General features: G+C 48.2%; 2 protein-coding genes across 19 annotated transcripts; both read left to right on the plus strand.

Annotated features, from left to right (window-relative positions):
- Positions 1 to 34,065: 34,065 nt before the first annotated feature.
- On the plus strand, positions 34,066 to 60,149 carry LOC117070539 (DNA dC->dU-editing enzyme APOBEC-3B-like). The gene is made up of 5 exons (XM_033189841.1): positions 34,066 to 34,111; positions 55,931 to 56,063; positions 57,686 to 57,842; positions 59,416 to 59,695; positions 59,903 to 60,149. The coding sequence occupies exons 2-5, from the start codon at positions 56,047 to 56,049 to the stop codon at positions 60,019 to 60,021; spliced, it is 573 nt and encodes a 190-aa protein (XP_033045732.1). The 5' UTR covers positions 34,066 to 34,111; positions 55,931 to 56,046; the 3' UTR covers positions 60,022 to 60,149.
- On the plus strand, positions 38,114 to 46,154 carry LOC117070549 (DNA dC->dU-editing enzyme APOBEC-3A-like). 18 transcript variants are annotated; one of them, XM_033189943.1, is made up of 9 exons: positions 38,119 to 38,261; positions 38,375 to 38,947; positions 39,837 to 39,933; positions 40,099 to 40,166; positions 40,341 to 40,473; positions 42,887 to 43,031; positions 44,725 to 45,019; positions 45,434 to 45,549; positions 45,831 to 46,154. In XM_033189943.1, exons 6-9 carry the CDS (start codon positions 42,894 to 42,896, stop codon positions 45,843 to 45,845), a joined length of 564 nt encoding a protein of 187 aa, XP_033045834.1. In that variant the 5' UTR covers positions 38,119 to 38,261; positions 38,375 to 38,947; positions 39,837 to 39,933; positions 40,099 to 40,166; positions 40,341 to 40,473; positions 42,887 to 42,893; the 3' UTR covers positions 45,846 to 46,154. The 18 variants fall into 18 exon arrangements, with proteins under 18 accessions (XP_033045792.1, XP_033045808.1, XP_033045864.1 ...); XM_033189983.1 differs by having other exon boundaries at positions 40,357 to 40,473; XM_033189954.1 differs by having other exon boundaries at positions 39,837 to 40,166; positions 40,357 to 40,473.
- Positions 60,150 to 61,832: the final 1,683 nt, after the last annotated feature.

Consider the following 61,832-nt stretch of genomic DNA (forward strand, 5'->3'; position numbering starts at 1 on the left):
GCCACTCCCATGGGTGTAAGTGGTATCTTATTATGATATTGATTTGCATTTCCCTAATGACTAATGCTGAGCACCTTTTCATGTGCTTATTGACCATTTGTATATCTTACTTGAAGAAATGTCTTATTGAGTCCTTTGCCCATTTTTAAATTAGGTTGTCTTTTTGTTGTTGAGTTGTGAGAGTTCTCTACATATTCTAGATACCAGACCCTTCTCAGGTACATGATTTGTAAATATTTTCTGTCATTCTCTGGGTTGTCTTTTCACTTTCTTAACAAAAGTTCAGAATTTTGATGAAGCCCCTTTAATCTATTTTTCTTTGATTGTTCGTGCTTTTGGTGTCACAATTAAGAAACGATTGCCAAGGCCAGGCATGGTGGTTCATGCCTGTTATCCTGGCACTTTGGGAGGCCAAGGCGGGTGGATCACTTGAGGCCAGGAGGTCGACACCAGTCTGGCCAACATGGCAAAACCCCTTCTCTACTAAAAATACAAAAATTAGCCGGGTGTGGTGGCAGGTGCCTGTAGTCCCAGCTACTTGGGAGGCTGAGGCGGGACAGTCACTTGAACTGGGGAGGCGGAGGTTGCAGTGAGCCAAGATTGCACCGCTGCACTCAGCCTGGGCGACAGAGTGAGACTCCGCCTCAAAAAATCCTATCTCTTTCCCATTCTTCTCCCATTGTTTCTTTATCATCTTTTTTTATTAAATCAACTTATCTTTAATTTCCTTCACATCATCTCAAATCAAAACTTCCAGAAACTTGCTTGCTCCTTCCCAACTATTCACAGTAGCTTGATTCCAATGCCGTGGATTTGTTTCCAAGTAGTCTCCTCCCCACATCCCATATCCTTGTTCCTTCTTTTTAGTTCATATAAGCGCAACAACACAGTGACAAGCTCACGCTGCCTTGCCACCATCCACGCTGAGCTCCTGCAAAAATGATCTTGATGGTTACTTGCTGTGTCCGATGATGTGAACCAACCTAGGCCAATTTGGCCAAGCCAACTTCTAGCTTCATTTTGGTAGATGTTGGTTAACTGTTAAAAGTTTGAGGTCGATAAGGAGGTGTGTCTATATATGTAGCCGAATTTGGACTGGGGGAAGCAAGTAGCGCCTCCTTTTCCACCTCAGGACACTCTCAGACAAAAACTGAGTTTAACACCAACAGGCTCTCATTTTAGAACTAAAACATGCTTATCACAGTGACTGCGATCGCTTTAAAACCCTTCGTCATAGACAGTGTGTCCCAGTGGTTGGCTGGCGTCATAGTAGAGGTGGATTTCAGAGGCAGGGACCACTTTTGCTATCAACACCTCAGGCTTGCTAAAAAGTAAATTTAATGTCAGAAATGAGTTTTCACTAATGAAATTAACAACTTGTTAATTAGTATGATGAGTGGTTACATTAAAGATATTAATTTCCAAATTTGGATATTTTAAGGTATTTTTTAGTTATTGAGTTCTAATTTAATTTCATTTTAATAAGAGTATATACTCTATGTGATTTCAATCCTTTTACATTTATTGAGACATCTTATGCCCCAGTGTATGTCTAAACTTGGTAATGTTCCATGTACATTTAAAAAGAGGTATATTTTACAGTTTTTTGATGTACTGTCCTACAAGTGTCATTTACATTAAGCTGGTGGATAGTGTTGCTCAAATCTACCACATCTTTATTGACTTTTTATCCATTTGTTTTATCAATTACTGAAAATGGAGTATTAAAATCTCCAACTCTAATTGTGTGTTTTTTTCTGTTTTTCTTTTAGCTTTATCAGCATTTGTGGAATGCAGCTAAAGCAATTCTTAGAGAAAAATTTATAGCTTTAAATGCTGTTGTTAGAAAAGGAAAGAGGTTTGAAATCAGTGATCTGTGATTTCATTTTGATTATACAGAAAAAGAAGAGCAAATTAAACCTAAAATACGCAGGAGGAAGGAAATAATAAAGATAAGAGTGGAAATGAATTAAATAGAAAGGAGATAGGCAACAGAAAAAGACCTACAAAGCCAAAAGTTGCTTCTTTAAAGTGAGTAATAAAACTTCTGACTCAAAATACAATATTGAAAAACAACATCATGTAATTCCGGAAGGAGTCAATCAGTGGTAAAGTATTCTAAGGTCTTGAATTTTTCAGGAAGGGGTAGAATAAGATATTAATTTAAACTTTGTTATATATGCATGCAGAGCCTCAAAAGTTATCCCTAAAAAGAAAAGAAATTGAGCATGTAAATTCAAAACAGTATAGGAAATAGGAAATACAAATAGGAATAGGGAAAACAAATAAAAGAAGACAAATCAGTAAAAACAAAAAACCAAGAAAGAAAAACAAAGAAGCATGAAAAAATGCAAAAGAAGAGTGAGATTATAGAGGTGAGTTAAAAAATAACCATAATCGGCCGGGCGCGGTGGCTCAAGCCTGTAATCCCAGCACTTTGGGAGGCCGAGGCGGGCGGATCACGAGGTCAGGAGATCGAGACCATCCTGGCTAACACGGTGAAACCCCGTCTCTACTAAAAAATACAAAAAACTAGCCGGGCGAGGTGGCGGGCGCCTGTAGTCCCAGCTACTGGGGAGGCTGAGGCAGGAGAATGGCGTGAACCCAGGAGGCGGAGCTTGCAGTGAGCTGAGATCCGGCCACTGCACTCCAGCCTGGGCGACAGAGCGAGACTCCGTCTCAAAAAAAAAAAAAAAAAAAAAAAAAAAATAACCATAATCACAGAGGCATAAGGACTAAACCCACCACTTAGAGGACAGAGATTTTCAAAATGGATTACCTCTCCCCCATCCAACTTTCTTTCTTTCTTTTTTTTTTATACTTTAAATTCTAGGGTACATGTGCACAACGTGCAGGTTTGTTACATATGTATACATGTGCCATGTTGGTGTGCTGCACCCATTAACTCATCATTTACATTAGGTATATCTCCTAATGCTACTACTCCCATCCACCCCACCCCACAACAGGCCTTGGTGTGTGATGTTCCCCTTCCTGTGTCCAAGTGTTCTCATTGTTCAATTCCCACCTATCAGTGATCTAGAACTAGAAATACCATTTGATCCAGCCATCCCATTACTGGGTATATACCCAAAGGATTATGAATCATGCTGCTATAAAGACGCATGCACACATATGTTTACTGTGGCACTATTCACAATAGCAAAGACTTGGAACCAACCCAAATGTCCATCAATGGTAGACTGGATTAAGAAAATGTGGCCCATATACACCATGGAATACTATGCAGCCATAAAAAAGGATGAGCTCATGTCTTTTGTAGGGACGTGGATGAAGCTGGAAACCATCATTCTCAGCAAACTATCCTAGGACAAAAAATCAAACTCTCCCATTCAACTTCCTAAGAGATGTATTAAAAGTCAAAGAATGTAGAAAGCTTGAAAATAAAAAGATTTTTTTAAGTGCCAAGAAAGCAAGTTTTATGACATTAACATCAGATAAAAATATTCTTTTTTTTTTTTGAGACAGAGTCTTACTCTGTCACCCAGGCTGGAGTGCAGTGGCGCAGTCTTAGCTCACTGCAAGCTTCACCTCCTGGGTTCACGCCATTCTCCTGCCTCAGCCTCTCGAGTAGCTGGGACTACAGGTACCCACTGCCACGCCCGGCTAATTTTTTGTATTTTTAGTAGAGACAGGGTTTCACCGTGTTCGCCAGGATGGTCTCGATCTCCTGACCTTGTGATCCGCCCGCCTCGGCCCCCCAAAGTGCTGGGATTACAGGCGTGAGCCACCGTGCCCAGTCCGGATAAAAATGTTTTTTAAGAAAAAGTCATTACTAAGGATAGAGAGGGTATGTACATAAAGATACTAAAGTATTTTAATTCACCAAGATGATAAACTGATTTAAAATTTGTACATATCTTATAGCCTTAAAATGAATACAGCAAGAATCAACAGAAGAAAGAAAAGAAACCCAAGAAGAACTTGACAAATCCACCACCATTATGGAAGATTCTAACATATTTCTATCATTGGTAGATCATGCAGAAAAAAAGCCCTGTACGAGTGTAAAAGAGTTGAATAATACTGCTAACCAGCTTGATTGAATGCTCATTTATAGAATGTTTTGCATAAGAATTAGATAATACGCATTCATTTCAAACTCCTGTGGAACATCTGTGAACAATGACCATATATTATACCATAATCAAGTCTCAACAAAGACCAAAGATTGAAATTATACAGGTCACCTTCTGTGATTATATTGCATAAATTATAGATCAACAACAAAAAATAAATTGTTAATACATTTGGAAATGAAGATGTTCACTTTTTATACAATCCATTAGTCAAAGACAAAATTCTAATGGAAATTAGAAAAATGTTAAACTGAAAGATAATGACAATATCACATATTAAAGCTTGTGGCATGCAATTAAAATAGTACTTAGAGAAAAATTGATAGCCTTAATTTCATACAATGGAAAACAAGGGAGACTAAAAATTAATGAGTGAACCATCTATCTCAAGAAGTTAGGGAAAAAACTGCAGCAAAATAAAAAGAAAGAGAAGGAAGCTAATTACTATTGTCTGAATGTGTGTGTCTCCCCCCAGAACCATATGTTGAAATCTTAACCTCCAATGAGATGGTATCAGTAGATGGGGCAGTTGGAGGTGAGTAGGTCATCAGGGTGGGGCCCTTATGAATGGAATTAGTGTCTCTTATAAGAAGAGGCACAAAAGAGATGATCTGTGTCTGCCATGAGAGGGCATAGCCAGGAGGCACCCTCTATGAACCCAAAAGTGAGCCCTCATCAGACACTGAATCCGTTAGAATCTTGATCTTGGACTTCCCAGCCTCTGGAACAGTGAGAATAAATTTCTGTGTTTATAAGCTATCCAGTCTATGGTATTTTATTGTAACAGCCTGAACAGACTAAGACAGAAATAATAAAGGGTAGGCCAAGTACAGTGGCTCACACCTGCAATCTCAGCACTTTGAGAGACCAAGGTGGGTGGATCGCTTGAGCGCAGGAGTTGGAGACCAGCCTGGTCAATATGGCAAAATACCATCTCTACTGAAACCACAAAAATTAGCCAGGCATAGTGGCGTGTGCCTGTGGTCCTAGCTACTTGGGAGGCTGAGGTAGGAGGATTGCTCAAGCACGGGGATCAAGGCTACAGTGAGCCATGAATGGGCTGCTGTACTATAGCCTAGGTGACAGAGTGAGATCTGGCTCAAAAAAAAAAAAAAAAAAGAGAGAGAGAGAGAGAGAATACCTTAGTAAGTGGCACAATCCATCTTTCTGGCTTCTCAGCATTTGTATACACAAATCTGACTTTCAAACAAGAGGACAGGCTGGGCACGGTGGTAATCCCAGTACTTTAGGAGGTTGACATGGGCAGATCACTTGAGGCCAAGAGTTTGAGACCAGCCTGGCCAACATGGCAAAACCCTGTCTCTATTAAAAATACAAAAATTATCTGGGTGTGGTGGCACACACCTGTAATCCTAGCTAGCTACTGGGGTGACTGAGTCAGGAGAATCACTTGAACCCAGGAGGCAGAGGTTGCAGTGAGCCAAGATTGTGCCACTGCACTTCAGCCTGGGCAACAGACAGACTCCATCTCTAGACAAAAAAAAACAAAAAAAAAAAAAAAACAACTCTGTGTTTACACTTAACAGTATGCAACTATCCTTCATGCAAATGAAGACATTCTCAGTCTCTCCCCAAAATGGGGAGATGCAAAGATTCCAACAGCATTGTATCCATCCCTGGACAATGTTAATAACCCCTCAAATCCAGTCACAATGCCAGCTAAATATTCCATTATCTAGATACTGAATTGGAAAGTTAACTTCCAACAAAACTTATCAAAAAATAAATAATAGGAAGGGGGAGAAAGAAGGAAAACAATGGTTAACATATACAAACACATACACACACACAAACACAGCAAACAAGGAAGAAAAGGTTCACAACTGCTACAGTCCTTGTTTCCGTAATAGGTCATGTGGCTGTAGTTGACATTTCAATTCTGTCTTCCACTCTTCCTTGTACATATCTTTTGCTCTCAATTGGCTAGGGCTCTTTGCATGATGGAGTGACCTCAATCTTCATCCTGAGGTGTCTGGGTCCTTAGTGGTCCTGGCTTTTTTGACTGTCATGTTTTTTCACTTATTTTTATGGTTGGACATGCAAGTCCTAAGGGGGGCACCCTAGAGCATCCTTGGGGGTTCAGATGTGGTCCTCCCTACCTCCACCATGTGGCAGCAACCCAATTTCTCCTTGTAATAGGGATCAATCGCCCCAGGCAGTAGAGTAATCCCTGTCTTCTCTTGGTTCAGTGGCGTGAAGACTCCCAATGGCCAACAGCAGTCTCAACATCCAATTCAATGGAGCTGCAGTTGTGTCCTCTGGTGGAAGCATTCCTCTCTTGGGAGCTATGACTGTGACCTCCAAACCTGCAGAGCTCAGAGCTGTGGAGATGGGAAGAAAAATTCTGCAAGCAGGTTATTAGGTGTTCAGTGAGAGGAGCTGCTCCCACGTCTATCTGGAATCCTATATTCTGGTGATGACAGAAAAAGCACCACATTCTGATTTGTGATCCAAAGCATAAACTGCATCCTGTATGATAGAAGTCAAATCCTTTCGAGTTCTTCTTTCACCCTGGACGATTTTCTCTTGAGAGATCATTTATCGTACCAGAAATCTGGTATGGTAAAGCAGATTTTGGAGGCAAAGACAGGGTGGTGAGGCCTGAGGCTTGAAACAGAAAGAAAAGAGGACCGTAGAGAGAAGGCACACAGAGGGGCCCAGACTTTGTGTTGTTCATGTCCTTGAGTGAGGGGTTAGGAGGGAGAAGAAGAGTCAGTAGAGGAGTTCTCATAAGAAGAACTCGTAAGTGCCACATGAATTGCTATAAAGACAGAGTCTCAAGGAGAGAGGGTCAGCACTTCCAGGCACCACAGGTTAGCCAGCAGAGAAGGATGAGCTTGGCTTTGGGCATCCCTTGCTAGGGCACCCATTCTCTGTGAACTCTTGTGCCTCAATCTCATTGACTGGCTTTCGAGGCTTAAAGCAGAAAAGCACCGTGTAACTTGGCTTAGGAATTGCTCTTAGGCAAATCTGTAGATCCTGGTCTCTTTACATCTACTCTCCCCAGAAGCCAGCAGTGGGAGCTCCACTGATGGGTCCAAATGGAAAGTGTTCCTGGGTATTTTTGGTTCTCAGCCCCATCTTCCAGCCTGGAGAGGAGGGTTGTAACAGTTCACAACATGAGTTCTGGTCAAAATTCAGTTACTCCAGCAGCAAAAGCCCAACCTGTGAGAGGCAGAGGGGTTGTGTCCTCAGACTGGCTCTTGTACAGGGTGAGAAGACCTTGTGCTGGTAGGACTCACCTGTTTGGCACAGGCGGCACCCATTGACGCTGTTCATGGTTCTGAACTACGGCTGCTGGCCTCTCTCTTTCTTTTTTTTGAGACGGAGTCTTGCTCTGTTGCTCAGGCTGGAGTGCAGTGGTGCGATCTTGACTCACTGAAACCTCCACCTCTGGGTTCAAATGATTCTCTGCTTCAGCTTCCCGGAGAGCTGGGATTACAGGTGCCCACCACCATGCCCAGCTAATTTTTGTATTTTTAGGAAAGACGAGGTTTCACCATGTTGGTCAGGCTGGTCTCAAACTCCTGACCTCAGGTGATCCACCCGCCAAAGTGCTGGGATTACAGGTGTGAATCACTGCACCCAGCCCAGCTGTTGGTCTCTATTGCACTCTCTTTCCACTTTCCATAGAGTCAGGGGTGACTTCAGTTCAGCCCCTCCCAAGAATTGGGAATCAAATTAGCAAGGACGTGAGAGGAGAGGGGAAAATGGCTAGAATCCTTTGGAGAGTACTGCTGCTGAGACCTTTCCAGGGAGAAGAAAATGGGACTTTTTATTTTGGTCATTTTTGACAAAGTTTTACAATTATCAAGACCTCTGAGAAGCTGGGAAGCATATGACAACACTACACCACATCCGTCTGCTGGTAAGTTTATAGAAGGGGATGGAGACCCAGGACTGTGAGTTCCTGGAGTGCAGGGTCCATATTGGACTCCCTTATCCCTTGCCAGTGTACAAGGCAGGCATTCAATAAGTGTTGTTTGAACTGATAAGATGTTGGGTGTAAGAGACTAAGTACAGGCATACCTCAGAGATACGGTAGGTTTGGTTCCAGACCACCACAATAAAGTGAATATTGCAGTAAAGCAAGGCACACAATTTTTTTTTGTTTCTGATACATATAAAAGTTATGTTTACTCTGTATTGTAGCCTATTAAGTGTGCAATAGCATTATGTCTAAAGAAGTACATACCTTAAAAATATTTTATTGCTAAAAAGGCTAATGATCATCTGAACCTTAAGTGAGCTGTAATCTTATTGCTGGTGGAGGGTCTTGCTTTGATATTGATGGCTGCTGACCAATCAGGGTGGTGTGGTTGCTGAAGGCTGGGGTGATGGTGGCAATTTCTTTCTTTCTTTTTTTTTTTTTTTTTTGAGACGGAGTCTTGCTCTGTTGCCCAGGCTGGAGTGCAGTGGTGCGATCTCCACTCACTGCAAGCTCCGCTTCCTGGGTTCACACCATTCTCCTGCCTCAGCCTCCCATGTAGCTGGGACTACAGGCACCCACCACCGTGCCTGGCTCATTTTTTTAAATGTATTTTTAGTAGAGACGGGGTTTCACCGTGTTAGCCAGGAGGGTCTCGATCTCCTGACCTTGTGATCCACCCGTCTCGGCCTCCCAAAGTGCTGGGATTACAGGTGTGAGCCACCGCGCCTGCCCGGTGGTGGCAATTTCTTAAAACAAGACAACAATGGGCTGGGCATGGTGGCTCATGGCTGCAATCCCAGCCCTTTTGGAGGCCAAGGTGGGTGGATCACCTGAGGTCAGGAGTTCGAAACCAGGCTGATCAACATGGTGAAACCTCGTCTCTACCAAAAATACAAAAATTAGTCAGACATGGTGGCAAGTGCCTGTAATCTCAGCTACTTGGGAGGCTGAGGCAGGAGAATCACTTGAATCTGGGAGGTGGAGGTTGCAATGAGTCAAGATCACACCACTGTACTCCAGCCTGGGCGACAAGAGTGAAACCCTATCTCAATAAATAAATAATAAATAAACAAGACAACAATGAAATTTGCCACATCGATTGACTCTTCCTTTCATGAAAGATTTATCTGTAGCATGTGATGCTGTTTTATAGCATTTTACCCATAGTAGCACTTCTTTCAAAATTGTTATCAGTTGTCTCAAACCTGCTTTATCAACTAAGTTTCTATAGTATTTAAAATGCTTTGTTGTTATTTCAACATGTTCTACAGCATCTTCACCAGGAGTAGATTCCATCTCAAGAAACCACTTTCTTTGCTCATCCATAAGAAGCAACTCATCATTCACTCAAGTTTGATCATGAGATTGCAGCAATGCAGTCACATCTTTAGGCTTCACTTCTACCTCTAGTTCTCTAGCTATTTCCATCACATCTGCAGTTCTTTCTTTTACTGAATCTTCAGCTCCTCAAAATCATCCACAAAGGCTGGACTCAACTCCTTCCAAACTCGTGGTAGTTAGATATGTTCATAATGGCACTTAGAATGATAAATGCTTTCCAATAGATTTCAATTTATTTTGCCCAGATCCAGACTTGAAAGCTGAAAGGACTCCTTGGTCCATGGGCCGCAGAATGGACATTGTGTTAGCAGGCAGGAAAGCAACATTCATCTCCTTGTGTGTCTCCAGCAGAGCTTTTGGGTTCCTAGGTCCATTGTCAATGAGCAGTAATATTTTGAAAAGAATATTTTTTTCCGAGCAGTAGATATCAACAGTGGGCTGAAAATATTCAGCAAACCATGCTGTAAACAGATGTGCAGTCATCTAGGCTAGAGCACTGGCAGAGTAGATTTAGCATCATTCTTAAGGGCCCTAGGATTTTCAGAACGGTAAATGAGCGTTGACTTCAACTTAAAGTCACCAGCTGTACTAGCCCCTAACAAGATAGTTAGGCTGTCCTTTGAAGCTTCAAAGCCAGGCATTGTCTTCCCCTCTCTAGCTGTGAACATTCTAGATGGCATCTTCTTTCCTTTGAAGCTTCAAAGTCAGGCATTGCCTTCCCCTCTCTAGCTATGAAAGTTCTAGATGGCATTTTCTTTCAATAGAAGGCTACTTCATCTACATGCTGTTCACTGTGGCCACCTTAATCAATGATCTTAGCCAGATCTTCTGGTCAACTTGCAGCTGCTCCATTAGCACCTGCTGCTTCACCTTGCACTTTTATGTTATGGAGACAGTTTCTTTCCTCAAACCTCATGAACCAACCTCTGCTAGCTTCAGACTTTTCCTCTGCAGCTTCCTCACCTCTCTCAGCCTTCATAGTATTGAAGAGAGCTGGGGCCTTTCTCTGGATTAGGCTTTGGCTTAGGGGAATGTCATGGCTGGTTCGATCTTCTATCCAGACCACTCAAACTTTCTCCATATCAGCCATAAGCCTGTTTCACTTTCTTATCATTCATGTACTCATTGGAGTGGTGCTTTTAATTTCCTTCAAAAGCTTTTCCTTTGCATTCACAACTTGGCTAGCTGCATAGTGGAAGAGGCCTAGCTTTCAGCCTATCTTGTTTCTTGACATGCTTTTCTCATTAAGCCTAATCATTTCTAGCTTTTGATTTAAAGCAAGAGACTTTGTGACACTTCCTTTCACTTGAACACTGAGAGGCCATTGTAGGGTTATTAATTGGCCTAAATTCAATATGGTTATATCTCAGAGAATAGACAGGCCAGAGCAGAGGGAGAAAGATGGGGAACAGCTGTTGGTGGAGCAGTCAGAACACACACAACATTTATCAACTAAGTTTGCTGTCTTATGTGTGTGTGGTTTGCAGTGCCCGAAAGCAATTACAGTGGTAACATCAAAGACACTGATTGCAGATCACTGTAACAGATATAATAATAATAATAAAGTCTGAAATATTGTGAGAATTACCAAAACGTGACACAAAAGTGAGTACATACTGTTGGAAAAATCATGCCAGTACACTTGCTCCATGCAGGGTTGCCAAAAACCTTCCATGTGTAAAAAAACACAGCATCTGTGGCTCAATAAAATGAAGCCCAATTAAATGAGGTGCATCTGCACTCAGGATAAGTTTTGCTTTCATCCCTCCTCTAAGGAGAGGAAGAGGGCTCAAATTCGAGGTCCAACTATGTGTCAGGCATTTGATACTAGGGTCTTTCACTTAATTCTCATAGATTTATCACAAATTTCCCAAACAAGAATCAGCCTCATAGAAGTGAGCCTCCTGAGTGAGACTCTATGGCTCCTAAGTGGGGAATCTAGGGCTCGAACCCAGGTCTTGCTGATCCCATGTTTTTCTCACCATCACTGGATACTTCCTTCTTATGCAAGGAGAGAAATGCAAATTCTACAAGAGAAAAATGGGCTCGCAGTCCAGACAAGCATCTTAGTTAATGTCTGGAGGTCATGTTAAAAGGTTAGAAAGTTGGTTTTGTCTGCTGGGCATGGTGGCTCATGCCTGTAATCCCAGTACTTTGGGAGGCCGAGGCGGGCGGATCACCTGAAGTCAGGAGTTCGAGACCAGTCTGGCCAACATGGTGAAACCCTGGCTCTACTAAAAATACAAAATTAGCTGGGCGTGGTGTCACGTGCTTGTAATCCCAGCTACTCAGGAGGCTGGGGCAGGAGAAGAGCTTGAATCCGGGAAGCAGAGGTTGCAGTGAGCCGAGATTGCACCATTGCACTCCAGCCTGGTCCAGAAGGGCGAAACTCTGTCTGAAAAAAGAAAAGTTTGTTTTGTGATGGCAGCTGTTGCTAATCAGGGTGTGGAGTCAGGAGCTTATGTCTAGGGTTGGAGCACTTAGGAGCTTAGGTGTAGGAGCTTCAGTCTAGTTGGGAGCTTAGGTCTAGGGTTGAGCTCAGATCTAGACATGGACCAGGCTTTTCCCCGTCTCAGTGCCTCATTTTGGTTCAGTTTCAGGCAGCAAAATTAATGAATGATTTCCAACTACAGAAGCCATCATTGGGAGAGCCAATAAAGATACGACAGATCTGGCAGGAGAACAAGATCCAGCCCAGGTGATGGGGTGTGAGGCTTGAGACTAACTACAGGTAGGTCATTTCCCTTAGCTCCTGGATGACTCAGCTTGGCAGCCACCCAGACTTCTATCAGGACCCAGAGGTGCCGCCAGCTCTGGAGCCTTATCAGGTCAGCTTTCTCCCCATGTCACCAGGGAATGGAGATTTTTCTGGTCTGCTGGGGCGTTTCCTAATTCTGCACGGTCTGCTTGAGTGCTACTCTTCACCTATCGCTCTGCCTAGGCTGCGTTGCCCTTATGAGCCATCTTCACATGGTACGTTGGGAGGATGTCAGGACGTCTTCCAAAGGATCTGTAGACATGCTTTGAAGTACCTGTGGAGCCAGTGTCCCCTTTGCTTCAGGCTTCTCTCCTGCTGTAGGAAATAGTGTATATGGTGGTCAATTTCCAAGGGAAAGTGCCTTGAATAGGCTTGGGCCCACAACCTGAGGAAGGACAGGATGTACAGGGAGGACAAGGCCCCTGCTTGTCGGAGCCCCCTTAGTTACACTCACTTGAAGCAGAGTTTAGTCTAGAATGAAAGTTTACTAGCCTGCAGAATAGCTCGCTTTATCTATCCTTATCAGCTTGCCTGACCACCTGGGTCATAAGTCAAATACTTGAAGAGCCCCTTAGCTGACTATGATTGCAGTGCATTATGGGCCACAACAAACTGCAGCGAGACAACCCTAAAGTAAACACCTAAAAGCCCCAACCCAACGACCAATAGGCGACATCTGGGAAGATGGTGACCCCATAGTACTCAGCCTATGAGGAACCAGGGGAGGGACTTGCCCACTAGGGGATAAATTGCTTGTTGTAACTGTACTGGGTGTGCCTGCCTACCAGACACCAGATCTTGCAAGACTGTCATTAAAAGTCTCACTTCTGGCTGGGCGCAGTGGCTCATGCCTGTAATCCCAGCACTTTGGGAGGCCAAGGCAGGCAGATCACCTGAGGTCAGGAGTTCGAGACCAGCCTGGCCAACATGGAGAAACCCCCTCTCTACTTAAAAAAAAAACAAAAAAAAAACTACAAAATTAGCTGGGCATGGTGGTGCATGCCTGTAATCCCAGCTACTCGGGAGGCTGAGGCAGGAGAATCACTTGAACCTGGGAGGCGGAGGTTGCGGTGAGCTGAGATTGCACCATTGCACTCCAGCCTGAGTGACAAGAGTGAAACTCTGTCACAAAACAAAACAACAACAACAACAAAAGCCTCACTTCTGCAATTCTCTGTGTCTCTAAGTTCATCCTTTGGGTTTGGACAGGTGAGCATGTTTCTCGTACTACCCACACTGGTGGGCCCCGCAGGCTTCCCGGTTGGTCCGGAAGTGGATGCCTGATGCAGGTTGCATGAATCAGATTCTCTCTTCTGGAGATTTATAATCGAGAGCCAGTGGTTCTCATAGGTTAGCCTTGGCTGTCAGACCTGGAAGGTCAGGAGACCTGAGGCTCAGGGTGCCCTTTTGGGACGGGTGTCAAGTCCTTGTACAAACAGACAAACCAGACTGACAAGGGGGTGGGATGAAGGACCTGAAGGAGAAGCAGAGCCACAGAGGACTGGGCAAAGAGAGGGACTGCCTTGGTGGGGACAACCTGTAGGCAGCGCCGATAATGTGGGGCTGGTGCTGTCCCCACTGTGGTCTCAAACACCAGACTAGTGCCCGGTCAGCACAGAGTTCAGGACAGTGGCGCAGCTGACACCCAGAAAGATACCACAGTGGAAAGTCTGGCCTGACTCTCTCAGCTCTCTCCCTGCCATGCACTGACTCCATGCCCTGTGAGGAGGAGATGGGAGGAGAGTTTTATTAGGGGAATTCATTTGTAATAATTGCCTAAGTATTTGCTACTTAGGAGAACATGGATCTGCAAAGGTTATTTATTTATTTGAGATGGAGTTTCACTCTTGTTGCCCAGGCTAGAGTGCAATGGCGTGACCTCAGCTCACTGCAACCTCCGCCTCCCAGGTTCAAGTGATTCTCATGCTTCACCCTCCCAAGTAGCTGGGATTACAGGGGCACACCACCATGCCTGGCTAATTTTTGTATTTTATTAGAGACGGGGTTTCACCATGTTGGCGAGGCTGGTCTCGAACTTCTGACCTCAAGTGATCTGCCTGCCTTGGCCTCCCAAAGTGTTGGGATTACAGGTGTGAGCCACCGCACTCAGCCTGCAAGGGGTATATTTAGGTGTTAGAAGCATCTTGAGGCATCCTTTCTCAAAGTTTTCACACCACAGACCACTGAATGGGCATTTGGCACATTCATAGATCATCAATTTGTAGTTGAAAAAAAAAAAAGTAGAGTTTCATCAATGATGTTAAGTTTAAAGAGAGTGTTTGAAACGTTAATAATGATCTCATATCCATGAAATCTTCATTCCTTTCTTCCTCTCTCTCCCTCCCTTCCTCCTTTCTCTCCTCCCTCCTCCTTTCTTCCCTCCCTCCCTTCTCTCCTTCCCTTCTTCTGCTCCCTCCTTCTTTCTTCCCTTCCTCCCTTCTGTCCTTTTTGCTGCTGCTTTGCTGTTTGTCACCATCAGGGCAGGCGTGGAACAATAAGTGGGTTCCACCCCCAGCCACACCGTGATTGGCTCAGGAGTGGACACTGTGCCCTAAGCCAGTCTACTCCATGCGAACCTCAGGACCTTCCCGGGAATTGTCAGACACAGAGACTCTCTGTTGGTCCGGATAGGCGGGGTGTACTGTGGGCTTGGCGCTGCTGTGACAATTTTTCTACCACAGGAGACGCTGGTCTGAAAAGAAGGCAACGCAAGGAAGAGAACAGAGCCAAGGCACCTGCAGCGAGCCAGAGCCAGAGCCCTGACATCACAAATGCTCTAATTGGTTCCATTTATTGTTCAATCCACTTGTAATTGAATTTCTGTCATCCCCGACTGGAAGTGTACTGACCTGCATACTACCTGTGTTTCCTCACAGCAGGCTGAAAAGCTGTGCCAATATTGAGCTCATCCAGAATTAGACGAAGTGTGTATTCTTTTTATAACTTCCTTTAACCCTGAATCAGGGTCCAGAAGCATTTTGTTGACCACTAACTCTTCTCTGTGAATAAAGCAGGGTGAGGAACATCTTTTATTCGCAGAGCAAAGCGCTTCCCTGCTCAGCCTCAGCGGCTTCAACTCTGGCATGGGTCCTGAAGTGCCATTTCTAGCACATGACTCACAAAGTAAATAATCTGTAAATGAAAAGCCTCTTATCAGACTTTGGCAAGAAAAACAAGGCGACAAGCCAGGCAGCATTTTTCCCTCATGTTTGAATCCCACATGCACCAAGGGCTGTTTTATGCCTTGCACATGAGTTCGGGTTGCTCAGAAGCAAAGTATTGGCTAAGATGTGTGCGCACTAGTCATTCTGTTTCTGCTTTGTGTGCTCTGTTATCTGATAGAGGAGCTTTGTCATATTCTTTGGGTGTCTCTCCAAGCGTAGTCTTCATTATGATCTCTGAGCTGATTTACGGGTTTCTCGGCAATTTTACGGCTGATATCTAGGTGCATTTGCTAAGAGGACAGCAATTTAGAATGATATTTCTGTAGCTTTAGTCTCATCTGCACCTTTAGTAAAAAGAATAATCAATCTTACATTAGAAAGTTATTTTGTGCTTGTTCTGGAAAAACGGAATTGGTTGCTTTTTCTAAAGATAATGAGAAACATTTTTTATGGCTCCAGACTGCTATATATCAGCATTTTCATGTTAACAGTAATCTATTGAGGACTAGGGGCAAATGGATTCCTTGTCCAATAAATGAAATGTTCGAGTATTCTTCACTGAACTTACACTCACAATCGTCATTTATGGTTGCATGTGTAAAATCACCACCCAATAATTTGTTTGTCCTGGAATATATAGTTTTGTATTCATAGTTATATTGCAGAACTATTTACTCATTATGTTTATGGTACCTTTCTGAGGATTTATGCTGCCATTTTCATCATTACTTTGCATTTTATAGAACCTCTTTTGAATCATTGATCCATTTTGGTGAATTGGAGATACAGTGTGACATATCTACTACAATAGCCATGAAATTAAAAAATAACAAATATAAACTAACTTGCAAGCTAGAAACTCTATGTGAATATGATTCATTAATACTTTGTCTTAAGTCTCTTTCCCCCGGTTCTCACCTATTGAAGCTTTTTGCTTTTCTGTCAGCCAGGAAGTGCCAGGTAGGTAAGGAGCATACTGGGTAACTGTGTACTGCATGCCCAGGCCTACGCGTGCCTCTGTGGGCTGGGCACTGACGCAAACTTCTGCCAGGCGTGGCCCTCTTAAGTGGACAGGATAGAAAAATAACCTAGAAATGATGACAAATGTGGCTTCTTTCCAATGATCACACCTCTTCCCTTTTCCTTGGCTTACTTATTGGTTCAGACCTTTACAGAGAAGTTAAGTGCAGTGACAGGATGATGTGCTGGCCATCATGGCTGGTGGCAAATGTCCCTTTCTCCCTTTTTGGGCCCCTGGTGGAGTCAGGCTTTCCTGCATCATTGAGGTTAGGTGCGAACGTGTGATTTGCTTTGGCCAATGAAATGGGAGTGAAAGTTACACATCCCTCCCAGGCACAAGCTTTAAGACCAGGGAACAACGTGCATCATCACTGTCTTGACCCTGTGGTCAATGTTCCAGACAGGGGTCTGTGTCGGCCTGTGTCCCTTAGTGAGGACTGGGTATAGACTGCCCCTCCCCACTTCATGGATATTTAACTTAAGCAAGAAAAAGGCTTCATGAGCTTAGTCCACTGAGATCATGGAGGTTTGTTTCTGCAGCATAACCTAGCCTCTTCTGTCCAAAACAAGTGGGTACACAAATCTAAAAAGGACACAAATCCCTTTGCCCGGTTCCCTTCCTGAGAGCTGACATTGACTGGCACCCAGCCTCAGCCCCCAGCCCAGGGCCCTCGATTATAGACACTCATCTGTGTTCAAGTTTTATTCTTCTAGTTGCCATTCTTCTGTTTTCTCTTTGCCAGTAACATGCCAAAAATGAGAAATTTTCTCAATATTGGTACGGATTTTCAGTTAACAACAACAACAACAAAATACTCCCAATATAATTTTTTTTTTTTTTTTTTGAGACAGATTTTCACTCTTGACGCCCAGGCTGGAATGCAATGGTGTGATCTCAGCTCACTGCAACCTCCGACTCCCAGGTTCAAGTGATTCTCCTGCCTCAGCCTCCCAAGTAGTGGGAATTACAGACGTGTACCACCACATCCGGCTAATTTTTGTATTTTTAGTAGAGAGGGCGTTTCACCATGTTGACCAGGCTGGTCTCGAACTCCTGAACTCAGGTAATTCACCCACTCGGTCTTCCAAAGGGCTGGGATTACAGGCATGAGCCACCGCGCCCAGCCTCCCAATAGGAGTGTTTAAAAACACTCTCGTTTTTAAAAACAAACGAGAGTGTTGGGTCTAAGGGCCACAGTGGTAATTAAAACACAATGCACTATTCAAAGATTTCCGGTGCGTGGCGCTGCTAGAGTCGCTGAGTTCTCACGACTCGGGCTCATGGCGCAAGCCCGGTTCCACCCAGGCGGCGGTGGGGGTGTCGCGGCCCGGGGTGGGTGGGATTCAGGCTGCCGGCGGGAGGTGGGCTGCCGCGGAGGGGGCTGGGGAGGGCGGCACCCCTCATTACCCCCACTGGGCCCTGCGTCCCCTGGTGGGCTGCGGCCAGAGCACGTGGCAGCACCAGCGCTGGAGGTGGGAGATCCCCGGGAGTGAGCATCGGAGTAGATCACCAGCTGCAGGGCAGGGGGCGCCGTGAGTCGTCCTGGCCGAGTTGTCAGAGGGGAGGTTATTCAGCAGCTGGTAGTGAAAGGAGGCTCCTGGGCAGATTGGAGCAGACCCAAGACTCAAAGCCAGGATTGGGGTGCCTGTTCTTACAGTCACTGACCCCGACCTGTTCGAAGACTGGCAAGATTCCGTGACTATGGGGAGAAAGAATCAATGATTCCCAGCAGAAGACACAAAATTCTCCAGTGTCATAAACTGGATAGTATATGCAGAGTATCTGGAAGACGCTAGCTGAGTTGTTCCCCAAGCAATGATACCATTGTCCCTTCCCTCCAAGCCATGCCTTGTTTGTACCAAGAACTGCACAGAATTTGGGGTGTCGCCGAGTGAGAGAAAAAGGACCCAACAAGGCGCAACCTCTCAGTCCGAGAGGCGGGTATATTGTCCTCGGCCAACATCTGAATGACTGTTGCAAACTGAATTTGCCATGTGGGGTTTCCAACAACAGGCATGTTTTCCAGATACTTTGAAATCCTCTTTTAAAACAGTAGGCCGGGCGCGGTGGCTCAAGCCTGTAATCCCAGCACTTTGGGAGGCCGAGACGGGTGGATCACGAGGTCAGGAGATCGAAACTATCCTGGCTAACACGGTGAAACCCCGTCTCTACTAAAAATACAAACAATTAGCCGGGCGAGGTGGCGGCGCCTGTAGTCCCACCTACTTGGGAGGCTGAGGCAGGAGAATGGCGTGAACCCGGGAGGCGGAGCTTGCAGTGAGCTGAGATCTGGCCACTACACTCCAGCCTGGTCAACAGAGCAAGACTCCGTCTCAAATAAATAAATAAATAAATAAATAAATAAACAAATAAATAAAAACATAAAAAAGTGTACAAGAGGCCGGGCACAGTGGCTCACGTCTGTAATCCCGGCACTTTGGGAGGCTGAGGCAGGCAGATCACAAGGTCAGGAGATGGTAGACCAGTTTGACCAACATGGTGAAACTCTGTCTCTACTAAAAATACAAAAATTAGCTGGGCGTGGTGCACGTGCCTGTAATCCCAGCTACTGGAGGGGTTGAGGTAGAAGAATTGCTTGAACCTGGGAGGCAGAGGTTGCAGTGAGCTAAGATCACACCACTGCACTCCAGCCTGGGTGACAGAGCAAGACTCTGTCTCAAAATAAATTAAAATAAAAACCTACACAAGGCTGGCTGCAGTGGCTCACACTACTCAGGAGGCTGAGGCAGGAGAATCGCTTGAACCAGAGAGCTGGAGGCCTGGCAACAGAGTGAGACTCCATCTTAAAAAAAAAAAAAAAGTCAGATCCACTTACTCGTGAGATATTTTCCCCCATAACTTGTTTTTTCTTTCACGGCGCTAATGTGTTCAACAACATCTGAATAGTGGGAACTGGTGAAAAGGATCATTCTTGTACCCAAAGAAATTTTACATCCATTCCAAAACTTATTTTATATAATCATAATTTTAATTACAAATTTCAGATTTGGGCTAGTTTTGTATTGTACAATAATTATTTTGACAAGCGATTTACTTTGCTTTTCTTAGGAACTCATTTGTCTCATTTTTTTCTTTAAAAGTTTTCTTTTTTAAATTAAAGACTTTTTTTCAAAAGCAGTTTTAGGTACACAGAAAAATTTGGGAAGAAGGTACAGAGATTTCCCATATGTTCCCTGCCCCACACATGCAGAGCAGCAGTTTTTAATTTTAATCAAGTCCAGCTCATCAACTATTCCTTTCATTGGTCAGGCCTTTGGTATTGTATTTACAATGTGATTGTCACACCCAAATTCATTTAGGTTTCCTTCTATGTTATCTTTGAGGAGTTTTATACTTTTGCATTTTACAATTAGATCTATGATTCTTCTTTTTTTTTTTTTTTTGAGACGGAGTCTCACTCTGTTACCCAGGCTGGAGTGCAGTGGCACGCAATCTCGGCTCACTGCAAGCTCCGCCTCCTGGGTTCACGCCATTCTCCTGCCTCAGCCTCCCGAGTAGCTGGGACTACAGGCACCCGCCACCACGTCTGGCTAATTTTTTTGTATTTTTAGTAGAGACGGGGTTTCACCATGTTAACCAGAATGGTCTCGATCTCCTGACCTCGTGATCCGCCCGCCTCGGCCTCCCAAAGTGCTGGGATTACAGGCGTGAGCCACCGCGCCTGGCCCTATGATTCTTTTTGAGTTAGTTTTTATCAATGCTGTAAGGTCTGTATCTAGAATTTTTTTTTTTTTTTAACATGTGGATGTCCAGTTGTTCCATCACCATTTATTGGGCCAGGTACGGTGGCTTACACCTGAAATCCCAGCACTTTGGGAGGCTGAGGCAGGCAGGTCACCTGAAGTCAGGAGTTCAAGACCAGCCTGGCCAACATGGTGAAACCCTGTCTCTACTAAAAATACAAAAATTATCCAGGCGCAGTGGAGGGCGCCTGTAATTCCAGTTACTGGTGAGATTAAGGTGGGAGAATTGCTTGAACCTGGGAGGCGAAGTTTGCAGTGAGCCAAGATCGTGCCACTGCACTCCAGCCTGGGCAACAGAGTAAGACTCTGTCTCAAAAAAAAAAGAAAAAAAAAAAGATCTTTGTGTCTTAGTCCATTTGTATTGCTATAAAATAATTCTTGAGGCAGGGTAATTTATAAAGAAAAGACATTTATTTGGCTCATGGTTCTGCAGTCTGCAGGCTATACAGTAAGCATGGTGCCAGCATCTACATCCAGAGAGGGCCTCAGGCTGCTTCCACTCATGGCAGAAGGCAAAGGGGAGCAGGTATCACATGGCAAGAGGGGAAGGAACAAAGAGAGGGGAGGGAGGTGCCAGGCTCTTTTTAACAATCACCTCTCGAGGAATGAGTAGAACAAGGACTTATTCATTACCTCAAGGACAGCTGCAGGCTTTTGAGGAGGGATCTACTCCCATGACCCAAACACCTCGCACTAGGCCCCAACTCCAACATCGGGGATCGAACTTCAACATGAGACTTGGCTTTCAACATAAAACTTGGCAGGGGACCAAGCAAACCATAGCATTTGGCTACGTTGTATTGCCTTAGGTTTTTTGTCAAAGATCAGTTGACTATTTATGTGGGTCTATTTCAGGGCTTTCTATTCTGTTCCATTATCTGTTTGTCTATTTCACCAATACCACATGGTCTTGATTACTATAGCTTTCAAGTTAGTCTTAAAGTCAGCTAAAGTCCGGCCTCCAACTTTGTTCTTCTCCTTAAGTGTTTTGTTGCTATTCTGGGTCTTTGGCCTCTCCATATAAACTTCAGAATGTTTCTTCATATCCACAAAATAACTTGTTGACATTTTGATTGAGATTGCATGGAATCCATAGATCAAATTGGAAAGAATAGACATCTTGACAATATCAAGCTTTCCTATCCTTAAGCATGGAATATCTTTTCTTTTCTGTTCTTTCTTTCTTTTTTCTTTTCTTTTCTTTTTTTTGAGACAGAGTCTCACTCTGTTGCCCAGGCTGGAGTGCAATGGTGCCATCTTGGCTCACTGCAACCTCCGCCTCTTGGTTTCAATTGATTCTCCTGCCTCAGCCTCCTGAGTAGCTGGGACTACAGGCACACACCACCACACCTGGTTAATTTTTATATTTTTAGTGGAGACAGGGTTTTACCATGTTGGTCAGGCTGGTCTGGAACTTCTGACCTTGTGATTCACCCACCTAAACCTCCCAAAGTGCTGGGATTACAGGTGTGAGCCACCGTGCCCAGCCATATCTTTTCATTTATTTAGTTTTTTTTTTTTTTTTTTTTTTTAGACGGTGTCTCACTCTGTTGCCCAGTCTGGAGTGTAGTGGCGTGATCTCGGCTTACTGCAAGCTCCGCCTCCCGGGTTCACGCCATTCTCCTGCCTCGGCCTCCTGAGTAGCTGGGACTAGAGGTGCCCACCACCATGCCCGGCTAATTTTTTGTATTTTTAGTAGAGATAAGGTTTCACCGAGTTAGCCGGGATGGTCTTGATCTCCTGACCTTGTGATCCGCCTGCCTCGGCCTCCCAAAGTGCTGGGATTACAGGCATGAGCCACTGCGCCCGACCTATTTAGTTTTTTATTTCTTTAATCAGTTTTATGGTTTTCCTTGTATCTATCTTGTACATATTTTGCTATACTTATATCAAAGTATTTCTTTTGAGTGCTAATGTAAATGGTATTGTGTTCTTAATTTCAAATTCACTTGCTCATTGCTGGTATAAAGGAAAGCTATTGACTTTTGTATGTTAACCTTGTATCTGGCAACCTTTCTATAATAGCTTATTTGTTCCAGGACTTTCTTTTGGACAATTCTTTCAGATTTTCTATGTAGACAAATGCTATGTGGTATGAGTGTTTGGATTCTCTCAAAGTTTATATGTTAAAAACTGATCCCCAATACAATAGTATTAAGAGGTGGGGCTTTTGGGAGGTGATTAGATCATGAGGGCTCCACTGTCATACATGGGATCAGTGCTCTTATAAAAGAGGCCAGAGGGAGCATTCTTGCCCCTTCCACCATCTATGAGGAATGAGCTCTCACCAGATACCAAATCTGCAGGCACCTTGATCTTGGACTTCCCAGGCTCTAGATCTGTGAGCAATGCATTTCTATTGTTTATAAATTACTTAGTTTAAGTTATTTTGTTATAGCAGCCTCAATGGACTAAGACAATTGTCGTGTTATCTGCAGACAAAGACAGCTTTATTTCCTTGCTCCTGATCTGTATACTTTTATTTCTTTTCCTGTCTTATTGCATTAGTTAGGACTTCCAGTATGATGTTGAAAAGCAGTGTGAGATGGGGGGCATCCTTGGTTTGTTCCTGATCTTAGTGGAAAAGCTTCTAGTTTCTCAGTTTGCCTCGATTTTCACAGCTGGTATTTTGTCACTGGCTACTGGCTACCTGTTCTGACTATTTCCCCTAAGAAGTTAAGATTCGTTTCAATACAGTGTGTAACTCTTGAAGCTGGGGACTTTTAGGGAGGCATTGTTAAACAAATGCAAATAGTAAATCCATTTTATCATGAAAGCTGTATCTGATTTAGCGTGCTCAGTTGCCAATGCCCTTTATCCATAATCTCCCTTTGCATGTAATAATTTTGAAAACTGTTTGCTTCAGTGTTATTTTTTTTTTTTTTTTTGAGACGGAGTCTCACTCTGTCGCCCAGGTTGGAGTGCAATGGCCAGATCTCAGCTCACTGCAAGCTCCGCCCCCCGGGTTTACGCCATTCTCCTGCCTCAGCCTCCCGAGTAGCTGGGACTACAGGCGCCCGCCACCTCGCCCGGCTAGTTTTTTGTATTTTTTGGTAGAGACGGGGTTTCACCGTATTAGCCAGGATGGTCTCGATCTCCTGACCTAGTGATCCGCCCGCCTCGGCCTCCCAAAGTGCTGGGATTACAGGCTTGAGCCACCACACCCGGCCCAGTGTTATTTTTTTTAAGTATTTTCAGTTTTCGAATTTAGTGACACCTCTTCAATTAAATTTGCCTGTCTACCAATGACCACAGGATTGGACCCTAACCTTGCAAGCTATCTGAATTTGCCTAGTGTTTGTATTCTAGGCAACTTGCAAACTTCCCAGGACTTCTATTTGTATAATGAAACAGGAAACGGTTGTCACACTTTGAATTTGTGGTTATTTAATTTGATTCTGGAGCCCACTTGAGCACAATTAGAGGAAAGACCCTAAGGAGATTTAGTTTTTTTTTTTTTTTAAGAGAATGAGTCAAACATTTCAGGCTACAACAGTCAACCCTATATAGATAACAAACAGTGTCTACTATCCAAGCCTCCCACGGTTGCAATGCCGGGACTACCATTTGTGCTCTCTGAGTGATGGTTGGACAAACTTGGGCAGCTAACCTTTACAATCTTACGTGCCTTCCAAATTAAAAAAAAAAAAGAAAAAAACAAAACAGACAAGAATTAGTGATTATAAACTCATACTTGCAGGCTTGAGGTAGACACTATCATGCGTGTTTTGTAAACAGGTAACATTTTACCAAGGGCGGAGGTAGGAGGAAATGGAAAGCTGGTGTTTAATGGCTACAGAGTTTCCATTTAGGATGATGAAAAAGTTATGGAGATGGATGGTGAATTTGATGTTGTGTGTATCTTACCATGCATTTTTTTTTTTTTTTTTTTTTTTTTGAGACTGAGTCTCACTCTGTCACCCAGGCTGGAGTGCAGTGGTGCAATCTCGGCTCACTGCAACCTCTGGCTCCCGGGTTCAGGTGATTCTCCTTCCTCAGTCTCCTAAGTAACTGGGATTATAAGCGCGTGACGCCACATCTGGCTAATTTTTGTATTATTAGTAGAGACAGGGTTTCGCCATGTTGGCCAGGCTGGTCTCAAACTCCTGACCTCAGGTGATCCACTCGCTTGGCTTCCCAAAGTGCTGGGATTACAGCGTGAGCCACTGCGCCTGGCCCGTACCACACTTTTTAAAAAGGCCTTCTGTGTGCTGATTCTGCTGCCTGCTCAGCCCTGTTTCTGCTCCTCTTGGCCCTAAGGCCACCTCCCTGTAGCACCAGCAGTGTGTAGTTTCTGGCCTCTCCTCTCCCACACCTGGCTTCTATTTGCCTCTCAGCTCTGCTCGGCTCTGCTTCCTGCCTGCCCTGCCCTCCTCTTCCTCTTCACCTGCTCATTCCACTCCCATCTTTCTGACTTAGGAACTGAACATTTGGGAATCATATGCCTAATGAAAACCGGCTGTGGGAGCCATAGACACTCTCAGCTCTTCCCCTCTCTTTCCTTTTCATTTGCAGCCAAGTAGCCATTAAGTCCAAAGGCACGGGGCAGGATCTGGAGACCCTGGAATTAATTATTGACATTTACCTTGGCTTGGCCCCAGCAGCTCTGATGCAAACTCCACCCTTGTTGGGAGCCCCATCCCCTGCCCCACACCACCCAAGAGCATTTCTTTTCTTTCCTTTTCTTTTCTTTTCTTTTCTTTTTCTTTTCTTTTTTTTTCTTTTTTTGAGACAGAGTCTCGCCCTTGATGCCCAGGCTAGAGTGCAGTGGCGTGATCTTGGCCCACTGCAACCTCTGCCTCCTGGGTTCAAGCGATTCTCTCTGCCTTAGCCTCCCAAGTAGCTGGGATTACAGGCGCCCACCACCACGCCTGGCTAATTTTTTTTGTATTTTTAGTAGTGACAGGGATTCACCATGTTGGCCAGGCTGGTCTTGAACTCCTGACCTCAGGTGATCTGCCCACCTCAGCCTCCCAAAGTGCTGGGATTACAGGGGTGAGCCACCATGCCCAGCCCTTAATGTTTTCTGATGATAAAAACAACACTCATTCATCATAGGCAATTTGAAAAGCAGAGAAAAATTACAAAAGGAAATGATCCCTATTACCACCTAGAGATGGTGAATATTTGAATTTTTTGTTTAAACTTTGAATTTCATTTCAAATTGACAGAAAATTGCATAAAAAGAGGATCCGTATACCCTTTACCCAGATTCATCAACTGTGAACATTTCCCTGGTTTGCTTTAACCTTGTGTTTGTTCTGTCAATCATGTATTTCTCATTTGGATTATAAAATTGACACTTTGCTATATTCTGATGTTCCTCAGCTTTGGTCTCTTTGGTATTTGACAACAATTATGTGACAGAACGGGCCTGGCCACCGTGTTCCTGGCTGCACCCCAGGTCCCAGCCTAGCCCTCATTTGCACCATGGGGTGTGATCATCCCCAGCTCCCGGGCACCATGCCATGCCAAAGTCAGGTGTGGCCATGCCAGGGCTGTGGGCAGCCTGCCAACATGACTGCAGATTCCGCCTTTATAGCAGGGTGTGCACCAGGGCTTCACTGTTCATGCCTTCTGTCCTTGTGACCTTGTAAGATAAAGGCATTTGGCAAGGAAAGTGCAGGTAGCAGCATGGGAAATGAAGGAGATGTGAATAAAATAGTTTGGTTCAGGTAGATCTGGGCGTCACCAGGCCCGAAGAAAGGTATATTTTCACTGATGAAGGAAACCATGTTTTTGTTTGTTTGTTTTGTTTTGTTGTTGTTGTTTGTTTTTTGTTTGTTTGAGACAGAGTCTTGCTCTGTTGCCAGGCTGGAGTACAGTGGCCTCAGTCTCCTGCAATCTCGGCTCACTGCAAACTCCACCTCCCGGGTTCAAGCGATTCTCCTGCCTCAGCCTCCCGAGTACTGGGATTACAGGGGTGCAACACCATGCCCGGCTAATTTTTGTATTTTTAGTAGAGATAGGGTTTCACCATGATGGCCAGGCTGGTCTTGAACTCCTGACCTCAGGTGATCTGCCTGCCTCGGCCTCCTAAAGTGCTGGAATTACAGGCCTGAGCCACTGCACTTGGCCGGAAACCATGTTTTAAGACATGTTTTAAAAAACCAAATGACCAACAATTGTATCTAAAAGGGAAGATATAACCAAAGATTTTGAGACATCTTTTAGTTCCTCAGGAATGGAATCCTCCTGAAAATATGGAAGTTGAGTATTCTTTCTTTTTAGCTTTTTCAGCAACGTTGTGGATACAATTTCTTCAGACTTGTTCTACTTTATTCATGTTCTACATTATCAGAGATTCCATGGATGCATCACTTTAATGACCAAGTTATAATATTTTAAGCATTGCTAAGTTAGATGGCAGTTAGAACAGCAACGATCAGTAAGTTGGACTTAAGGGTTAGTAGAACACTCTTCTCACAGTGGACAGTGTACTCGGAGGAAATGGTAGAACTTTGGCTGAGGTATCTGCTTTTTGAGTCTTAAAATCTGAAATAAGGACGTTTTCCATACATTTTTGTAAGGTTTGCTGAAGTGGTTTAAAACCCATTTTGACATAGTTTCAGTTCCACCTGAATCAGCATTCTGAAAAGAACATTCCAGAGGTTTCCTGAAACTTACAGAGCTGAAAAGCCAGTGTGCCTCCTGGAGTCAGGCTGGAGAAGCGGATTTGAGGGCTGTAGCAGAGCTGTCATGGCTGGGGTGAAGGGCAGAGCCAGCTCCTGGAGGGAAGGAGCCCAGAGAAAGGGTGGATGGTCAGGGCTGGGCTAGAGAAGACCTAGAAAGATGCTATGAGGAGATGAGGAGCCTTTAGGGGAAGGAGCCGAGTTTACCACCTGGAGGTCCCAGGAAGCAGAGAAAAGGTGACACTGACCCACTGCTGCAGGGGTTGGGAGTACCTGGGTCTCAGCTCTGCCCTTGAGTCCATCACCCTTTGCTTCTGTCTCTGAGTCTGGCCTCTGCATCTTCCTGCTCCCATTCCCAGTTTCGTTTGCATTTTCTGTCCCAGGAAGCTCTCTTTGGTGTATCTGTAGACAGCAGACACTACTGCCACATGGCTGGGCCTACTGCTTCTGTGGCTTGGTCACACTCACATGTATGCACGTGTGCATGCACATGCACACACACACATGCCTACACGCACACACACCTGCATGTGCATGCACACAGACACACACACGTGCATGCATGTACGAACACACACATGCACACACGCATACACACATGCAGAATCAGAAAAGGATCCTGCCCATAGCTCACCCCAGACTCCTCTGGGTGTCGCACCTTGTACTACCCAAAGTCAGGGTGTCCCAGCCCTCTCCAGGAGGCCTTTGCTCCCCACGCGCTGTCATTCCCAGAAGCAGGGGTCTAGCATGTGACAAGGAGTGCTCAGGCTCAGGTATGGTCAGTCTGGGCAGCAGGCACCAAATCCCGGTGGACAGGTGCAGGCCGGTGAGCAAAGGCCTGGTGTCCATCTAGCGCTTCCAGAGGGCAGGGGCCAGCCTGGACTGATCTGCACCTGACAGAGCCCCAGCCCAGGGCTTCCCACGGCATGGGTGAACCGGGTCAGGTGGACTTCGCAAGGTGCAGGGAGAGAAAAGACTCTGGCCTGGGAATCGGCCACTCGGCTTTCTTTCCTGGCCCTATGGAGGGAAGGAAAGGAACATTGAACTCCCCCATTTCGGGCCCTGGACCGAGTCTCCCACTCAATTGTAGATGCCATCATTCTGGGAGGTGGTTTTATCCCCGTTGAAGAGAGGAGGAAGCAGTTCCACTGAGAGGTGACGTCATGATGAGTGTGTGCATGTGTGCATGTGTGTGCATGTGTGCATGTGTGAGTGTATGTATGCATATGTGTATGTGGGTGTGCATGCATGTGTGTATGCATGTGAGTACATGTGTGTGCACGTAGGTGTGTGCATGTGGGTGTGTGCATGTGGGTGTGTGCATGGGCGTGAGGGTATGTGTGCATGTGGGTGTGTGCATGGGCGTGAGGGTATGTGTGCATGTGGGTGTGTGCATGGGTGTGAGTGTATGTGTGCATGTGGGTGTGTGCATGGGTGTGTGCATGTGCGTGCCTGTGTGTGCATGTGTGTGCATGTGGGTGTGTGCATGTGGGTGCGTGCGTGAGTGTGCACGTGTGTGCATGTGTGTATCCATGTGGGTGTGTGCATGTGTGAATGTTGTGTGCATGTGTGTGTGTGCGCGTGTGTGCATGCATGTGTAAGCATGTATTGAGGGGCTGGGAAGTCTAGTCAAGGTGGGGTTGTGTCCTGGTCCTGTTGAAAGGCTCCCTGTAGCACCTCTGTAGACACTGACTGTAGGGAGAAGATTGAGAGTCAGAGGGTTCTTCATCCCAGTGAGAGGTAATGGTGCAGGCTGTGGGGACAGAGATTAGCAGGCAAATAGGAGTAAGTTTGGAAGTGGCATTGGCTGGACTTGGTGATGAACTGGATGTCAGGAGAAAGAAGAATCCTGGTAACACCTTGGGCTCAGGCTTAAGCTCACTGCTTGCTGGGTGAATGCTGGAGTCCTATGTAAAGTTGGTGAAGTCTGAGGAAAAATACATTTTTGGGGGGGGAAACCCACAAGGAGTCAGGAATGTGAATTATGATGCCCATCAGACGTCAAGGGTGGATGCCCGGTAGGAAGCCGGTGTCCGAGTCTCCGGCTCAGGCGAACTCCAGGACTAGAGAGGTGAATGGTGTGCACGTGGGGCGGGCTGAGGTCTCCAGGGAGAAGGTGGGAGACACAGGTGGGGAGGACCCTCAAGTCTGGTGCTGGTGTCTACAGATCCTGGAGAAGAGGAGGAGCTACTGAGTGAGCAGAAGAGAGAAAGCCGCGGGCCACGGGTGTCACCAACAATGAGAGAGGAGGCAGCTCAGGAAGCAAGTGTGTTCAGCCGGGTCATCTGCTGCTGGTGGAGGGGCAAGATGAGAACTGAAAACCATCCCTTTCTCCTAGCAACCTGGAGGTCACTGGTGTTGTGGCCAAGAACAATTTTCTTGGAGTGTTGTGGACAGGAGCCAGATTGCAGGGGGATGACAGTGAACAGGAGGCAGGAAACTGGGACAGAACATGTAGAAAGATTTTATATCTATAAATCATATATAATTTTTTTCTATGAAGGGATGCCAAGAATGGAGGAAAATGTGACTACACAGGGTGGAGATTGCAGTCCATGTGGCTTGCTGATGGAAAGGAGCCTCCAGTAGGGGAGATGGTGTGGAAAGCTACAGAGAGAAACCCACTGAAGGAGAGGCCGAGCCCTGAGCAGGAGCAGAAGGCTGGGCTTTGACAGGGCACAGACTATGGCAGGCCGTGGAGTCAGGAATTGTGTCTGTTTTTGTTTGAGTCTGTATCCACCTCCTAGAATAGTACCTGTCACATTGTAGCTACTCAGTAAAAACAATGTTGCATAAATGAATATGGACACCGAAGGAGGCAGGGTTTTAGAGGTGGAGTGAAGGTGAGTGTGATCCTTTCTGCTTTTTGGTGCTCAGTGACGGCTGAGGTGGGGTCATGGGCTGAGGACGAGGAGGGGATGGGCTGGGAAAGGATGGCGGCGGGAGCAGCCGTGCAGGAGAGGAGCTGTGCTCACCATGCCCCAGGAGCGCCAGGATTCATTTCTCATCCACTGGACACCACCAGCTGAATCGAGGCCCATCTTTCCACCCCTGAATTGCAGCTCCACTTTGATTATATACCAGCTTCCCAAATATCCTTGATTTTATTTGTGTGTGGCATTCTCCTCATCTCTATTTCTGCTCCTGGTGCATATGCTGCTCTTTTGATTACAGTAGCTTTATAGCTTTCCTAGTTTCTTTTTTTTTTTTTGAGATGGTGTCTCACTGTGTTGCCCAGACTGGAGTGCAGTGGCGCAATCTCCGCTCACCGAAACCTCTGCCTCCCGGGTTCAAGCAATTCTCCCGCCTTAGCCTCCCTAGTAGCTGGGATTACAGGTGCACACCAGCATGCCTGGCTAATTTTTGTATTTGTAGTAGAGACAGGGTTTCACCATGTTGGCCAGGCTGGTCTCAAACTCCTGACCTCAGGTGATTCCCCCGCCTCGGCCTCTCAAAGTGCTGAGATTACAGGTGTGAGCCACTATGCCCGGTCAGCTTTCCTAGTTTCTGATATATTGTAAGTACCCCCTCATTTCCTTCAATCACAATTATTCTGTCACTTGGACTTAAATAACCCACTTACTATTTTAAAAAAAGAAAGAAAGCTAGGAGCAATCATGCTGATTCTATTTGCATTTGTGCTGTATTTCTGTCTATCAATGTATTTGGGATACTGTATGTCCATTAGTAAAACTGTTCCCTTCTTAAAAAATACAGGCTTTGAAACTTTGTTTTCTTTCAAAAATGTTTATATTGGAGTATAACTTAGAGTTAATTGCAAAAGCTTAGGTTTGCAGCTGGTGTAACCATTGGCCAGATGGGGTGGAGGCTCTCTCCAGAATCTCAGGTGGCTCCTGCATGTCATTCGACTTGTTCCCCCTCCACGGGAAACTGATGTTCTGACTTCTTTTACCATAGATTGATTTTGCCTGTTCTTGAACTTCATATAAATTATACAGTATGAATTCTTTTATGTCTGACTTCTTTTGTTCAATATTACTTTTGTGGGGTTCACTGATGCTTTATATGCTAGGAGTTCATTCCTTTTTGTTGCTGTGTAGTAGTCCATTGATGGAGAGAGTACAATATATTTACCATGTATAACATATTCACAATAGATTTTAATATATATCTTAAATTATAATATATTAAAATTGCATTATGTATAATTCATATATTTAAATAATTTTATATATTATATTTTAATATATACCATTGTTGCTGGACAGACTGTTATTTCAAGTTTTTGGCTGTCATGAATAAAGCACCATGAACATTCTTCTTTTTTTTTTTTTAGAATCTCGCTCTGTTGCCCAGGCTGGAGTGCAGTGGCACCATCTCCACTCATTGCAACCTCTACCTCCCGGGTTCAAGGGATTCTCCTGACTCAACCTCCCAAGTAGCTGGAATTACGGGTGCATGCCAACACGTCTGGCTAATTTTTGTATTTTTTTTAGTAGAGATGGAGTTTTGCCATGTTGGCCAGGCTGGTCTCAAACTCCTGACCTCAAGTGATCCGCCTGCCTCAGCGTCCCAAAGTGCTAGATTTACAGGCATGAGCCACCGCACCCAGCCTGTGAACATTCCTATGCAGCCTTTGGTGGACATAGCATCCATTTCAGTTGGATATTATAACACCTAGGAGTGGCATTGCTAAGTCACGGAGTAGATGCTTGTTTCACTTTAGTAGCTGCAACTAAACATTCTATGCTGCCCATTTTATACTACCATCAGCAGTGTAAGAGAGTTCCATCCTTGACAATATTTGGTGTTATCAGTCTTTTGGATTTCAGCCATCCTGGTGGGGAGGGGGTAGTGGTATCTCACTGTGGCTTTACTTTACATTTCTCTGATGATTAATGACGTTGACCACATTTTCATGGGCTCACAGGCCATTTTGATATTCACTTTTGTAAGCTGCTTCTTCAAGATTTTGGCCTATTTTATAATGGGCTGTTTTTCTTTCTTTCTTTTTTTTTTTTTGAGATGAAGTTTCACTCTTATTGCCCAGGCTGGAGTGCAATGGTGCGATCTCGGCTCACCGCAACCTCCGCCTCCCAGGTTCAAATGATTCTCGGCCGGGCGCGGTGGCTCAAGCCTGTAATCCCAGCACTTTGGGAGGCCGAGACGGGCGGATCACGAGGTCAGGAGATCGAGACCATCCTGGCGAACACTGTGAAACCCCGTCTCTACTAAAAAATACAAAAAACTAGCCGGGCGAGGTGGCGGGCGTCTGTAGTCCCAGCTACTCGGGAGGCTGAGGCAGGAGAATGGCGTGAACCCAGGAGGCGGAGCTTGCAGTGAGCTGAGATCCGGCCACTGCACTCCAGCCCCGGCGACAGAGCAAGACTCCGTCTCAAAAAAAAAAAAACAAAAAAAAACAAATGATACTCCTGCCTCAGCCTCCCTAGTAGCTGGGATTACAGGCATGCGCCACCACGCCCAGCTAATTTTGTATTTTTAGTAGAGATGGGGTTTCTCCATGTTGGTCAGGCTGGTCTCAAACTCCGACCTCAGGTGATCCGCCCACCTCGGCCTCCCAAAGTGCTGGGATTACAGGCATGAGCCATTGCGCCCGGCGAATGGGCTGTTTTTCTTACTGATTTTCTGGAGCACCTTATGTATTTGGGAGCTAAACCCTGTGTTAGGTAGGTGTAGTGCAGACATCTGTTCCCAGTCTATGACAGGCCTTTTCACTCCCTTAATTGTGCTTTCTGATGAGAGTCTGTGCTTTTCTTACTGATTCCTGGTTATCATGTATCGTCTTATTTCACATTGTGGATGAGGTTAAAAGTTGTTAATATAACACACACTAGTTAAGACAACATCATGGAGAGGGGAACGTGGCATGGAGGATTTTCTCCTCTGGGCTGCTTCCAGTTTTTGGAGTCAATCATATTGACCCTCTGGTTTTAGTTCCTTGAGTGGTTTCCTCCAGGAACCACTATTTCTTGATTTATTAGCTCTTGATGGTATCTACTGCCTTCCCTCCACGAATATAAGAGTTTCACTCTTATGATTCTCCAGAACTTCCCCTCCCCTTCTCTCCCCTCCCCGTGTTCTGCATCACTGCCCTCAGGTCCCCTGTGGGCAAATGCCCACAGCTTCAAAAGCTTGCTGAAACTCAACCAGAAGCAGAATCACTTGACTCAACCTTGTGAATCAGCCACTGACACTTCCCTCACTCCTCTTCCAGCCTTCCTCGTCGTTCCATCTTCTGACCTCTTTCACTTTTGCCTTCATATTATTAAGGTTGAGAATATGAAGTTTTGCTGAAAGAGAAGCTCACGAAAGGCAGACAAATTGGCCGGGTGCGGTGGCTCACCCCTGTAATCCCAGCGCTTTGGGAGGCCAAGGCGGGCGGATCACCTGAGGTTAGGAGTTCGAGAACAGCCTGGCCAACATGGTGAAACCCCCTCTCTACTAAAAATATAAAAAACTAGTCAGGTGTAGTGGCAGGCTCCTGTAATCTCAGTTACTCGGGAGGCTGAGGCAGGAGAATTGTTCGAACGAGGGAGACAGAGGTTGCAGTGAGCTGAGACTGCACCATAGCATTCTAGCCTGGGCAACAGAGCGAGACTTTGCCAGAAACAAAAACAAAAAATCAAACAACGACAACAAAAAAAAAACAGACAAATTGGAGAAAAGGCATGCACATTTTATTTAACGTCTATGATGGAGGCTTCAGAATGAAAACCAAAAGGTACAGGGGAAGTCATCTAGTTTAATGCTTAGTTTCAACCAGTTTTGGGCAGCCGTGTAGAAATATAATTGGACAAAAAGGGTTTGATCGAATGCTAATAGACCGAGGGGGAAATCCGGCAGGGCTTGTCTCTCTAGATTCTTCTTGGCCTCTCTAAGCAGCGTTCCTTCCTTCTGGGTGTGGGGTAAGGCCCTCTCTGGACTGGGAGTCATATGACTTACAGTCAAAGTAGGTCAGAGAATTTCTTTTTTCTTTCCTTCTCTCTCTCTTTCTCTCTTCCTTCCTTTTTTCCTTCCTTCTTTCCTTCCTTCCTTCCTTCCTTCCTTCCTTCCTTCCTTCCTTCCTTCCCTCCCTCCCTCCTTCCTTTCCTCCCTTCCCTTCCCTTCCCTTCTTTTGAGACAGGGTCTCACCCTGTTGCCCAGGCTGGAGTGCAGTGGCATGATCTTGGCTCACTGCAACCTCCACCTCCCAGGTTCAAGCATTTCTCCTGCCTCAGCCTCCTGAGTAGCTGGGATGACAGGCACCCACCACCATGCCTGGCTAATTTAAATATGTTTAATAGAGACAGGGTTTTGCCATGTTGGCCAGGCTGATCTCGAACTCCTGACGTCAGATTATCCGCCCACCTTGGCCTTCCAAAGTGCTGGGATTACAGGTGTGAGCCACCGTGCCCGGTCCAGAGAATTTCTTTATGAACAGTTTTTATATAGAAAGGCAGAGAGAAAGTTACAGTAATATTTTGGCTGGTTTGGGGAGAGAAGTAATATTTTTAGGTTTTATGGCTGTTTGCAGGGTGGGGGTAGAAAGGGGGTTCTAGTTCCTATGGCCAGCTTAGCAAGAGGATGAGACTGAGGACAAAAGGGCAGGCAGAGGTCAGAGAAAAACTATTGCTTCTGAGGCTGCTTCTCAGGCCTTCATTTTGAGATACTGTTTTCTGAGTCCCAACACGTTCTTTCACCGAGTTTTCCCCAAACACTGAATAAGCACTGACCATGTGCTAGGAGTTCAAAACCAAAAAGGAGGGGTGATTTTACTCAAATGGGAGATACTTTCAAAATGTGTGGCTCACAGCAGGGAAATGAGAGCACTGGGGACTACTGGAACAGAACTGCCTGGCCTGGGAGAATCCAAGGAAGACTTCCTGGAGGAGGAATGGCCGAGTGGACCTCTCCTACTGCAGCAGGAATGCCCCCAGCTGCTGCTGCGGAAAGGCTGGGTTTGCCTTTGGGGCAGAGTGGCTGGCAGCTCCCCCTGCCCAGCGAGGGTAGTTCTGGGGAGAGTTGCCACGCTCAGATCCCATTTCCCATCATCCCCAACACTTTGCATTGGTTCTTGCCAGCAGAAGTGAAGACATAAGAAGCCGGCAGGACTTCCCAGTCTCCTTCCCCTTCTATCCCTGTGTGCAGAGGCCTCCGAGGAGCCCGGACCTTGATTTGCGACCTGGGGGAAATTGCCCATGTGCTCGGAGGAATGCCTGCATGACACTCTTGGTGAGAGAGAAATAGACATCTGGCCGGGCGCAGTGGCTCACGCCTGTAATCCCAGCACTTTGGGAGGCCGAGGCTGGCAGATCACGAGGTCAGGAGATCGAGACCGCCCTGGCTAACATGGTGAAACCCCGTCTCTACTTAAAATACAAAAAGTTAGCCGGGCGTGGTGGCGGGTGCCTGTAGTCCCAGCTACTCAGGAGGCTGAGGCAGGAGAATGGCGTGAACCTGGGAGGCGGAGGTTGCAGTGAGCTGAGATCGCGCCACTGCACTCCAGCCTGGGAGACAGTGAGACTCCGTCTCAAAAAAAAAAAAGAAATAAGCATATTTTCTATTAAACCACTGCAGTTTCGGGCTTTATTTGTTCCCTATGCAGTGCCTCTTACTTCACCAGCACCCAGCCTACCAGATCGCTTGAGCTCTCAACCTCTGGTGGAGCTGGTCGGCGGGATTAGGAAGTGATACCTAATATAGTCTTTGAAAGTCTCTGTCACCGAGTCACTTGATCCTCATTCACTCAGTGCTCATAAGCCGAGTACCCGGCGCTGATGATGCAGAGATGACACTGCCCTGCTCTCACAGGAGCCACAACCCACTGGAGAAAACAGGCGGAAAGTCCGACAGCCACGCCCCGCTCGTCTACTCACTTTCCCCCAGGGTCTTCCTGGGTTGATGTTTCCTAGAGAGTTGGGGGAGATGTTCCAAGCTGAGCAGGTGAAAGGGAGAGTCCCAGGGAGAGGGCTGTTGGCCAGAGAGGTCAGCGGCAGGTGGGAGCAGGGACGTGTCATAGATGGAGGAGAGAGACGTTGGTCCTGGGGCTGCTAGGGGCTGAAGTGCTGATGTGAACTGCCAGGATCACTGTCAGCCAATCAGGGCTGCCACGTACAGTTGCTCAGCCTTGTACTGCTCAAGGATGAGTAGAGGCTGGCACCTAGGGAAATGTGTCTGTGCAGAGCAGGGGTACTTTTACTTTTTTCTGACTATCACAAAGGTGCCAAATGAGTCAGGTGCCCTGATACCAGTGAACTCAGGGCCAGCACTTCAACTCATTGCTTATTAGTGATGAGACCTCACAGATGTGGGGGTGAGAAGTGGGGGTGAGGGTGAGAGAAATAATGGAGCCACTTCTGCTGCTGCACATGAGTGGCACCTTCTCGCTTAAGCCTCACGGCACCCACGTGGGCAAGGGGTTCTTCTGGTGTGGGGGAGGGAGTTAAGGTTAGGTGGTTTGCCCAGATCTATATTCGGGACATCTCAGAGCCTCGACCTCCCCGTCCATGTAATAGCAATTGACAGACTCCCTCTGAATAGGGTGAACCTGTGTCCCTTTCGCCCTGGATGGGGCTGCTCTAGCCTGCTGTCCCTGCCATGGGTGACAGCACCCCTGTCACTCTTGAAAGGGTCCTGGTTCAGATGAAAAATGCCACAGTGACCCTACTTCCCAGGCAACGTATGAGACTAGAAATGATCAATTGCCAGAAAGATCTTGACAGGGCAAACGCATCACCTGACAGCACAGTCAGGGAGGACAGAGCCTGGGAGGGAGGCGCTGGGGCTGCCCAGACAAGCATCTATCCGGAAAGCTGCACAGAAGGGGCTGAGGGTGCAGCTGAAGGACAAGCACCTGAATTCAAACTCTGTCATCACTCACAAAGCTCCCCGCTGCTGGCCAGCCCCGGTCAGAAGGGACAGGCCAGGCAATAAGAGGAGAGCCAGCAGTGAGTCTCCCTGTTGGAAAGGGACCACATATGTGCAGTCAGGGGGACTTGGGAGCAGCCCTGTCCCCACCCCTTCCTGATCCCACTCCCCTAGAGAGGGAGCCCAGAGGTGGGTGAGGGGCCTTCCATGCCTCTTGCCACTTCCTCCTGTGTGTCCTTAGCCAGGGGACATACCCTGCCTGAGCCTCAGCATCCACATCTGGAAGTTGGGGGTAATGAGAGTTGCTCACCTAGGGGGATGGGGTGAAAATTAAATGAGATTCTGCCAGCAAGGTCCCTGGGTGTGCCCCCAACTCCTCACAACCTCCCTCTCTCTCCACTTCCTGCATCCCTCCCTCCTCTCCCATCATTGTCACTGTCCCCAGGCCTCCTCCCTGTGCCCTCTTTCCACTCTCTCACCTCCTGCTCCATTCAACTCCCCTGCTTTTCCAGATTCAGGGAAACTGAAGGATGAGCTTCAGTCTCTAAAGAAGGCAGAGACCTGGGTTGAGCAGCAGAATAAAAGATCTTCTTCCAAGAAATGCAAACAGGCCGTTCACCACCATCTCCAGTGGCTCACAGACACCAGCAAAGCAAGGTGCTCCTGACAAGTAGATTTTTTAAAAAATCAGAGTGAATTAATTCTAATTAAAAATGTGTCTTGGCTGGGCGTGGTGGCTCAAGCCTGTAATCCCAGCACTTTGGGAGTCTGAGACTTTACAAAAAAGAGCTTCAACTGGTGTCCTGCCCCTCTAGGGCACTCACTGGGGCCTTCATGCTGGCATTGGAAGAGTGGGCATCGGCAAGGACAGTGGCTGAAGAGGACAAAGAAAAGCAAGGTTTCACCCGCCCTGGTTGACCCATGAATTCTAAAGTGTCTCCCAAGGAATACTGGGAGACCCCAGCAGTTCACACTTGGTGAGTTGAACAGGGAATGTTAGTATGAATTATTCATCCAATATTGAACCCTACCTGTGCACAGCACGCTTGCCCAGTGAGAAGGCAGGGCTGCTGCTCCTGCTCTGTGCCTGGGAGGGAGGCAGACACACGGGCTGTTATGGGAGAAGCTGAGTTCAGCCCACGAAAAGGCACCCATTCACAGGCACAAAAGCCCTGAGGAAGAAGCCAGCTTGGTGCACTTGACGGAACACCACCCACTTGGCTCAACAAATGTGTGCTGGTGTGTGCCTGTGTGTGTGTGTGCATGTGTGTGTGCGTGTATGCATGTGTGCATGTCTGTCCATGTGTGTGCATTTGTGTGCGTGTGTGCACGTGTGTACGCATGTGTGCATGTGTGTGTGCATGTCCGTGTGTGTGCATGTGCGTGTGTGTATGTGCATGTGTGTGTACGTGTGTGTGTGCGTGTGTGTGCATGTGTGTGTGCATGTGTGTGTGCGTGTGTGTGTGCGTGTGTGTCTCACACATGCATATTTATCTACATATGCAAGAGGATAGGAGGAAATACAGGAAAACACTTTTGTAATCTTGTGGTTGAGAAGCTGGCATAAACAAGGCACACAATGCCAAACGCTACGGTCCTCAGGCCTCCCTGCCATGGGGATGCTGCCTTTTCTGCTCCGGGTGTTTCCACGAGGCGGGCATGGAGTCTTCCCTGGAGAGGCGACATACCGTGGAGAGACACGTAAGAATTTTTACACTTAGGAAGGGCGGAGCAGCCATGACCTTAGGTATGAGCCCAAGGGAAGACAGCCTGATACATTTCACTGGGTTATATTTGAAACTTCTGCACAGCAGAAGACACCATACGGTAAACACAGGAGCCTGCGAGAGAACCTCTGCCCAGGATGAATCGACGGCCAAGTGACACGAGTGACACTATGAGCTTGGTGCCCTCTCCATCCAGAGCCAGAGGCGGAAGCCAGGCCCTTCCTCCCAGCCCAGACTCCTACATCCCCAACTTGAGCCATGGCGCACATGCTGGGCACTTACTGTGTGCACAGCAGAGGGAGCTGAGCTGCATCCAGAAACAGACCTAGGAGCTCACGGAGCCAAGGCCTGGGTCTCCATCCCTGGAGGAGGGTGGTGCCGAGAGCAGGGCCCCCGGCTCTCACTGGCCCGGAGCTCACTGTGCAGGGGCAGCCCAGGCCCTCCGGGGATGCCACTGGGGTGTCGGAGGCCAAGGAGCAGAAACAGCTGTGGGTGATTCCCTCGGAGGACTGGGTGGGGCCGGGACCACAAGGACCTGCCCACCGCCTTCTCTATGGGGCATCTGGCTCTGTCTGGGAGTACCTTGCGGAAGGGTCCTTTCTACCATGTGGGATTGGTAGTCCAGACTTGTCTGGGAGCCAAGGATACCAAGCATGTCAAGTAGGTTCTTCTAGAAGGTTTTCCCTCCTGGAATGTCTGTCTCTGCCCCTCTCCGGCTGCCTGCATCAGGAAGGGAGGGAGCAGATGGGCTGGTGAAGTGAGTGATGTCAATCACATGTATCTACCATCCAGGGCTCATTCTGTGCTGAGGGTCCTCCCGGGAATATGTGGCTCACCAGCGTCCCACCCCATAGAGAAGGTGGGGGGCCGGCCCTGGCAGCCAGGACTGGAGCAGGAGGAGGCTGACCAGGAGCATGGGGGTGGGGGAGGGAGACAGAATTGGAGGGGTCCTCACGGCAGAGAACAGAGCCTCTTCTGGTCTGTCCATGAGGAGTGGCGCCCACCAAGATGACAGGGACACTGCTGAGGAGGGAGGATCGCTCCCACCTTCCTCTGAGGTTTCCACCTCAGCGAGCACCGGCCAGCCTGGGAGGGTGAGGAGCTGTGCTCGGTCTGAGTGGCCAGGGTGGGACTGTCCCCAGGACGTGGACTCCCCTGCATGGGACAGCTGGCCAAGGACAGAGGGGTCTAGTAAGAGCCAGGACAGGGGATTAGGCAGGACAGGGGGCAGCCCCCAGGCCCACAGGGCCAGCACCTTCTAGGGGCAGCTGTGCTGCGTGCAGCAGGTGCACCCAGGAAAGGATGGCACCAGACCTGCCACCGGGACTCGGGGGCTCACTTGGGGCAGGAGCACAGTGTCCCTCACATTTCTACAGGGCCCAGAGGTGGGAGAAAGGGCACAGGGTGGCCCTTCTGAGGGGGGATGTGTCCCTGCTGGGGACTCTGTTTGCTGGGAGGGTCTGGACCTCTAGGTACCCTTCAGAGCCTTTAGCATCTCCTCTGGATAATGGGGATGAAAACACTCTTCACTCTAGTTTACAATTATTAGGTACACTGATGCATAGGAGGATGCAGGACCTGCTCATCTCCCATCTCCACAGCCAGAGAAGACGCAGGACACTAACAGGCAGCCCAGGATGCAGCAGGTACCAGGGAGCCTGGACCGGGCACATCCTGCACCGGCCGCATGGGAGGACATAGGGGTGGCTACCCTTGAGCCTGCTCTCTGGGGTGCTGAGTGTTATTCAGGGCCTTTCTCCAGGGTGTGGATACCTGTCCTCTCACCTGCCCCCTGGTCTCCTACCTTCCAGATTCCTGCAGCCCAAAGGGAGCAAAGTGGGGCCGGGTCTACATCCCCATAGTCACTCCACAGCGTCCGGTAGGTCAACTGTCAGAGTGGGCACATCAAAACCAAAGCTTGCCCAAAGGCATGGCAGAGAACTTCCTTGTTCTGATGCTGACGTGGGTGGCATGCGTGGCCTGAGTTGGAGAAGGGGTGGGGCAGGGTATCACTGACTCAGCAGCTTCCACATCGCTTTGATGATATATTAAGGCGCTCAAATCCTAAGAGAATGTTGGTGAAGATCTCAACACCACTCCTTGAGCAAGTAGCAGGAGCAGGAGGACATAGACCAGGAACCGAGAAGAGACAAGCACGTGGACGGCAGCCCAGCATCCAGGCTCAGGTATGGGAAGCCCCTCTGAGCACTTCTGTGCCTCACCTCCTCTTCGAGCTTTTCTGATGAGCACTCACCTCTCATCCTCAAACCCCTAGGGCCTCTCTTTTCCTCCTGACCCTCTCTCTGGACTTGGCCTCTTGCTCTAGGTTCCCAGTTTTGGTCCCAGCGCTGGTCTATCCTCCAACGGTACCAATTCCAGGTCTCCTTTCAGCTCCTGGGGCAGGTGCACAGGGAGCCTGAAAATCCCGGTGGATAATGGTGCTGTGCCCCAGCCAGTGAAGATGGTTGGAGAGGGGATTCTCCTCACTTGTCTTTAAATGAGCATCTGCTATTTCTTGCAAATGTTCCATGTCTCTGGACTTGGCCTAAGTCCTTTTATGTTCAGTGTCATCTCGTTCTCCCTAATATTAAGAAAAGGGGATTTCTTGCAGGACCATTTTGCTATGAGGAAGCCTTGCTTCCTTTTCTTGAGAACACAAAGCAAGTGACTGGCAGAGCCCAGATTCATACCTAGGTCTACTCGAAATGGTAGTGAACAGAGATTTTTCCCTTCCTTCCTTCCTTCCTTCCTTCCTTCCTTCCTTCCTTCCTTTCTCCCTTTCTGTCTTCCTCCCTCTTTCTTTCCTTCTTTCTTTTCCTTCCTTCCTGTCTTTTTTTCTCTCTTTCTTTTTCCTTTCTTTCTTTGTCTTTCTTTCTTTCTTTTCTTTCTTTCCTTCTTTCTTTCTCTTCCTTCCTTCCTGTCTTTCTTTCTTTCTCTCCTTTCCTTTCCTTTCTTTTCCTTCCTTCCTTCTTTCTTTCTTCCTTTCTTTCTTTCTCTTCCTTCCTTCCTGTCTTTCTTTCTTTCTCTCCTTTCCTTTCCTTTCTTTTCCTTCCTTCCTTCTTTCTTTCTTCTTTCCTTCTCTTTCCCTTCCTTCCTTCTTTCTTTCTTTTTCTTCCTTCCTTCCCTTCCTTCCTTTCCCTCTCTTTCTTTCCTTCCTTCCTTCTTTCTTTTCTCTTCTTTCCTTCCTTCTTTCTTTTCCTTTCTTCTTTCCTTCTTTCTTTCTCTTCTTTCCTTCCTTCTTTCCTTCTTTCTTTTCCTTTGTTCCTTCTTTCCCTTTCTTCCTTTCCCTCTTCATTCTCTTTCTTTCTTTCCTTCCTTCCTTCTCTTTCTTCCTCTTTCTTTCTTTCCTTTCCTTCTTTCTTTTCCTTCCTTCCTCTTTCTTTCTTTCTCTTTCTTCTTTCTTTCTTCTTTCCTTCTTTCTTTCCCTTCCTTCCTTCTTTCTTTTCCTTCCTTCCTTTCTTCTTTCTTTCTTCCCCTTCCCCTTTTCCTTCCTTCCTTCCTTCCTTCTTCTTTCCTTTCCTTCTCCCTTCCCTTCCCTCCCCTCCCCTCCCCTTTCCTTTCCTTCTCCCTTCCCTTCCCCTCCCCTCCCCTCCTCTTTCTTTCTTTTTTCTTTTTTTTTTTTTTTTTTAGACGGAGTCTCGCTCTGTCGCCCAGGCTAGAGTGCAGTGGCACCATCTCGGCTCACTGCAAGCTCCGCCTCCCGGGTTCACACCATTCTCCTGCCTCAGCCTCCCGAGTAGCTGAGACTACAGGCGCCCGCCACCACGCTCAGCTAATTTTTTGTATTTTTAATAGAGACAGGGTTTCACCGTGTTTGCCAGGATGGTCTCGATCTCCTGACCTCGTGATCCACCTGCCTCAGCCTCCCAAAGTGGTTACGGGCTTGAGCCACCGCACCCGGCCTCTTTCTTTCTTTCCTTCCTTCCTCTCTCTCTCTCTCTCTTTCTTTCTTTTGCTGCTGCCTCAACAGAGATTTTTCTAATTCTAGTTATGTCAGGATGCATAGTGAGGGGCTGGGAGAGGCCTTCAAGGTGGGGCTGGTGTTTCCAGCCCAAGAGTCCTGAACTGCCCCATCTCAACTGCCTGAGAAGCACATTTGGGAGACCTCAGGGCACCCTAAGGGATGTGGAAAATCCTATGAATTATCCGAAAAGAAGTCCTGACAGGTTCCTCTCCCCAGTAATCCCCCTCAGGAGTGTCACTGTCCTGATGCTGGATGTGGTAGGAGTTAACCCTGCAGGCAGGAGGAAGCCCCAGCGGGTCCATCTCCAGCAGGGATTGAGAGAGAGCTGAGCCAGGACAGGGGTGCATGGTGAAGCCAGGGAAGGAAACCCAGCTCTACCCCAGGGAGAGGGACTAAGCACACTGGGCTGACCCTGGGGAGACCCTGACAAGGCTTACACAGGCCGCAGGGCTGCAGTGATCTCCCCGTGAGCCCCAGAAGGGGTCAGAGGGGGAGGTTTGGAGGCGGTGCTAAGGGATGTGGGGAGCAGGGGGAAGGAGGGTGGGGTGCAAAGGAGGAAATCTGGGGAGGGAGGAGGAGGCAGAGCAGTCCAGGAGGGCTCTTCCTCCTCTGGGCTTTCCCCCTGCTGTCCACAGACACTTGATGGATCCAGGCACATTCACTTCCAACTTTAACAATGGCATCGGACGCCACCAGACCTATTTGTGCTACGAGGTGGAGCGCCTGGACAATGGCACCTGGGTCCCGATGGACGAGCACAGGGGCTTTCTACGCAACAAGGTGACCAACCCAGCCACCTGCATCCAGGCTGGGCCCTCCCAATCCATGGACACACATGGGCAGAAGGTTCTGGGTGGTACCCGTGGTGTCCCGCAGAGTGGCTGTCACCTGTGCTTCCTGTAGCTGCTGCTGCTTGGCCCTGGGGTTGGGGCAGACTTGGGCTTCACTGACTCTCCATGGCCAGGTGGGGTGGAGTCTGCCTGACGGCAAAGTGCTTCCTGAGGAGCCTCCCAGGATCCCCTCACAGACGCAGCTCCCACCAGGAGCGATTCGGAACTGTGGGATTTGAGGACTCAGGGCCTACCTGACTCACAAGGCCAGGATGCCCCTGTGCCTGCTCTTTGGCCTCATCCTGCAGGGAGAGAGACTGAGGCAGGAGAGGCCGATCAGGGGTTCTGTCTTGCCCAGGGTGGAGTCCACAGCAAGGCCAGAACAGGCCTCATGTCAGGATGCAGGGATGTCCAGCATTTGGGGAGGAGCTGGGCCAGGCCAGGCGGAGGGGCCCTGAGCCCGCGGGACTTTCTTCCCTGGACCCTACCCAGCACAGCCTCTGGAGAGGCCAGTTTCTGCTTGCCTCTGGTGCTGGAAACTGGGGGCTTCTCTGGGCTCTGTGAGCTCAATGTGGGCCTTGCTGGACCCACACACACTGCTTAGAACATCCTTTGAAGGGTGCCAGTCTCCATCACTGCCTAAGCAGTGGGCTCCCCCAGGAATGACCCACAGCTCCTTCTCAGCACAAACCCTGTCATCCACTCCACCATGCATCCCCTCTGAATGGAGTCCCTCCCTGTTCTTGTCCCCATCACAATCATAGTCCTTGCTGCCCTGCTGTCCCCAGCTTGACCAGTTCCTAGTCTTAGTGGAAAATTCTTTTCTCTGAAGTTTGGAGTAAATACCATATTTCTATAAGTCATGATAATGACAATTATCCCATGTCTCAGGGACCTTCCCATGTTGGAGTGAGTCCTGCTGGTATTCCCTTCCCCACTACTTTTGGTGGAAGGCCTTTTGGCCTAAGTCTATATCACATTTGGGCTCAGCACAGGTTGTGGCACAGAACAGAAGCTTCTAGAATGATGGGCCCGAGATGGGATGGCAGTAGGAGAGTTGATGAGTAGAGCAGGTCAATCTCCCCTTGAAAGAACCACACTCACTCACAGGCATCAGGCCAATGACCCCGGGGCTCCGCCGGCTCCTCCTCCCCGTCCCATCTCTGTAGCCTCTCCCTGCAGGGCTGGGCCTGGGGTGAGGGTCCTGAAGGCTCTGACCTTGCGTACAAAATTGAAGGGGGCTCCAAATGCTCAGTAATTAGATAAAACACATTTTATTTTAACAATTAATGCAATATTTTAAAAGGCAAATTTAATACAAATGGATCATGACAAATAAAACCGAAGATTTTAATAAAGACTGACAGGAGAGTGCCGTCCCGTGTATATCAGAGCTGGGCAAAATCAAACCTCATTGCTCCTGATCTGTTTGCATTTAATGGACAATATTTTGCTTATCTTGGGATTTCTGCATAACATTTGATATTTTTAATACTGCAGAAAAAATCATGCATCCTAATAACTGGGGTTTGGGCGACCCCTCTAATTTTGTGCTGGAGGCCCCTGCCTCCCCAGCCCCACCTGGTCCAGGTCCTCCCTGCCTGTTCACCACACATCACCTCACACTCTGTTTCCTTTTCTAGGCTAAGAATCTTCTCCATGGCGTTGACGGCTGCCACGCAGAGCTGTGCTTCCTGGACCAGGTTCCTTCTTGGCAGTTGGACCCGGCCCAGATGCACAGGGTCACTTGGTTCATCTCCTGGAGCCCCTGCTTCAGCTGGGGCTGTGCCGAGCAAGTGCGTGCATTCCTTCAGGAGAACACACACGTGAGACTGCGCATCTTCGCTGCCCGCATCTATGATTACGACCCCTTGTATCAGGAGGCACTGCGAACGCTGCGGGATGCTGGGGCCCAAGTCTCCATCATGACCTACGAGGGTAAGAGTGGAAGGTTTGGGTGGGGTGGGGTGGGTGGGGGCAGGAGAGGTCTCTGGGAAGAAAAGGAGAAAGGCCTTGGTCTGCTGCCTGCAGAGACGATGGCTGCACTCTGGGACCCGACTCTGGGGTCTATGGGAAGAGAGGCCAGGCCAGGAGGTGTGGCCCCGGGGAGGGAAGGGAGGGTGGCTGGAAGTGGAGGCAGAACTTGGGGTTTCCCGAAAGAATGAGAACTGGGCTGGCCCAGATTCCAGTGGGAAGGAAGTGCCTGATGAAGGAGCTCAGTCCCTTGGGGAGGGAGAGGGAAAGGAGGGACCGAAACCAGTATGTGAGAAGTCTGTCCTGAGAGTCACGGGCTCTTGGTGCCACCCGGTCCCCACAGCCAGAGCGTGACTTATCTCCCCTGTCCCTTTTCAGAATTTAAGCACTGCTGGGACACCTTTGTGGACCACCAGGGACGTCCCTTCCAGCCCTGGGATGGACTAGATGAGCACAGCCAAGCCCTGAGTGGGAGGCTTCGGGCCATTCTGCAGGTGACGGCTTCCTCCCCCTGCCTGGTGCCCCATCGGCCTCCCCCTCTTCCCCTCTCCCCTGGGCCTTGCGTTCCCCTCTGCTCAGAGCCTCCTCTGGGTTCCCTGCTCCCCCCAGGGCACCCAGCTTCATCCCTCCCTTTCCTTCTCGCAGCCTCCCTCTCTCTCCCACCTCCTTCATCCCTCCCTCCTCTCCTGTCATTGTCACTGTCCCCAGGCCTCCTCCCTATGCCCTCTTTCCACTCTCTCACCCCCTGCTCCATTCAACCCCATTGCTCTTCCAGAATCAAGGAAACTGAAGGATGGGCCTCAGTCTCTAAGGAAGGCAGAGACCTGGGTTGAGCCGTAGAATAGATCCTCTTCCAAGAAATGCAAACAGGCCGTTCACCACCATCTCCAGCCGCTCACAGACACCAGCAAAGCAAGGCGCTCCTGACAAGTAGATTTTTTAAAAATCAGAGTGAATTAATTTTAACTGAAAATTTGTCTTATGTTCCAAGTATACAATAATAAGATTATGCTTAATATTCTCAGAATAGTTTTCAATTTATTAATGAAATGATTAACTGGCTTCATATCTAAACTAATAAAACATTAAGAATCTTCCATTATCGCTTTGGCTCAGCAATTGTATCATGAATTGCAAGTGTTTACATAAACAGTAACAAATACAAAAAATTAGCCGGGCGAGGTGGCGGGCGCCTGTAGTCCCAGCTACTCAGGAGGCTGAGGCAGGAGGATGGTGTGAACCCGGGAGGTGGAGCTTGCAGTGAGCTGAGATCACGCCACTGCACACCAGCCTGGGCAACAGAGCAAGACTGTGTCTCAAACAACAACAACAACAACAACAACAACAAAAAGTTAGCAAATGTGTAGATGTCTTTCCTTGTGTAGTGGACCTTAGCGGGCCAAAGGTCACACGACATCCCTCTGGAGCCAGAAAACTCAGCTAAACCTCACAGGAGAGGAACCTAAATGCAGACCCCACCCTCACTCACAGAGCCCTGGGCACTGATTGGAAGGGACAGGCCGCAGTAAGAGGACAGCCAGCAGCCAGTCTCCCTGTTGGAAAGGAGCCACACAGGTGCAGGCAGGGGCCCTCTGGAGCAGCCCTGTGTCCACCCCTTCCTGATTCCACCCCCTAGAGAGGGAGCCCAGGGGAGGCCGTGGCTGAGACCCAGGACAGGGCCAGTCAGTGGAAGGAGCCCAGGAAGGGGGCAGGTGTCCAGGCTGGGCCCAGAGAGAGGGCTGGGGAGAGGAGCAGCCCAGGAGGCAGAGCCCAGCCACAGAGGGGAAGGGAGCTGAGCCCTGGGGACAGGAGGCTCCAGAGGCAGAGACGGAGCCCAGGGCTAGGGTGTCAGGTGTCAGGGCTGTGGCTTCAGTTTGGGGTCTGTCCTGGGCCTTCTGCGCTGGTTCCCAACTCTGGGATGTGTGACTTATGTGCCTGATTACAGCAGGCGGCTCCCACCTCACGATTTCTGGAAAGTCCTCAGAAGCCACGTAAAAGACCAAGAACTGGCCTCACACGCAGCTGCTCCCGGGCAGAAACGACTCACTGCTTCCCTGGCCTAGACACACACAACACACAAACACACAAAAACAACACAGAAACACACACACAAAAAACACACACACAACACACGTAACACACAGCACACACACAACACACAAACATGCACACAACACACAAACATGCACAAGACACACACAACACATACATACACACAACACACACAACACACAAACACACACAAGACACACACACAACACACACACACAAGACACACATATACACAACACACACAACACATGCACACACAACACATGCACCCACACACAGTGACAGAGACTTGACAAAAAGAAACCTCCTCCAGGTGCCCCAGAGCACTCCAGGGCACACCCCAGCCCCACCCTGAGCCAAGGACGCAGGGGCGGGCGCGGGAGGGACCGGGTTGTCCAAGCTGCCCTTTGCTTGTGTCTCTGGGTTTGACAACCGCCCGAACTCCACTTGTTGGAAGCAAGTGATGAAAAACGTGCAGTCATTCTGGGAAAGGGGCCAGTGTAAGGGAGGCCAGAGGGGCTCAGCTGGTGAAAGAACCCCACAGTTAGTCATGTCATAGGGCAGGTCCCAGGAGACCCGACCTTGGCCCCCGAACCCCACCTTCCAAGGGCCCAGGCTCCCTGTCTCCCAGGGCCTCAACTCACAGCTTTGCCCATGACCTGGGAGCCCTGTGAGTCCTGGTGAGGTGACTGGACACAGCCCCATGACACTGCTGGGACCTGGGCTGGGAACGGAGAGCCTGTGGTCCCTCTGGGGTGTAGGGAGACGGGGCCCCACAGTGGTGGCCGAGCCAGGACCTCGTACACAGCAGCATGGACTCCAGACCCAAGCGGGACCTCCATCAAGATCCAGGACCGCTGCACAGCACCAAGGTCCCTCTCTGCCTGTCCCTCAAATTCTGGACCCGGCTGGTGGGGTTGCCTGTCTCCCTCTTACAGGGGACCTGGTAGAGGTAATCTCAGGCAACCCTGTATCTGTGAAGGAGGCCGTGCTCCCTGCTCCCATCCCTGCCGCCCACATGCGGAACCAGCTCCTTCCTGTCCCGGGGACCTTTCCTGGGCTCTGGTGGAAACTCCAGCGGGATGCGGGGTCTTTCATTTTCCCTCAGTGCTGCAGAGGCTGAAAGGGGGAGGGGCTTTCAGTCCCCAGAAAAGGGCACAATCTCTTTCCTTCCCTCCAGCTGACCCGGGGACGGTGCACACTCTTATCCCAGTCACCCTGAGGACTGCAGCGCTGCTATGAGCCCAGAGTCACCCCCAGGTTCTATGGATGCCTGACACACTCTTTCCTGACCTGGCCTCAAGAGGACCAGGAAGGGGCCAGTTCCCACTGGGTTTTTGCTGCTCTGAGAGAGTCAGGCTCCAGTGCACAGAGGAACGTGGGTGTGCAGGGTAGTGGCACTGGTGGGGGGCACAGCAGTCCCAGAGGAGGCCTCCCTGCTGTTTCAGGTTGTGGCACTTATGGAACATCCTGGGTCCAGACGCTGGAGTAAAATCATTCCTATGGAGGAGGTGAAGGTTGCAATGAGCCGAGATCACACCATTGCACTCCAGCCTGGGCAACAGAGCAAGATTCCGTCTCAAAAAACAAAACAAAACAAAACAGCATCTTAGAAGATGTAAAGACAGCTTAGAAGCTATCTTAAGAGCTTGAAGTGTGCTGCCATGCCAAAGAAAGCATTCCCAGTTCAACAAAACTCTTAGCGAGCTTTCTTAATCTCATAAAAGGTTTCTAGATAAAAGGTTTGTCTACTACAAATATCTGCTAGATGGTGAAATCAAAGTCAAGAAAAAAGGCTGGCTCCCGAAACCCCAATCCAGCACTGGATTAGAGGCTTCTGCCAACAGAAAAATGGGCAAAGGATATGCACAGGCAATTTATAGAAAAAATGAAATAAGCAATAAAATAAGCAAAATTGAATAGCCTTATTAATACATGGGTAAACACTAGTGGGAATATCAACTGGGAATATCACTTTGGAGAGTGTGGCAGATGCTAAAGGCGGGCTCACCCAAATGAATAAAAATAAAACGTAATGCAAATAGTAACCAAAAGAGAGCAGCAGTGGCTATGCTAATATCAGATAAAACAGATTTTAACCAGATGTAGTGGCTCATGCCTGTAATCTCAGCTACTTAGGAGGCTGAGGTGGGAGGATTGCTTTAGCCCAGGAGTTCAAGACCAGCCTGGACAACATAGTGAGACCCCATCTCTTAAAAAATTTAGAGTTTAAATGATGAAAGGTTATAAGACATGAAAAAAGACTTTTTTTTTTTTTTGTCGGAATTTCTCTCTTATTGCCCGGGCGACAGTGCAATGCCGTGATCTTGGCTCACCGCAACCTCCGCCTCCCAGGTTCAAGCGGTTCTCCTGCCTCTGTCTCCCAAGTAGCTGAGATTACAGGCATGCACCACCACACCCAGCTAATTTTTTGTATTTTTAGTAGATATGAGGCTTCACTATATTGGCCAGGCTTGTCTCAAACTCCCAACCTCAAGTGATTCTCCCACCTTGGCCTCCCAAAGTGCTGGGATTAGAGGTGTGAGCCACCGTGCCCAGCTGGACATTATATATTAATAAAAGTTTTAAGGCATCAAGAAGTATAACAGTTATAAAAATTTACACACCAAGGCCAGGGTGTTGACTCATGCCTGTAATCCCAGAACTTTGGGAGGCCAAGGTGAGCTGATCACCTGAGGTCAAGAGTTCGAGACTAGCCTGTCCAACATGGTGAAACCCTGTCTCTACTAAAATACAAAATTAGCTGGGCGTGGTGGCCCATGCCTGTAATCCCCACTACTTGGAAGGCTGAGGCAGGAGAATTGCTTGAACCCAGGAGGTGGAGGTTGCAGTGAGCCAATATCTCGCCATTGCACTCCAGCCTGGCCGACAGAGAAAGACTCTGTATCAAAAAAAAAAAAATTACACACTTAATAACAGATCCTCAAAATATATGGGGCAAAAATTAACAGAATTGAGGGAGAATTAAAGTTCTACAATAATGGAGACTTCAGTGCTCAATGTTCAATAATGGACAGAACAACCAGATAGAAAAAAAGGAAGGAAATAGAGAACTCAACACATAAGCCAACTAGATCTAACAGACATATACAGAACACTTCACCCAATAACAGCAGACAGCCACTGTGGAAAACAGCATGGCGGTTCCTCAAAAAATTAAAAATAGAATGGCCAGATGATCCAGCAATTCCACTGCCGGGTGTACACTCAAAAACATTGAAAGCGGCCGGGCGCGGTGGCTCAAGCCTGTAATCCCAGCACTTTGGGAGGCCGAGACGGGTGGATCACAAGGTCAGGAGATTGAGACCATCCTGGCTAACACGGTGAAACCCCGTCTCTACTAAAAAATACAAAAAACTAGCCGGGCGAGGTGGCGGGCGCCTGTAGTCCCAGCTACTGGGGAGGCTGAGGCAGGAGAATGGCGTGAACCCAGGAGGCGGAGCTTGCAGTGAGCTGAGATCCGGCCACTGCATTCCAGCCTGGGCAACAGAGCGAGACTCCGTCTCAAAAAAAAAAAACATTGAAAGCAGAGTCTCAAACAGATATTTGTACACCCATGGAAGCAACCCAGGTTTTCATCAATATGTGAATGGAGAGGCAAATGTGGTCTACACATACAATGGAGTGTTATTCAGCCTAGAAAAGGAAGGAAGTTCTGACCCATGCTACAACATGGATTAACCTTGAGGATATTATGTTGAGTAAAATAAGCCAGTCACATAAAGAGAAACACTGAATGATTCCACTTATATGACGCACTTAGAATATTCAGAATGGCCAGCCCAGTGCAGTGGCTCATGCTTGTAATCCCAGCACTTTGGAGGCCTAGGTGAGCGGATCACCTGAGGTCAGGAGTTTTTTTTTGTTTGTTTGTTTTTTGACAGGCTGTGCCATCCAGGCAGGAGTGGTGTGATCTTGGTTCACTGCAGCCTCTGCCTCCCCAGCTGAAGCAATTCTCCTACCTCAGTCTCCTGAGTGGCTGGAATTATAGGGGTCCGCTACCATGCCAGCTAATTTTTTTTTTTTTTTTTTTTGACAGTCTTGCTCTATTGCCCAAGCTGGAGTGCAGCGGCATGATCTCGGCTTATTGTAACCTCCGCCTCCTGGGTTCCAGTGATTCTTCTGCCTCAGCCTCCTGAGTAGCTGAGATTACAAGCGCATGCCACTACCTCCGGCCATGTTTTGGGTGTATTTTTAGTAGAGATGGGGTGTCACCATGTTGGCCAGGATGGTCTCAATCTCCTGACCTCGTGATTCTCCCACCTCGGCCTCCCAAAGTGCTGGGATTACAGGGGTGAGCCGCCATCCCTGGCCAATTTTTGTATTTTTAATAGAGACAAAGTTTCACCATGTTGGCCAGGCTGGTCTCGAACTCCTGACCTCGTGATCCATCCACCTAGGCCTTCCAAAGTGCTGAGATTACAGGCGGGAGCCACCTCACCCGTCAGGGTCAGGATTTCAAGATCAGCCTGACCAACATGCCGAAACCATGTCTCTACTGAAAATACAAAAATTAGCCAGGCATGTTGGGATATGCCTGTAATCCCAGCAACTTGGGAGGCTAAGGCATGAAGAATAGCTTGAACCAGGGAGGCAGAGGTTGCAGTGAGCCGAGATTGTGCCACTGCACTCCAGCCTGGGTGACAGAGCGAGGCTCCATCTCAAAACAAACAAGCAAACAAACAAACAAAAAACAAAAAAAAGAGAATATTCGAAATGTTAAAGACAGAAAGTAGCATGGTGGTTGCCAGTGGCTGGCAGAGGAGAGAATGGGAAGGAGGGAATGGGGAGAAGGGAATGAGGAGTTTGCGTTTAATGGGTACAGAGTTTCAGTCTTACAAGATGAAAAGAGCCGGCTGGGCGCAGCAGCTCACGTCTGTAATCCCAGCACTTTGGGAGGCCGAGGCAGGTGGATCATCTGAAGTCAGGAGTTCCACACCAGCCTGGTCAACATGGTGAAACCCCGTCTAAACTAAAAATACAAAAACTGACTGGGTGTGGTGATGCACGCCTCTAATCCCAGCTACTTGGGAGGCTAAGGCAGGAGAATTGCTTGAACCCGGGAGGCAGAGGTTGTGGTGAGCTGTGATCGTGCCACTGCACTCCAGCCTGGGCAACAGAGTGAGACTCTGTCTCAAAAAAAAAAAAAAAAAAAAGAAGAAGAAGAAAAGAAAAAAAAAAGAAAAGAGCCGTGGAAAAGGATGGTGGTGGTGGTTGTACAACATTACAAATATGTTTAATATGTTTAATACCGCTTAACTCTGTGCTTAAAAATGGTCAAGATGGTAGAGTTTATGTTATGTATAATTTGCCACAATATTTTTAAAATTGGAAAAATAGAAAACCAGGAGCAAAGATTTTACCAAAGTAATACGTAGATGACAGGCACATGAAAAAGACATATGACATCATTAGCCATTAGGGAAGTGAACATTAAAACCACAATATTATCACAGACCTATCAGAATGTTACCACAGACTTATCAATGGCTAAAATAAAACACAATGGCAGCACCAAATGCTGGAGAAACTGGATCATTTATACATTGCTGGTGAGAATATAAAATAGTACAGCTATTCTCCAATTTAGTTTAGCAGTTTCCTTCTTTCTTTCTTTCTTTCTTTCTCTTTTTTTTTTTTCAGATAGTTTCTCACTCTGTCGCCTAGGCTGCAGTGTAGTGGTATGATCTCAGCTCATTGCAACCTCTGCCTCCTGGGTTCAAGTGATTCTCCTGCCTCAGCCTCCTAAGTAGTTGGGACTACAGGTGCGCACCAGCATGCCCAGCTAATTTTTATATTTTTAGTAGAGACAGGGTTTCATCATGTTGACCAGGATGGTCTCGATCTCTTGACTCATGATCCGCCCACCTCAGCCTCCTAAAGTGCTTTAGGAGCACTGATTACAGGTGTGAGCCACCACACCTGGCCAAGCAGTTTCTTATAAAACTAAACATGTACTTAACATACAGTCCAGCAATTGCACCATTGGGCATTTATTCCAGAGAAATGAAAACTTATGTTCACATTTTAAAAACAAAAACAAAAACCTGTGTTTATAGCAGCTGTGTTCACAATAGCCAAAAACAGCAACCAATCTAAACGTCCAGTGGGTGAATGGTTCAACCTGCTGTGGTACATCCATGCCATGAATCGTGCCCTGCAATGGAAACAAGCAACCTATGGAAACCAGCAACAATTCAGATGAACCTCAAGGATATTATGATGAGTGTAAAACGTCAATCACGAATGATTCCATACATACATTCCATATCTAATCATATACTAATGATTCTATATATCAAAAGAAATCATAGCAAAAGATCCCATATATATACCTTCTGTTTTATATTTATTTTTATTTTATGTTATTTTGAGATGGTGTTTCATTCTTGTTGCCCAGGCTTGAGTGCAATGGCATGATCTGGGCTTGCCGCAACCTCTGTCTCCCGGGTTCAAGTGATTCTCCTGCCTCAGCCTCCCGAGTAGCTGGGATTACAGGCATGCACCACCACACCTGGCTAATTTTGCATTCTTTTTTTAGTAGAGACGGAGTTTCTCCATGTTGGTCAGGATGGTCTCGAACTCCTGACCTTAGGAGATCCACCTGCCTCGGCCTTCCAAAGTTCTGGGATTACAGATGTGAGTCACTGAGCCCGCCTATTTTTTAACTTTTTGAGATGGAGTCTAGCTCTGTCACCTAGGCTGGAGTATAGTAATGAGATCTCGGCTCACTGCAACGTCCACTTCCTGGGTTCCAGCTATTCTCCTGCTTCAGCCTCCCAGGTAGTTGGGACTACAGGCGTGTTCCACCATGCCTGGCTAGTTTTTTTTTTTTTTTTTTTTTTTTTAAGTTGCGACAGGTTTTCACCATGTTGGTCAGGCTGGTCTCGATCTCCTGACCTCAGGTGATCTGCCTGCCTCAACCTCCCAAAGTGCTGGTATTACAGGTATGAGCCACAGCAGTCAGCCATATATAACCTTCTTCAAATAAAATTACACTTTTCTTTTTCTTTTTTCTTTTTTCTTTTTTTTTTGAGACAGGGTCTCACTCTGTCACCCAGGCTGGTGTGCAGTGATGCAATCATGGCTCAAGTGATCCTCCCCACTCAACCTCCCTAGTAGCAGGAATTACAGGTGCATACCACCACATCTGGCTAATTTGTTTTGTTTTTGTTTTTGTAGAGATGGGGTTTCAGCACGTTGCCCAGGCTGGTCTCGAACTCCTGACCTCAAGTCACCCGTGCCTCGGCCTCCCACAGTGCTGGGATTACTGGCAGGAAACACCACACCTGGCCTGAAAACGTTTTTGAAAAAATAAAATGGGTTGGGCAAGTAGCTCACGCCTGCAATTAGAGGCCTGGAGACATCAAGTAAACCGGTTACACAGTAAGGAAGGGGCAGATCTCAGAGTTGCCTGGCTGCAAAGCTGATGTTCTTTCCCCACTGTGCCTTAACTGCCGCCTTTCAGCTGGGTTTAAGGATGCCACCCTGGTCTAGGGTCATTATTACATTTTCTTCTACAAAGTATGTTTCTGATAAACGGAACTGTTTATTTTCCACCAATGGTCTTATCCTTTGTCCATCTCTTTCTGATGGCAACAGAAAACTTCACCTTCCAGAGGAGCGCCTCTGCCCACCACCGCACCATCTGGGAAGTGAGGAGCGCCTCTGCCCAGCCCCCACACCGTCTGGGAAGTGAAGAACGCCTCTGGACCGCCACCGAGCAACCCTCCAGGTGTGAAGTGGCAGCTCTGTGTGTGATCTTTCTGCCCTCCCTAAGTTTGCATTTTCGACAGTAAAACTGACTTTTAAATTAAAAGATTTATATTGCTGAAGATTTACAAAAAAAGAAAGAAAAGAAAACTTCACCTTCCAAAAACAACCACTAGGAGTCTGCTTTGTGCAGAGGTAGGACAAGCTTCCATGCAGGCAGGGGCGCTGCTGCACCCCCTCCCACCCACGCATCCTCCTCCCTATCTGCCTTCGGGTGGCAGCCAGAGGAGTTCAGAGCCCCTACAGAGAGCACAACTTCTCCAACTGGAACAAACTCCCCTTAAAGGAATCTAGTTAGAAAGATTATTTCAATGTACATTCCTTCCTCCAAAATACACTTAGATGGACTTAAATAATCAGAAAGCAGTGTGTGTAATTGTTTCCCATCTTCTTGGTCCACACAGAACCCCTTGAGAGGTCCCTGTGGGCAGTCAGCCTGTTTGTAGACACCCTCCTCCCCTCCTAGGTGTCACAGACATCACAGTCTCTCTGAGGGGCTGACCTGCCCCCAACCTTCTGGAAGCTGGGAGGTTGGAAGAGGGAATTCATATGACGGACCCAGCGCACAGCTGGGAACACGAGGCACACCTAAGCCTTCACTTGTGCTGTGCAGAGTCCACACTTCCTTCCCCACTAGAGTCTGAAAACCTCCCCTTGCTCAATAGGGAGGTGCTGCTCAAAGCTCTGGGCACACATTAGGGCTGGGGAGGGGGTAGTATAGAGGGGGCTCCAGCCTGTCCATCCACCAGGCAAGGGGGCACCTGCCCCTCTCTCAGCCTGGTCTGGACCCGCCTCCTGAGCTCTGGCTGCAATGCCTTTCTCTCTCTCTTTCTCTTTGCAATTCCTTTGGATCCTGCCCAAGACAGATAAAGACAGAGCAGCCTGTCTTTATTGGAGGTTCCTCTGCCAGAGGGAGAGGCCGGGGGAAAACCAGAGAAAGAGCCAGAGCCAGAGAAAGCTAAACCACCCCAGGGTCTCCTACACCAATAGCTGAGCAGGAATGGGGAGGGGCTATGACACACAAGGCCCTGGGAGGTCACTTTAAGGAGGGCTGCCCAACTTCAGGGACTCTGTAAGCAGGAAGTGAAACCACCAGGCTTCAAAAAAAGAGCGGGACTGGGACAAGCATATCTAAGAGGCTGAACATGAATCCACAGATCAGGTACTGCTGCCCTCTGTGTCCCCTGGGCCCCTCCTGCCCCTTCCTGCCTGGTGGTCCTGCTGGGCCTCAACCCTGGCCTCCCCCTGCCCCTGCCCCTGCCCCAGCCCTGGGCTCCCTCCCCTCTGGCTTCCCTGCCACCCAAATCCCAGCCAGGCTCTTTGCCCTGCTGTGTGGTCGCCCTACAGCTGCTTCTGAATGTGCCGCCTCCCCGACCTGCACCAGCCCAGGCCCCCTGCTGAGATTCTCCCTTAAAGTCATGGCCGGGTTGGTGCTCCCCGCCCTGGGAGGGTGCTCCCTCTGTGTGCTTCCCACCATTCCTGAGCTCAGGAACTGGAAGAATTGAACCAAAGAATGATTGGAGCAATCAGGCATTTTGTTCTCAGCACTTTGATGAAATTTCTGTAAGATTTACTTTGCTTAAATACAAAGTCTTAGGAGAGGGTGTAGGGGCAGGAATGGTCTCTGAAGCACATGATAAATCATGTCATCCAAGGATGACTCCATGGTGAGCAGATGTCCCCAGACAGGTTCCACTCCAAGGTCACTCTTCATCTTCTAAAACGTGACCAGTGGCCCAGCACGGTGGCTAACACGTGTAATCCCAACACTTTGGTAGGCCAAGGTGGGTGGATCATGAGATCAGGAGTTTGAGGCCAACCTGGCCAATATGGTAAAACCCCATCTCTACTAAAAAAAATATGAAAATTAGCCAGGCATGGTGGCGCATCTGTAGTCCCAGATACTCAGGAAGTTGAGGCAGGAGAATCACTTGAACCCGGGAGGCAGAAGTTGCAGTGAGCCAAGATCGCATCGCTGCACTCCAGCCTGGGTGGCAGAGTGAGACTTCATCTCAAAAAAAAAAAAATAAATAAAAAGAACATGACCAGTAACATGGAATGTGAGAAAAAAATGCAATAATCAGGAGAAATGCTCTTTTAAAATTTAGTGAAAAGTGAGCCCAATCCTCAACAGCTTTCCCCTGCAGGGCCAGTGATGCAGAGGCAGAGGCTGGACAGGGCGGCCTGGAAAGAGGCCCCACCTCCATCTGTCCCCAGCTCTGTGGCCTGGGCAGGTTACCTCGCCTCTCTGTGCCTCTGGCCCCTCCTCTGTAAGATGGGAATGGCCCCTGACAACCTAGGGAAGCATCACATGAGCTCACACCCCTTGCAGCACTTAGAAGAGTCGCCTGGGCCTCAGAATTCAGTTCTACCATGACTTTAAAATAATGTTAACATGCAAAGTGAAACATCAGGAAGGAACTGAGCTGAAAGGTTAAAAGCTATTTTTTTTACGAGTGAAGAGTTTTATTCTCTTTTGCATTTTCCTAATGGGCTGGGGAGTGGGTTGGCGGAAATACTAGGAGGGTGGGGAATGTACCCCTGGAAAGGCCAGAGTTGGGCCCGAGCTGGGAGAGATTGCTCCAGCCCTGGCGCCCCTGCCAGCATCCCCTCCTCTTCCTCTCCCCTCAGTCTTCCTGCCTGGGAAGGCAACAGAAATTCTCAGGGCTGTGGAGGGGTGGGAGAGGCCCAGGGCCATCCCAGGAGCTGTATTCAGTGGACATGAGCCCCAAGGACTCCAGGGAGGGCTCTCTGCATGGGCCGGTTTCTCTCTTGTGCCTTCAGAAATCCAATGGAGCGGATGTATCAACACATATTCTACTACAACTTTGAAAATGAACCCATCCTCTATGGTCGGAGCTACACCTGGCTGTGCTACGAAGTGAAAATAAGGAAGGACCCCTCAAAGCTCCCTTGGGACACAGGGGTCTTTCGAGGCCAGGTACGACCCAAACTTCAATCAAATCACAGGCAGTGTTGCAGGAATTAGAGGACTGGAGAGACTGATATGGGTGAGACTGGAGGATTTATTTAGGTGCGCCAGCTCAGTAGACTCACATCCAAAAAGGCTAAGCCCTTAACAAAGACAGATTGAAGTATTTATAGGCAAACTTATAGAAGCAGAACAAAGGCAGTTAATCCAACAGTGACAGATCACATAATGCATAGCATAACTGATGACTTGGCATAACTTATGGCCTTCTATACCTGGTGGCCTAGAAGCTATGTCTAAAGAAAAACAGGAGCTGGCTGAATATAGACATTTGTAAAATATAGTTATAATTAATGGTTCTGGAAAGGAGAGACAGTAAAGGAATTTGTCTTTTTTTAAAATTTTTTTTATTTTCTTCAACCTTGCTCTGGAGGGGTGTGAGGGTGGTGTCTGGAGCCCATTCCTTTGGCCTTGACTTTTCAGGCAGTGTTATCTTATAACTGTCCTTGGAGTGAGCTGGCTAGGTGGAGGAAAACTAATTTGTCTTTTCTTTTTAACCTGTGCTACAGCAGGACCTAAGCAGCTGGGAATGCAGAAAACACAACAATAAATAAAATGCCCAGGGATGGGCTCTCAATTGTGTATTTTTTCCCACATTTCTTTTTTTTCTTTTTTTTTTTTTTTGAGATAGAGTCTTGCTCTGGCGCCCAGGTTGGAGTGCAATTGCACAATCTCAGCTCACTACAACTTCCACTTCTTAGATTCAAGTGATTCCTCTGCCTCAGCCTCCTGAATAGCTGGGATTACAGAAGCCCACCACCATGCCCAGTTAATTTTTTCTATTTTTAGTAGAGATGGGGTTTCACCTTGTTGGCCAGGCTGGGGAATTCCTGACCTCAGGGGATTCACCTGCCTTGGCCTCCCAAAGTGCTGGGTTTACAAGCATAAATCATCATGCCTGGCCACTTCCCAGATTTCTTTTCTTTTCTTTTCTTTCTTTCTTTCTTTTTTTTTTTTTTTTTTTTTGAGACCAAGTTTCGCTCTTGTTGTCTGGGGCTGGAGTGCAATGGCTCACTCAACTTCCACCTGCCGGGTTCAAGCGATTCTCCTGCCTCAGTGTGTGAGCTGCACAGTCACGTGGGGGTGAAGGTTGTTGCCAGAAGCTCAGGGGATGCTCCAGACAGAGTGGACTGGGATGTCGAGTCACTGCTGCTCCATGACACCGGGACAAGAGGAAGCAGGAGTTTAGTCTGACATACTGCCCTTCCAGATAGAAGGCAAGACACAGAAAGAGGGGCTGACGTTACCCTTGAATAACCACAGCAGTGGCACCCACAAAGGTGCAGTCCCCCAGCCTCATAACTGCTTGTAGGTGCCACCACTAAGGGCGTTACAACAGCAATTAACGTGAACATGAGCTTTGGAGCAACAATCACTCAAACCAAACAGGGGGGAATGGAGGAAGGAGCTTCAATGGCAAGATCCCCTGGACTCCTGTGCTGGCCCTCCTCCCCCTGCACCACCCCTGCACTCCTCTTACTCCCCCTCTCAGATCATCCCCTGCCCCCTGCTCCTCTCCCAGGTGTATTCTGAGCCTGAGCACCACGCAGAAATGTACTTCCTCTCTTGGTTCTGTGGCAACCAGCTGCCTGCTTACAAGCGCTTCTGGATCACCTGGTTTGTATCCTGGACCCCCTGCCCGGACTGTGTGGCGAAGTTGGCTGAATTCCTGACTGAGCACCCCAATGTCACCCTGACCATCTCTGCCGCCCGCCTCTACTACTACCGGGGTAGAGATTGGCGGAGGGCGCTCTGCAGGCTGCGTCAGGCAGGGGCCCGAGTGAAGATCATGGACTATGAAGGTGAGAGGAGGAGGGGTCCGGGGAGCATGAGCGAGAGGAACAGCATGAGAGATGGATGGATCTGCAATGCCATGGCTGGGGGTGTCCCAGGGCAGCCTGCAGGGGCAGGGCCGGCACTGACCGCAACTGACAGCCAGGAGACAAGGCCTGGGAGGGAAGGACCAGGGTCAGGGGAGAGCCTGACTGCTTCCCTCCTCTTCGTCTCAGAATTTGCATACTGCTGGGAAAACTGTGCGTACAATGAAGGTCAGCCATTCATGCCTTGGTACAAATTTGATGACAATTATGCATTCCTGCACCGCAAGCTAAAGGAGATTCTCAGGTGAGGGTCTCCCTCTGGCCTCATGGTTTCTCTCCTCTCACCTCCTGCTCATCCTCCTGAGGCCTCCCTTGGCCAGGCCCTCCTGCCCTCTCTCCTGACCCACTGCCTGCCCTCATGGTCACACCGCCTTCCCTTAACTCCTGGTGCTCCCTCCACACTGCCTCCTCCCTGCTTTCCTGGGCCCTTCCTGTGAGTGAGAGGCCCCTTCTGCCTCTGAGGCACCAGGGTCTTGGACTAGAGGAACAAACAGCAAGACAGGGTGGCCTGAGACACCAGCCGCTGCCCTTCTGTGACATGGGGACAAGAGGAGGCAAGAACTCAGCCTGTCAGGGAACAACTCTGGGCAGGAATGTGGAAGGAAGGAGCTCAGTGTGGCGGCACGTGTGGCATCCTGGGGGGACATCTGAGGGCCCACCCCCACCCGCTATTCCTCCCTCCAATGGTGGCCTCTGATTGTGAGGCAGGGGGGAGGCAGACACCTGCCTCTCACTCTCCCTCCCTACCACATAGCTGCTGGGGGGGTGTCCCTGGGATGATTCCTGAGGGCAGGATCCAGGGGTCCCTCCGGCGGTCCTCCCATCCAGGTGAGGGGTCCCTCCGGCGGTCCTCCCATCCAGGTGAGGGGTCCCTCCGGCGGTCCTCCCATCCAGGTGAGGGGTCCCTCCCGCGGTCCTCCCATCCAGGTGAGGGGTCCCTCCGGCGGTCCTCCCATCCAGGTGAGGGGTCCTACCGGCGGTCCTCCCATCCAGGTAAGGGGTCCCTCCGGCGGGCCTCCCATCCAGATGAGAAAGCAGTCTGGAATGAGGACTGCACTCAGATGGGCCTGGGAGGTCACTCACAGCGCAGGTGTCTCCTGGAACAAGGGCCCTGGAAGATAGAAATAGAACCCAAGCCCAGGACTAACATCAGGGCCAGGACAAGCCTGCCAAGGAGGCTGCACATGAAGCCCTAGATCAGGGACCACTGTCCGCTCTGCCCGCGGGGCCTCTGCTGCCCCTTCCTGCCTGGTGGCCTGCTGGGCCTCAGCCCTGGCCTCCCCCTGCCCCAGCCCCAGCCCTAGGCTCTCCCCTCTGCTTCCCCTGCCCCCCACTCCCAGCCAGGCTCTTTGCCCTGCTATGTTGTCGCCCCACTGCTGCTTCTGAATGGGCCGCCTCCCTCACCTGCCCCAGCCCAAGCCCCTGCTGAGACTCTCCCCTGAAAGCCATGGCCACGCTGGTCTCCCCGCCTTGGAGGGTGCTCCCTCTGTGGTGCTTCCCACCATTCTTGAACCTTGGAACTGGGAGAATTGAACCAAAGGATAATGGAGCAATGTGGAATTGTGTTCTCGGTGCTTTGATGGAATTCTGTAAGATTTACTTTGTTTCAATACAAAGTCTTAGGAGAGGGTGCGGGGAGGGAATGGTCTCTGTACCAGAAAATAAGTCATTTCTTCCAAAGATGCCTCCAGTGTGAACAGAGGAGTGCACATGACCCCAGACACAGGCTCCTCCTCCGTGAGCACCATTCGCCTTTTAGAATGACACCTGTAACCTGGAATGTAGGGAAAAATATGATGATCAGGAGAAATGCTCTTATTTAGGCTGGGGCATGGTGGCTCATACCTGTAATCTAGCACTTTGGGAGGCTGAGGTGGTGCATCACTTGAGGTCAGGAGTTCAAGACCTGCCTGACCAGCATGGGTGAAACCTCGTCTTTACTGAAAATACAAAAAAATTAGCCAGGAGTGGTGGTGGGTGCCTGTAATCCCAGCTACTTGGAGGCTGAGGCAGGAGAATTGGTTGAACCTGGGAGGCGCAGGTTGCAGTGAGCCAAATC

Source organism: Trachypithecus francoisi, unplaced genomic scaffold (genome assembly GCF_009764315.1).
Source record: "Trachypithecus francoisi isolate TF-2019V2 unplaced genomic scaffold, Tfra_2.0 Contig01580, whole genome shotgun sequence".
Lineage (NCBI taxonomy): Eukaryota > Metazoa > Chordata > Mammalia > Primates > Cercopithecidae > Trachypithecus > Trachypithecus francoisi.

What these genes read in the sequence shown, in the direction of transcription:
- LOC117070549 (XM_033189872.1), top strand. Translation starts at nt 42,894, where the DNA reads ATGGATCCAGGCACATTCACTTCCAACTTTAACAATGGCATCGGACGC. An exon ending in GGGGCTTTCTACGCAACAAG is followed by an intron (nt 43,032 to 44,724) that starts GTGACCAACCCA and finishes TTCCTTTTCTAG; the next exon opens with GCTAAGAATCTTCTCCATGG. An exon ending in CTCCATCATGACCTACGAGG is followed by an intron (nt 45,020 to 45,433) that starts GTAAGAGTGGAA and finishes GTCCCTTTTCAG; the next exon opens with AATTTAAGCACTGCTGGGAC.
- LOC117070539 (XM_033189841.1), top strand. An exon ending in CAGGGGTCTTTCGAGGCCAG is followed by an intron (nt 57,843 to 59,415) that starts GTACGACCCAAA and finishes CTCCTCTCCCAG; the next exon opens with GTGTATTCTGAGCCTGAGCA. An exon ending in GAAGATCATGGACTATGAAG is followed by an intron (nt 59,696 to 59,902) that starts GTGAGAGGAGGA and finishes TCTTCGTCTCAG; the next exon opens with AATTTGCATACTGCTGGGAA.